Source organism: Vicugna pacos, chromosome 20 (genome assembly GCF_048564905.1).
Source record: "Vicugna pacos chromosome 20, VicPac4, whole genome shotgun sequence".
Lineage (NCBI taxonomy): Eukaryota > Metazoa > Chordata > Mammalia > Artiodactyla > Camelidae > Vicugna > Vicugna pacos.
The window spans coordinates 22703710-22774276 of record NC_133006.1 but is presented as its reverse complement, the minus strand read 5'-3'; the positions used below and the strand labels follow the sequence as shown (position 1 = coordinate 22774276).

The following is a 70567-nucleotide window of genomic DNA, read 5'->3' as shown; positions in this document are numbered from 1 at the left end:
TAAGAAATAAAAAGTATTGAGATATAATTCACGTACAATGGAATGCATGGTTTTAAAACATGCATTTCTATGAGTTTTCACAAATGCTTGCACTCATGTCACCACCACCTTGATCAAAATATGCATGATTTTGGTCTCTTGAAAATTTCCCTCATGCCCATCATCAGTCAGTCCATTCCGGGAAAAACAAACAATATCTGATATAAATCATCATAGCTTAGTCCTAGCTATTCTAAAATTTCAAAAACAACAAAATGGAGTCATAGAGTATGTGTGCTTTTGCATTTGGCTTCTTTGGCTAAAAAAGAAAATGGTTTTTTTGAGATTCAACCACGTTATGTGTATCAGTACATTTTAAATTTTTTATTGCTGAATAATGTCGCATTGTTTGAATATAGGACAATGTATTCTGCAGTTCTCTTTAGGGCTGCCTCCCCATCCCATGCAGGCCTTTCTCCTTCTATTCAAGTTCTTTCACACCATGCTGGGCAGCCCTCCACCTCCTCCCTAAGGCCCTCCTGTCTCATTTGGAGTCTGATACCCACCTAATGGTTTAGGTCTAAATACTGAGGAGTGGGAAGGGAAAACTGAAGGAGAAAAGGATGGGCTGAAGACACTACTTGCCTCTTCTGTTTACTTGGAAGTGTATGGTATATGTTTGCATGTGTATTCTATCTCAAAATGGAAATACATTAATATACATTTCCAACAAAGCTTGAAAAATTAAGAAAAAACAAGCTTGAAAAATTTATATACATATCTTAGATATTTTCCCCAATTACAGAGAATTGTTTGAGTAAAGCCAATTAATCTGTAGAAAACATTTTGAGGGAATTATACTGAATACATACCAGTGTTTGTGTGTTTAAGAGAGAAAGGTAAAGGGGGCGGGGAGGAGAGAGAGAGAGAACTACAAGGTATTATTGATTTCAAAGAGCAGTTTTTAAAACAGTGTGAACAAAATGAACTTATTTGTTTAAGAAAGATCAAAGGATAGACATCAAAATCACAGGAAAATAATGGTAGGGTATATATTTCTTACTGGCACAAATGTGGGTGTTTCTATTATTTTTGCTTATCTCTAATTTTGAGATTTCTCTAACATAAAAAAGTAAAGAATATCATGTGTATATAAAGATTTGTAATCCAAATATAAAGTGTATTAGGAAGGATTCACTCATAGGAGATGCAGGATTGGGAAAACAATCAGCATTCTTGGGAATGAAAAATTGGCTTAAAGTAGAAAACAAATAGAAGTGTCACATATCAGAGTAGCCAATGCTGAAGATCAAAACTTTGGGCTAGAAAAAAATAGAGTTATTATATTCTCTCAGAATATGGTACGTTAAATCAAAGAGATAAAATTGAGGAAATATAAGTTAAGCATAATAAATCCAACACTTCAACATCCACCTAGTATGTTTTCCAAAATGGAAAGGAGATTAGGGACAAGAATCAGAAAAAAGGGCACTTCATAAAAAGTTGGACTATTGCAGAAAAAAAATGAGTCATTTATACATGAATTCTTGTAAAGCACAGTGGAGGAAGGGGTTAGATAAGCTTCACACTGGGTCATTCTGTTAATCCTAAGTGGATTTCTACTAATCAAAAAATAAGAGAAATTATTGGATCTCACCAAGTCATTAAGCAAAAGATTTGATGTAGCATAGTTGTTATATTATTTAAAGCCTCTGTGACTTCATTTACATGTTCTAGAATGATTCTGTTCATTTCTGATTAATTATGATTTAAAAAATTTTTGAGTTCCCAACTGATTTTTGCATTTTTAAATTCTGCTATGTTTTTAGAACCATGCAATCCTTGAAAGTTACATGTTCTTAACGAACACCCTTATCTGCAGAGGAAACCTTGTTTCTTTTAATGATTTCTCTCTGAATGTTATTTTTATTTTAATTTTAATATTGCCATACATAAAGTTCTGTTAGAATGTGTCTGGTTTATATCTGTTTATTGCTTCTTTTCCTATGTCTCCTACAAACCATACATAGATGTTCAATCTCAGGTGCAGAATTTCAAAAATATAAATTAGAGCTTTCTTAATTCTTTCAGGCTTTAACTTGGAGTGTCTTTCTGTCATTGTAAGCAAGAAAAACAAATATTCTAGAACTCAAAGGATCTGAGGGATCTTCAAAACAAAAATGAATTCTGTAGACCCAGGACAGCAAAATCATCCTTGCCTCTCATTGTTTACAGTATGGAAGGAGGATGAATGTTTTTGGAGAACCATTTGGGGACTTTCATACTACTTTTCTGCCATCCTGGTTGCGATGGATGTAACCCAGATATCAGTGGGGGAAATTTCTACGTCTGAGAGAAGATATGAATGGGCCCGTGTCTTTTCAACTCCCTGTCTAATGGAATGAGGGGCCTAACTGGTAGATGAAAATTTATTATCAGAATGGCAGATATATTGAGATGAATTCAACAAAACATCAAAATAAAAATTGCCAACACTTATATAAAGAATGTAAAAATTACTGACGCTCTTCTAAGTGCTTCACATCTATTAATTTATGTAATCCTTAGGATAGGTACTACTATTGAACCCATTGTCAGATGAGGAAACTGAGGCACGGAGAGTTTATGTAACTTGCTCAAAACTTTGAGCTTATAAGTAGTCTTACCAGGATTTTTAACTCAGGCCATCGAGTTCTAATATTTATGCTATTAACTTGGAAAATCTACTTCAGAGAGAAAGAAATCGCTTGTTTTTGATCCTCTCCTTGTAAGTATGTAATTATTAGATGAGTTTATTATTCATGCCTGGTCAAAGTTCTCTTTCCTTACTTTATTTTACTTTCAATTTTGAACATGTCTGCCTAGCAGACAAGAAGCACACTGCTGAGTGGCTCCTGAGTAGGGGCCATCTTTCTTCCCTTCAGAAAGAGTTTTCTGAAACACTTTTAATAACCACCTAAAGCTTCCTGGGGGCTCCAAGGTTTCCAACGTCTGATATTCCCTCGGCATCTTGGAGACCCGCAGGCAGCCGCGAGAGGGTGACCTGGAGGAACGGCGGAGAGTGCATCTTCCCGGTGCCTGCGGCAGTGAGGGGGAGAAGTTCCAGGATGCCTTCGTCCCTGTAAGAAGAACTCAGAAGATGTGAGTGGGGCAAGAGGGTGAGTGAGGGAATCTGGGCAAGGACCCTGGGGGTTGACAGGGCAAGCTGAGTTGCATCTGCTCCTTCATCATATAGGAACCTTGGGGAGAAAGTTTGCGGGGCCAGAGTAACATTTGTGCTAAAGCCATCTCTCTCAGTGGCTGCTTGTTCGCTGCCTTTCCTCTGTGTTCACATCCATTGGATAAAATGTTCTTGAGTTTAGAGATCTTGTGGTCAGCTTTATCACTGCAGAACACGGCTGTTGAGATGAAGACTGTTTTCTTGGCAAAGGGAAACGAAAGTCCTTTGTGAAAGTCAGCCTTCCCTGATGTTCCCTGAGACGCTACAGTTGTTTGAGAGCTTCAGGAGGTCATTTCTTAGAAGCACTGTGAACCACCTTAGCTGCAGTCTTTTCAACCTTGTGGGTCTCTTTTTTTTTTTTTTTTTTTGACTCTAGCTATTTTCAGGACCTCGCTCTGTGTCATACTGCTCTCTGCTCTGGGAAAGATGGTGTGTTCCTTGGATCTCTCTTTGCAGAGAGACTTCTTCTTTATCCTGCTTCTCCAGGTGTCCATGTGGGGCTCAGGTGAGAATATTTTATATTTCCTATATGTGGATTCTCTTGTTCTCTGAACAGAAGAATTAAACCACTTCATCATGTCTCATATCTACCTAGGTTAATTTCAAATATTTTATTTTGATATAATAATGTATTTGCCCATACACGATGGCAAGTAAATCATTATATGGTCATTTTAGAGAGGAGGACCAGATAGAATTACTTTACTGATGACTTCTAGTTCATTCAGATCTCAGCTTCTGGAGGAATGCATTTTCTGATGCGCAAGACCTGATTAAAAACTCTAGCTCCCCTCCTCCTTCACTGAATTCACCCCCATGGCAATTTAAAAATCATTTGTTTAATACTTGATCATTCTGTTGATTATAAGATCCACAAGGGTAGAAATCCGTCTTGTCTTGTTCACTGCCATCTTCAGCCTGAATTTGTGCTGCAAATTATTGCTGCGTGAGTGGGAGAGAGAATGTCCATGGGGCTCTACTGGGCCAGTACTGATACTGTTCTCAAATCCAGGCAGGTTATTCTGATATTCTTTTCATTTGTGGCTCTATTCCACAGATTCATTTTCAGTGATTGGCCCCTCGGAGCCCATTGTGGCCATGCTGGGTGCAGACACGGTGCTGCCCTGTCGCGTGTTCCCAGCCATGAGCCTGGAGAACATGGAGCTCCGCTGGTTCCGCTCCCAGTTCTCAGAGGCTGTGTACGTGTATCAGGACGGGATGGAGCAGACAGGAGAACAGCTGGCAGATTTCAGAGGGAGAGCAGAGCTGGTGAAAGACTACATCACTGAGGGAACAGTGGCTGTGAGAATCCACAGCCTCCGCGTCTCAGACAATGGAATGTACAAGTGTTTTTTTAAAAAGGGAAGTGATTTTGAAGAAGCCGTTTTGGAGCTAAAAGTGATAGGTGAGTAATTATCTGAAAATGTAGATTACTCTAAGGGAAATGTAACTGTTCTGTGTTTGATTTTGAGGGGAGGATAGTGAACAGAACAAAGACAAAAAGACAGGTTTGCTTGGAGCTGGTCAACATCCTAAACACTGGATTTAACCCCAAATCCTCTTACTCTGTTTATACATGTATTGTGCTGTACTTTAAAATTAAACTATTTCCAGAAATATCTACCATAAAAATAGGTCACTTATTTCCCTCTGTCTCCTCTCACACATTTTGAAGGAGGGCACCCTGATTACCAAAACGTTCCATTAACCTCAGAGGCCAGATCCCATTTGGCTACTGTGATGCACAGAGGCTTATCCGGAACTGTCACTGGTCAAGTACTGAATGCGCTGTTTGGAGAAAGTGACCATGAGGGTTTGACAGAACAGACTGATACTGCAGAAAAAGGAACAAAAAAAGCATCATCCAAGGATTGAGGCTGGAAAATGATTAACATTCAGGAGCTTAGTGAAGCAGAAATAGAGAAAACCATTAACGGGGTGGCTTTCGGGGAAATAAAAAGGCCCTGCAGATAGGGGCAACTGTGAAAGGCTGGAATGCACTGAGGACTGGTCCACAGAACATTGAATTGATCACTGTGAGTGTTACCATCATTGGTGCTGTTTTGTTTTTAATTATAATAAAATTATAACTCATTGCATCAAACTCAAACATTTCAGAAAGGTAAGAATATAAATGATTATCTTTTTTTCCCTTCAATGTTCCTTTTCTCTTCCTAGGTAACTCTTAATGCCAGACTGTTCTGTGCCATTTCAGTTATCTCTTTTTATATAATAAATTTTATAGATAATTATATTTATATATAATTAAATTGATAAATAATTGTGTATAAAATAATAAAATATATTATGTAATTATAATATGTAATATATTTATATAGCAGATCTTAATCTCTCTTCATAAACTAGTTTTCAAAAATGTTTATGTTTACTTATTTAAAAACAAAATTAATTCTGTCTTCAAGCCCTCAGCCAATCAGGCTCGTGTGAAGTTATATCTTAGTTTTTATTGGAGCTTCCTGTCCCTCTCTTGAATAATAATTGTGCAAAGATCCCTGGAGTCTAATGCAGCCCATCACATTCAGGACTCAGCAAACCCCCTCCAGGATTGGTCCCCTACTGGTTAGCATGGGGATGGCCATCATCCCAGCCTCTGTTACATCTTTCCTCACTGACTCCAGAAAGATTGCTACAAATATTATTAAAGACCTTTGATGCAGCTCTTCAAGAGGCACCTAAAGATCTCTGTCTCTTCCTTATGTTTTGAGAAATCTCCCCATCACTCTATCAAAATTTCTTTCTATTCCCCTTAAGGACACTAGCTCATTGACATTATTTTTCTCACCCGTATTATATAATTGCTGTAACTAACTTATGCATTCAGCAATGTAGGAAGAACAAGCTTCTTTATGCTGTTCCTGCTTTTAGCCAAGCAAATATCCCTGAAGCTGATATAATGTAATTGGGGTCAGGAGAGAGACAAACTTAGAGGACAATTCAAGTAACAGTTACTGAAGCACAGTTAAAAACACTATTAAAATGTCAAATAATTTTTGTTTCATATACGTATACTGGCTCCCTCGTGGACTCACTTCACCTTGTTACCTCCATCTTTTAGATAATCTTTACTCAGTGGAAGAAAGAAAATTTGGAAAATTACAAAAGGAAATTGTTTAAGGAAGAGACCAGAAGACTCAATTTGCGCAGAAAGATAGTCTTCCTTGAGACTCTAAGAAATGGAATAAGCATATGATATAGATATAGAATAGATATACTGATTTTCTTTCTGAAAGAATTCAACATTGGCAAATTTTACTCTGCTCCTTTCCTATTATCCTTCTATGGCCAATTGCAGATATGCATGCATAGAGGAGATAAGACAGGCGTTGGTTATAAGTGTCAGTATCAGCTTCATTGCTCCTACAATTTTTGAACCTCAGGTACGCACTTACCTCATGGAAAAAGAAAACCCCCTCCATCCATTGAGAACTATGGTGCTTTGTTCATCTCCCCCAACTGGTATATCTGTGAAACATTAGGGACTTTTGGACAAAAAAAATGTCCAAGTCTCAGATAAATGACTTTCCTCTCCAGGTCTGGGTTCCAATCCTCATATTTTCATGGTGGGTCCAGATGATGGAGGAATATGGCTGAAGTGCACAGGCAAAGGATGGTTTCCCCAGCCTGAAGTTCAGTGGAAAGATGCAAAGAAAGAGAGGATCCCATCTCTCTCTGAAGACCAGATGCAAGATGATGATGGGTTGTTTCAGATTGAGGCGTCTCTCATTGTGAGAGACAGCTCAAAGACAGAAGTGTCCTGTTCCATGAAGAACCCCTTCTTTGGACAAGAGCAAGTGGAAACCATTTTTATCCCAGGTCAGTGTGCTCTTTTGGGGAGCAATTCAAGTAACAGTTATTGAAGCACTGTTAAAAACATTAAAATGTAAGTAAGGGGGAAGTAAGGGGTGGGGGGGATACTAGGGACCTGGGATGGGATAGGCTTGCTTGGTGTATGTTTTTGATCAGGTTTTGGGCACCCTGTGTCAGAACCCTTCTTCCCTAGGACCTCTCCTTGGAAGGTAGCGTTCGCTGTGACTTCCGTGATACTTGGGATTTCCGTTGGTGCTATTGTGTATTTGGCTCTGAAAGAAAAACAGGAAAAGAAAAATGTATCAGAAGTTGAGAAGGAAAAGAAGAAAGAAAGAAAAGCCAAAGGTAAAACTGTGAATCAGACTTGGTGGGGATCTGTGAATTTATGGGTTTGTTAACATGGATGGCATCTTTTGGGAACACAGAAATATATATACGGTTGAGTTAGAGCCCCAAGATCTCCATGAGAAAAAAATATTATTACAGAGTTCATTGGAAAGAAAAAACTCACAGTATAAACATAGGGTTTTTCTTTAATAGTCATAATAAATTTCAATTAAGGTAATGTTTTGTTCTAGGTACATGGAAGTAGCATTCAGGATCTGGATTTAGGAACACAGTCTAGAAAATAAACCTTGGGTTTATTTTTTTTAACCTTAGGTTTATTTTCTGTTAAATCCATTTTATTATTTTCTTTCTTTTTTAGAATCACTTGAGAAGGAGCTTGGTAAGTTTTCCATTTTCTTTGCTCTAATAGAGGAAATAGAGTCCTTATTCTATGCCGTATGTCTGGCATCTCACAGGCTGTTATTCCTTTTCAGCCAGAAGGAAGACATTATATCAGCAAGGTGAGTTATATTGATGTGATGGTTGGGTCGACCATCTCACCTGCCCCTCTGTTCTAGTCACTTCCTATTTACCTTGCTGGTGAGGAAGGGATCCCTATCCTAAATAGTATAAAATGGTCAAACATATGACACACAACACTGAACAGATGAGACTGACAGCAGTTTTTAAATTACATAAACTCACGTCCTAGGGAGAAGGACACCATGAGCCATGCAGGACCACGTCAGGGTTGCACTTGAGAGCACAATGAGCTAGCAAGGGCTGTGGGAGGCAGGCTCCACAGTTACAAGAGGATGAGATGCCTCTGTTTTCTGTGGAAGCATGAAATTGGCTTGTTTGAATAATTTTGCAGGCTGACGGTGAGGTGAAGCTCATTAGGTTAAAGACCAGGTGGGGTTAGGTTGCCTTGGCCAACAGAGAAATTAGCTGATAGGGGAGTTTTCCATGCTGGGTGGAGGGCATATTGGGTGAGAGCGGGCAAATTAGACATTTGGAGTCCTGTGAAGCTCAAAGGTGTCAAGGCAGCACATAAAATTTTAAGCTTTCCAATACTTTTCACAATTCAAGCCTACCCCTGCCTTAAAAAACAAAACAAACAAACAAACAAAAAAACAACAAAAAATTAAAAAAACAGAACCTCACATTTGATCACAAATGTGGAATGTGGAAAACGTGAGAAATAAAGCGGGAGATGTACAAGAGGACAAGCACATCAGAACTGTCACTGACTGACGGACACGGCAGCGCAGCACCATCATAACCCTTCCGCTTCCACGTGGTCACAGCGTTGCCGTGCTCTGAAGTGAAGTTCCAATGAATGGGAGAATCTACTTCCTTTGTTTTTTTGTTTTGTTTTTTTTTCAGATTGGAGAAAAGCAGAGTTATATGCTGGTGAGTAACTGGTGTTGTCTTGGGCTTCAGGTGCTTCAGGATTTCATGAGGCATTTCCAGGGCAGTTTTCAGAAAAGTGCCAACTTTTGGAGATTTTACTTTGAATCTGGGAGTTCAAAAAAATACAAGGGATAAGGGGATAAGCATCTCACTCATTCAAAGGACATGTTCTTGGCATATTTTCCCTTTTTTGTTTTTTCTTTTTAGACTGGAGAAAGGAACTGTTCGAAGCAGGTGAGTGACCTTACTATTTTGTCTCACTAAATCTTTTCTATACAAATGAGAAAACACTCTATAATACCTAGCTGGTTATTCACTTCATGGCTTTTGCTTCAGTCTCATGCAGAAATGTGAACAGATTTCTTACTGTTCTGACATCATTCATTCATTCATTCAGCATAAAATTATACAACTATTTATTCAGTGCCAAATGAATAAAGCAGATCTTGTCCGACTTCATGGGAAAGTGCATGTACAAACGGTGATGAATATTATGGAAGGATAAGAGAATGCCATGAGAAAAAAAATGGTGGATTCAAAGAATTCCCCTGAGGAATTGATATTTAATCTGAGACTTAAGTGATATTTAAGTGAGACTTTAGATTTATTCATGCAGATAACATTGACAGAGTAGCTGAGGCAGAAGGAAGTCTACTACATAACCAGTCTGAGACAGAGAAGGGCTTGTTGCATCTCAGCGCAAGTGGAAAATGGCCCCTGATCATCTTAGAGTCTTTCCAGAATTATGAGTCAAATGTTACTACTGTATGCTACTTAACTCTGAATATCCCTGTGTCCACAAACATTTCCTAATTAATGTAATCCTCCAAAAGTTAAAATATATTCTAATTCCTCACATACAAATTCTTATGAGAAAAATTTTCATTATTGAAGATGTGAGGTTTGCTACTAGAGTTAGCACTGGTGCCACTCGCACTCCTGGTGTTAGTGTTACTACAACCATTGGAAGCTACCATCTACCACGTGCTCATCACGGGCAGGGTAAAGCACTATGTTCTCTGCACACTGTCTCGTGTGCTTCTCACTGTGCTGTGCTGAGGTGTCATCATCATATGCATCTTCATGAGGTTACAGTGAGGCTGAGCAAGGCAAAGGAACTCCAAGATCACAGCTCCTAAAGACAGCGTGGTTATCACAATTCAGATCTTTCTGACCACAGAGTTGGGATTTCGACTATTAGAAATATAATAAGAGTGTGTGAGACTAGATGACTTATTTATTACATAAGCCCACAGAAAAATGACACCGAAGAAGCTCAAATGAAAGTAGACATGCTGTGATTGGCAATATGACATCGCTTAGTTATTAAGAGCGGGCAGTAAAGCAGTCAGCATCTGCATGAGGTTGGAGAAACTCCAGCTTGAAATATCTGATCCTGAGGGTTTTCAGATGAGACATCCTTCTTGGCTAAATGGTCTCAGTCTGTCTGGAACACATGGTTATCTAAGGTCCAATTCAACCCTGACCTTCTTTGACCTATACAACATGTGTCTCCTATGAACTGACATAGAATAGAACATAAACTGTCTTACCTTATCTTCCATTTCTCTCCCTCTTGTTTTTCTTCATTTTCCTTTCCCAGTAATTTGAATCTTTCCTAAAGTCACCCCATCTCCATGGTGGAACGATATTCATTTTTTTCCCCCCAAACCTGCAGTGGATGTTACTCTGGATTCAGACACAGCTCATCACAAGCTCAAGTTATCTGAGAGCAGAAAACAAGTTTATTTAAAAGAGAATGATCCTCAGAATGGTGACGCCTCAACACACCAAGAGCAAGAAGAGTCTAAAACCATCTCCAGTGTTTTGGGCCAGGATGACCTTACCCCAGGGAGACATTGCTGGGAGGTAGAAGTGAGTATGAAGACAGAAGCTGGATCTGGAACTAGATGTGCTCTGGGTGTTTGTGCAGTTACAGCAAAAAGAGAGGGGTGGTTTGCAGAAAGTCCAGAGAAGAATTTCTGGGTGGTAACATACAAGGAAGGAGAAGTCATTTCCCAGAAAGGGTCTCTGTCACTGAGACAGTGGCCCCGCAGGATTGGAGTTTTCCTGGACTGGGATGCTGGGAACGTGTCCTTTTACAACATGATCGATGGGTCCCACATCCATTCTTTTACTGGAATCTCCTTCTGCGGGAAATTTCGTCCTTATTTTAGTCTTCAGGGTGATGGCACATCTTTGACTATCTGCTCAGCTTCAGATAAGAATGAAAATTGTCCTGATTTTTCTGCAAAGTCTTCTGTAACTCATTTAAGTAGCTGTGATCTAAGTGTCCCCGAAGAAGCTAACTCTCTATTATGTCCATAAGAAGTGAAGTGTCAGCACATCTGCTGCCTCCGCCTGAACTTCTTATGGGTGTTTCTCCAAGAAAGCTGCCCTTCTCCAAGAGCAGGTCAGCCTCACTGGGTGTGAACTCAGCCCCTTGCAAAGAGACAGGGAGACGGGGAGAGAAGTGGGAACAGCTGGAAAACGCCTGGGGCAGTTTCCTCTAGTGCTACGTTTGGGGAAGCCCTCTTTGTGGACAGCAACGATTTGTCACAAGAAAACTCCAGCTAAACGCATGGGCCTTTCTTCAGTTCTGGCACTTACTGTGTTTTGATGTAAATATGTTTACAGCTACATTTAAAAAGAAAATCTCTCTTCCTACTATTTTTGTTATCAAATATGGAGGAGGGTGTGGTGCATGAAGGGAAGGGTCCCAGTTGAGTAAATTCTTAATACATAGGCTGCGGTTGGAGATACACAGAAATCTGCTCAAGTCTTTTAAAAGTTAATGACTCAGCTTGTCTTTTCCTTAGACTTTGGTGTCCATCAGCTTCTAAGCTTGGACTTTGCCAAGGGGTGGGGAGGACTAATAAACAACTATAAACCTTTTGAGCAGGAGACCAAGCCTTCTGGGAAGGAAGAGCACACCCCTCCCCCCTTTGTTAAAACAAATTCTCACTGATCAGCAAGTCCAGAATTGTGAGTATGTGAATATAAAAGGAAAGGGCTTTGCAATGTATGTTTTCGGGGAAAAAAGTCAGTTCTTTCTGACCATGTTCTTCCCGCTGTTGAGGGTTTCCTTTGCCTTTAATGCATCTAAGCCTCTGCAGCTGTTTATTACAAACTTGCGTCTTCCGGAATGTAATATACGAGCGTCTCCTGTCAAATAAACCCTCTCTTTCTGACAATAAAAGAGATCAATTTAGATCTACTTAGATTTTTCTGTACAACCAGCAGATCCTTAAATGGCAAGTCCCTTTAACAATCTCTTTTGGAAGATATACCTCTTTGGCAAAATTTCCCTAAAACACGGCCACTAGAGGGCAAAGCCAGTATTTGAACCCAAGAAGAATAAATCCAGATCCCAGAATATTAACTTTACTGAATTAAGGCAACGTCTTAAATGGCAAGAAGTAGTAAAAGCAGGAGCGAGGCAAGTGAATGGTGGGAAAATATTAGTAGGTATAATCAAATGGACATGGTGGCTGAGAGGATATGTGGGGATAACAGCAAAATGGGTACAAATGGTATTGGAAGTATGGCATGGAACAGGAAGGGCAGTGGGTTCAGTTTTGGGTATTTGACTTTTGTTTATACTCAAGACATTCAGCATGAGGTTACCAAATGAGTTTTCAGTATGTCTCCTGCAAGAATTAAATTCCTACTTTATTCTATAGCAGGATTCTTCTACCTGTCACTTCACTCCCTTTAGTGGTTTTTTGTCCTTCTAACTTAGACATTGGGGAGCAAAGGCTGGAGGTGTTCAGTGAAAGACTGTGTGACAGTTGATGCTCTACTGGAATCAGGGTTATAGAAATGTTTTCAGGGACAACACCATCCAGCATATCCTCATCTCTAGCTGCGGGTAAGTCAACAAGCAGTGAAGGGTCTCCGAGTAGCCCGTGGTTTCCAGCAATGTAATAATCTTAAATTCACCACCTGACTCCATCAATTGATTCCTATTGCTAGACTACTCTGGCAATCCCATTTTGAGTAGAGTTCAAGAAGATTTGGTAAGACATTCAAAAAACAAAGAGACTTCACTAGAAGAAAGAAATATCTTAGGGCAGGAATTATGTCTTATTAAGCATTTTACTCTAGGACCTAGCACAGTGAATTCTACAGATAAGGTATTTAATAAATATTCTATTTATGAATCTTTTCACACATTCCACAGATGTTTGTTGACCAACGAATAAATGCCATTTTTCTAGGTTGTGAGGATACACAGAAAAGAAAAATATCACTGCCTTAAAGGAACTTATAGTCTCTGACAAGTGAGGACAAAGTCCTGCACGGGGGTTGACAGAATTACTCTCTCTGGTTTCTTCCTGTCCTTTCCTTGAAACTGAGATCCGTCCAATCTGCACATCAGTTGTGAGAGTTGCCATGCTTTGCATGACTACAGCCAGCTCTCTGTGCATCAGCAGTGAGAAGGAACGGGATCCTTGATGGGCCGATCCAGTTACTCATCCATTAGTCACAGTAATTGTTTCCTTGTTTGGGGCGTCTTATCCAAGCACCAACCAGTCTCTTTCCCTGTGGTTTTTCTACCTGGAATTGGAACTGAGAAAGCAAATCAACCCCCAATTTGGGAAGCTAACAGAAATTATGTTTCTTAATACATAGTGAAAGATTTTGACTGATGAAAAACACATTTCATGACACTCTCCTAGGAAAAATGTATGTGTTTATCTATTGGGCCTATACAAGCCCATAGGACTAACAAGAAAAAAATTAGGTTGAGTGGGCAGGCCAATTCAAAAAAAAAAAAAAGAAAGAAAAGAAAAGAAAAGAAAAGAAAAGAAAAGAAAAGAAAGAAAGGACAGTTAACCTCAGACATTATTAAATAAAATATTTTTAATTATATTAAATCATAACAAAGTAGCATCAAAAATATTTTAAAGCAAAGCTACTATATTTATTAACAAATTTGTCTTCAAAAATGTAAGGGGTACATAAAGGTGTGTCAGAAATGTTTGTACCAAAAACATGTAAATCATTTATGAAATCCCAGAAAATATAATACACAAAGTGAACCTTGATGTAACTCTGGACTTTAGTTGAAAATAGTGTATCGGTATCAGTTCATGAGTTGTAACAAATGTACTACACCGATCGAGCTGTTAATAGCAGAGGAAACAGAGGGGTGAGAGGAGAGGGATATGGGAGTGCTCCGGATTTTCCACTCAGTTTTGTTGTAAACCTAAAACAGCTCTTAAAAAAATAAAATCTTTTTATTTTTTTAAGGAATGAAGTACTGGTACATGCTACAACATGGATGAACTTTGAAAACATTATGCTAAGTAAAAAAATACAGACACAAAAAACCACATATTTTACAACTGCATTTGCATTTATGTGAAATACCCCATATAGGTAAATTCACAGAGACAGAAAGTAGATTGGGGGCTGGAGGCAGGGGGAAATGGGTATGACTGCTTGACGGTTATAGAGTTTCCTTTTGGAGTAATCAAAATATTCTGGAACTGGATATTGAAGATGGTTGCACACTTTGTGAGGGTAAAAATACAAGTGAATTGTACACTTTAAAATAGCTTAAACAATGAATTTTATGTTATGTGTATTTTACCACAATTGAAAAAATGTAAAACTAAATAAAATAAATGTGTAAATACTTGTGAAAGAATAATGCATAGTTTCAAGCGTTAAGTTAGGAGCTTAAAAATGGAGAAAGAAATTATGAACCAGAAGAGAAAACTCCGGAATGCTGCAGAAAAAAAATCTTCAAAGGACAGCAGGAACCGTGGTGTCTGCCTCCCTAGACGGCAGCAGCGTGTCATTTGCTGGTATTCCTCATTCTCACTTCAGATGATTTTCAGACTTTCTCCAAATCTTTATTTCTTCACATTCTTTCTTCTTCTACCTGTAGCTTCTCCTTCCTAATTCATTATAACTTTAAAATATTTTTATTTCCATTGCATTTTATTACTTGTGTTGCATTTATTGCTTATGTTTATTGTACAATTACTAATTTTAAGTTGTGTTTTTTTCACTCTAAAAAATAAGTTTGATGTTTACATATACATGACACATAACTAATTTTTCTCTTGGACTAGAATTTCTGAAAAGTTTCTTCACTCCGCATTCTCAATCAACTTTCTGAAAAAGTCTGGTGCAGGGATTCCACACTTCATGGGATTTTCAAGATTACATCTTGGTAATCAGGTTTTTCTCCTTGTATTCAGTTGTATTTTCTCTTCCTTGTTTTTAACTATATTTTTGTTTTCTCAGCCCTCCTTGCATAATTAATTGTCACTTTCCTAAAGAAACCAATCAAATACTTGGTCATTCCTCGCACTTCCTCGTCTAGGCTAAATTGCATTTCCCATTGGATTTTCTAAGGGTCCTTTGTCATCAGATATCAGATTGTGATCAGTGGGCAGGATATCAGAGAGCTTGGATACAATAGGTCACTGAAAGAATCAGTCTCCTGGTCAGATTTGAGGCCAGAGTGTGGTTAAAGCCTCTTGATTTGGTACTTGGGTGATGGTGTGAGTTCCCTTCAAGTGGCTGGTGAAAGGAGAGAAAGGCTGGGATTCAGAATATAATCCCGGTTTCCAGAATCCTAGGTTATTATTTTCCTTGGAGGAGTTGCAGAGGCTCCCTTGGGTGCAGGAAAGATGTCAAGAGAACATACATTAGGGAACCAAAGAATGAAGTGGGGAATGCAGAATTTCAGAGAAGGAAACTGAGGGGAAGGTATACACAGGGCACTTGCTGTTCATGTTATAAAAGGAGAAGCGTCCAGAGGGCGTAGTCAAGGGTGATTCTAATCTGTCCTGGGGACATGTGCAGGGAGAGGAGGAGGAGAGGAGAGGTGATGGCCCAGTACTCATTTCCATAATAACCCATTGCTCAAACCCATTCTCAGATGGCATAGAGATGACTCCACGACATTGTCCTTGGCAACACTCAGGACCAGTGCTTCCCTGTCCCTAAACTCCACCTCTCAGACCCATCTGCCTGACATGAGCCCCTCCTGGCCCAGAGCATTGAGAAGGTTGTGAAATCTCTACAGATCTCTGGCTGCTTGATTGACCTTGGGCCACACACTCGTTTTCCTCAGAAAGGATCGTTTCTGGTGAGCTGTATTTGGGTCCAATGTCTCATTCACTGCAGAGAAAGAAAATTCATTCTGATAAGAATCAGTATGGGAGCATCTTAAAATATTAATTTCATGATATTAACATCCAAATGGGCAAGCAAAAGTTATAGTAACTTAAGAAATTCAAAGTGGAAGAAATTTCTAGGGCACACCAAACAACCTATCAATCCCTGGGAAGTCTTTCCTGGGCAGAGATAACCAATAAGCATCATATTTGTAATGATTTTAGTGAAATGTTCATGCCAATAGCATCCCAGTTAAGTCTCAGCTCTCAGCCTTGAAAGCAAGGCTGGCTATGCCACATTTTTTCTTCTTCTACCTTAACTGGATCACTTGGGAATGTGGACAGGGGTGGGAGGGTGAAATGATTGTCTTTTAATCCTTTTGCTTCTATTATAACTGTAAACTCTGATCTCGTTCAGCACTGATCCTCAATTACACGTGTGTAAGCCATGGACTCTCGTGTTTTACTGATCACTGAATATCCACTGAATGCCTCTGTGTGTGCCTGCTGAAAAGAGAGGCCAGGGAAAGTGTACAGTAAGGTTCCCACCACAAAGCATGCTTCACACTGTTTCTGTTTGCCTGACTTACCTCGTCTACACCAGCACCTCCAGATCAAGCCCACAGCTCCAATAAGAAGCAATCCCCAAATAATCGGTATCATCCGTGGAAAAGTCATCCTGAACTCTGAAACGGAAACCCCAGAATCACATTAAATCATGAAATTGGGAAAATGTCAAGATCTTCCTTTTCATCTGAGCAGCTCCTGGGCTGAGGAGGAGGGTTAGAATTGGTCCTGTCAAGAAGGAATTTGGTCTTCTCCTCCTTGCTCTGCAGACGCTGAGGAGAGACCAGAGGTTTATGCTGATTTTACTGTTTGCTCCTCTCAGGAACCACCCCCTCACACACACACACAGACACACACACACGCACACACACTTCCCTTCTCTTTTCCAATTATATCATCACCATCTCTGGAACAACAAGGGTGACAAAAAGATAAAATCACCAAGTCCAAGGCCGTGAAGATAATGTTGAGGAAAATTAGTTTCTAATCCAGAAGAAAACCCATCATGAGGGGAAAAAAGTGATACCGTTTTCAGAACAGAAGAAAAGAATTTGTAGATACAGTGACAAGAGAGTCAGTTCTTGGAATTTGGTATGTAACAATGTAACAATGTAACCTTAGAGCTTTAGCTGGGGATTTCTAGAAGAGACTCAAAAGAGTAGAATCTCTAGGTGTCCAGAAGACCAGCTTTGCAAGAGCCATCAAGAGGTTTCATCAGAAAGAAAAAAGGAAAAATAGAAAAGCGTTGAGTAAGTCTGGGTCGGTGTGCGTATTTATCTCCCAAATCTGAGAGGAACGCATGGAGTCACTAACCTGAAAGAGAGAAAGCTGTCACTTTCTCCTCACCGAGAAGGGGATTGCTGATGGAGCAGGTCACGTTCACAGTGGAGCTGTCTGTGACCAGTAGAAACGCCTCCACACGGAATAGCCCGTGGCTGCCTTGAGTCAGGTCCTGGGAAAACGATGGTATTGCCTTTCCTTCCACGTCCCTCCACTGTACATGGGGCTGTGGGAACCACCCTTCTGAAGTGCACAGTAGCTTTATTTCTCCATCCTTCCATTCCTCCATGGAGATCAGAGGGGAAGAACCAAGACCTGAGGAATAGAAACCAAGGAAGGCAACTTAGAGTCTCTGAAAGTGGTTATATAGCCAGTGACTTCACCGAGAGGGAAGAGGGGGAATCAGAAGCTTGGGGAAGAGACCAAAGTTTATTGGGAAATTACACTCCACTTAGGGATGATGCTAGCAGGAGTCTTTACTTGTTTCCTTTTGTTTACATATATAATATTTTTATTTTTATTTTATGTATTCCTAAAATCATCCTAGGACAGGTTAAGGGATCCAATATATTTCAAATCCATTTTTTTTCTTCTATACCTGAAACAGAATAACTTTGACCAGGGCATGAGTCATATGGCCAAGAAAAAAAATGAAAGTGAATAAGAGAATACTCTCAAAGATCAAAATCCTATACATATATGTGTCCAATGGCAAAAATGATAGCTTTCTTTTTTTTAACATTTTTTATTTATTTATAATCATTTTACAATGTTGTGTCAAAAATTCCAATGATAGCTTTCATTTAACTTTTCAACATGCACTCCCATAGATAATTTTTAAATATATTTATTAATTTGGATACACCATAAGTGGAAGAAACAAGTAGATTATCCCTGCTTTTGGCTATGAACACAATGGAATTTGCTAACATTGGAAAACCAATTTTCACTCATAAATAGAAGCAGTGGGACATCATGATGTGGGGAGTAACTTTGCCTTTCCTCTTCCATCCCTGCCAATACTGTCAATATTTATGATTTTTGCTTCTACAGTGGATCTGGTTTAGTCTTCATCATCATAATTTCTAATAACTATGCATTTCCCAGAATTCTAACAACACACTGAAATAATGAGTCCTGTGTAGTTATGGAGTAAAATTCCCAGACTTCACTAGATGTACAGCCACTTTATGGAGATCTAGAGACGATACAAATTCTACACACACAGAATTAAATCTGGTCCACTTGTGTTTCTGGACTTGATGACATCTCTTGCACATTGGAGCGTTTAATATAAATTTGATGAGTGAATGGACATTAAGAAAATTTTAGTGCTAGAGAAAATTTCCATGAACTAGGAAGTTAAAGCAGTAGAAACAGATGTTGAATTCAAAACATCTATCTAGAGTCCTTACCTACGATCTTCAGATCCAGATTGGCTTCCTGGTAGACACCATCTTTTTCAAAAAGGCACTGGTACTGTCCATCATCTGAAATTCTGGCATTGTTTATCTGCAGGGTCAGCCTCCCCTCATTGATGGTATCGCTCACCAATACAGTCCTGCCTCTGTACTCGGCCATCTGCTCTCCAGCCACATGGTCCCCATCCATGTAGACATAAACAGCAGGATAGCGGTGGGATCGGACCCACCTCACCTCCATGCTCTGTGCATTAGTCTTAGGGGACAGGGAACAGGTTAATCGTATGTCTTCTCCCACTCTGACCAGGATGGGCTGGGAAGGTCCAATCACCTTTAAGGAAGCTGAAAAAACACAATGAAAGATTCAAAATGGAGCCAAGAGTGTCATCAGCAAGAACATTTTGGGTTGTTTAGAACCCAGGGGCATCCCGGGGGGGCTGATAATCTCATCATCATATCATTTAATCCTGTCTCAGCCAGCTTATTCAATAAGTGGGCTATCTCATTCCTCAAATACAGTAAACCATGTCATATCATATCATATCATATCATATCATATCATATCATATCATATCATGACTCTTACTTAGAACCTGACACTACATTAGGGATTAAGTTCAATATGTTTATATTAAAGTGACAAAAAATAGAGACCAATGACTTACTAAAATCACCAATAAGTGATTAAAAGCACATACTCTTAAGTCAGCTAGACAGAGATTAGAAGGCAAATATCACAATTTCTTCATGGTTTTCAGCAAACCACATAATGTCTCTAAGATTGTTTCCCACCTGTAAAATGAGGACAAATCTATTCATCTTTAAAATTATTGTAAGAAAAGAAAATAACTCCTGAAGAGGACTTGGCATAGTGCCGAGCATATAATTAACCTTTCAAAAAATTAGTCATAATTTTTAAAATCAGTAACATTATTTGACAGGGTGGGAAGTAGAAATTCAGCCTCAGGACTTCTACAGAAAGCTCAGCTTGCCTCTGAGTGCTTAGGCACAAGCCCTAACAACCAGAGGCGGCTGCGACTCTCCTGGTTCTCTCCATTAACAGCACACCCTTGAAGCTCCTGAGGGCCCAGCCCTCCTCCCGACCGGGAGCCAAGGGAAGCTCCAACTTTTCATCTTGTTTAACTGTGGTCCCAGAAGGTGTGCACAACACTAGGACATCAGGCTGTATTTTGTGTGCTGGGTTTCCAATGGACATGGCGATTTGGTTCAGATAACTCCAAGAAATGACTCTTCACCGAAAATCTTCCTAAGGGACAGAGACGTGGCTCGACCTGCCCCAGTCACAGGCTTGGCTCTCTGAGCCATAACTAACCAGTCAAGGTTTCCGTCCTGTCACAAGCAGATGCCACCCCAGGCAGGAGGGCGTCTGACTTGGAAGGTCAGGCTCACAGGTGTGCAGCTCTCCTCCAACTGTGGCGTTACCTTTGACCGTCCCAAGTCCTTCCCCTTTATCTTTATGGCCCAAAGGGGTCAGAAGTGTCACAACAGACTCTGGCAGAGATTGGGGTGTGTTTGCCACCCTAATTTTCCTCTAAAACTCCTACATGGGCTGAAAAGTGGGCTTAAACTCACCTAATGCGCAACAAGCACACATACACACACACCTACACACATTTTCCTGTAACCGGTGTTTTGAGGGAGAGTAGGGTATTGGAAGGAGAAAGTGAACGGGCAGGGAGCAGGCTGGCCATCATGGGCTGGGAGAAGAGGACACCGAAAGGAAGAAAAGGAGGAAGATGATAAAGCAATAAAGAGAAACCAAAAGCGGCTCAAAAATCAGTTGGTTATTGTTTAAACCACTTATCTGAGGTCCAATAAAATAATACCTGCATCCGACTATAAAGTGAAAAAAAACAAAACAAAAAAAAAAAAACCAGAAAATGATCACCTCACAGGCTGCATCCAGGAAAGTAACAGCCCCTCCTGACAGTGATGAGGTTGGGCCCACGGGGTGAGCAGCAGGGGCAGAAACTGCAGCAGGGCCAGAGGCGGCAGGAGCGGGGGAGGACCACCGGTTCTCATGATGCCTCTGCACTTACACCAGAAACTCACACTAGGGCTTCCAGAGCTTGGCCGGCCGCTCTGTGCCACCCTCTACACACACCAGACGCAGCTCCCTTTCCTCCCGCCCAGTAGGACGCAGCTGGCGTCTGCAGCCATCTTGGGCATCTCTCTGAGGCTCACTGGGGTCCCCACGGACACTGAAAGTGGTAGGTCATGGAGGGCAAAGGTGCCTGCGGGAGGCTGCGCTTGCTTTGTGGGTCCCTCCAGTACTAACTGAACGTGAGACAGGGCAGGTCACGCCTTGCTTTCTCATCTGGATCACGAGCAGTCGCCGTGGCTGCACATGCTTTGTCCAGGGAGCACCACCTCCCTCCGGGGAGGGCAGAGGCTCATCTAGACTCGTGCTTGCAACCACATCTACGTACCGAGCTCCGCCTGCAGTTTCTCTGGAAAAATAATGAGAATAACATATTAAACATTTTGGTCTAAGGGAAAGGAGAGAAAATGTTTCAAAAAATAATAAAATCAAGTCCTCCATTTTATTGATATGCTTGATTCATAAGAAAGAAACTAAATGCAGAAAAATAATAATTTTTTTCCCACCAATCTCCTAGTGGTCCAGCTGCTTTTCCTTTTCTCTGTGCAACAAAAATGCTCTTGGGTCAACCACCTACACACATTTCAACCGCCCTCTGATTCTGTTTGTTTCTGCCTGTATTTAACATACTAGTATTTAACTATTTTATTAAAATAATATTATGTTTATAAATGCATCAAATGTATAAAATATATGGACATAGACAATTATCACCCATAATTACACACTGAGAGATAAAACATATAAATATATGTATATGTTTTATAATTTATATATATATATATATATAGTTGGCTCCTTTTGACATTAACATACAATATTTATTTTAACTTTTTTCCCTGTATCCATTTATATGAGTAACTGTGTACTTGCATCCTTATATCTAAATATAGAGTATGTCCCAAAACTCTTAGCACAGTTCTAAATTTATTTACAGCCAATAAACTTTACATGATTGGAAATCTCTATTTATAGATAGATAGATGAATAGACAGATATAATCTTTATCATTGAGGAGTCCGTCATGACAATTTCTTTCAACCATTAAATTTATTTGAAAATACCATTTTTCCTCAATGCTCTAACGTATAGTAACATAATGCACTTAACACTCCACTGTTGTGTTGGGTTTCTGGCAGTAGTTTGTGTTGCTGTTTATAAATGAGGCTGTGATTACGATGCTACTATGTAAACAGCTGTCTCCATCTCTGATTAGCTTCAGATGATAGGTTCCAAGAAGTAACTGACACAAATTCAGCATAGGAAAACATTTTGGTTGAAAGAATGTAGTTATTTTCTTTACAATGTAACACATACTTGTGAGTAAAGTAAATTAATAAAAAAGAAAAAGAAGGACTTGAAAATTAATCAGGATATATAGTGTGTATATTTCTAGCCATAAATAGTTCTATAGTTTTTAATGTATATTACTAAATGTTAGATTTTTTTCTTGATTAAAAAATACTGGGTGCTATGGAACTGTCCCTGTGACCTTTCCTGCTAATCTGAGCACCTTGGTCCGGGAGGCAGAGCACTGACCTGGGATGGAGATATGTGACCCCTTCTCCTCAGTGAGCGTGGGGTTGTGGATGAAGCAGGACACGGCCTCTGGAAGGGGATTCCTGACCACGAGAGTGCTTTCCACATAGTACAAGCCATCTTCATCTTGGACGTGATGCTCAGAGACAGTCAGCAACTCTTCTCCCGTGATGTCTTGCCAAGAAACCTGAGGTTCTGGGAACCAGCCTTTTGCAGTGCACACAAGCTGGACTCCATTCTCCACAGATCCCTCCATGTGGATGTAAGGGGCGGACCCCAGACCTGAGGAAAGACACAGCCCTGAGGCCCAGAGCCCACGGAGGCACAAATAGAGGCTGAGAGTCCAGTGACGGTGCTCAGAGGGAGTGCCAGGAGTTCAGCGTTTTGGGGAGCAAACAGTGGCCCAAAGTCTTCTTCCCATTCAAACTGGAGTTTGCACACACTTTATATGTACCCCAGTCTGATTCTTTATATTTTAGTATATGAGCAGTATTTGTATGCAGATCCAGACAGGAAAATAAGGGGAAAGGACATAATGACATTTTGTTTCCATCTCTAGTACTGCAAACAAAGATTTATTCATGAACTCTCTCATGCCACAAACTCTGCCTTTTTCATCTTATTGTAGCAGGCACTTTGTCTCACCTGTTGGATAATAGCTTGACTCTAATTTAAATAGAATATTTAATATAAGGGGAGAAATCACCTCCAGGGAAAATGTTCTTCCCCTCCCTTTTGTTGGTGGTTGTGACCTTGAGATGCAAACAGATAACCTGGGGTGTGTAAAGTGGCAAGATTCATGAGGAGTTCCTCAGCCTAAATATTCCATTCCATGGGAAGATGTTTTTGAAACAGCCCAGTTTTATACAATCAGGAAATTCTTTCTGTATTCAACACAACTCTCAAACCCAAACAAAGGTGATTATATTTTCCATAGATGGTGATTCTGTCTCTATCACTTGCCGGAAGACAGAGACCCACTTCCTCAGTTAGGGCCTTAGAAAATGCATGTTTGGTTTTCAGATATTCCTGGTGAAACGCCTTGGTATGTGCCCTCCACTGTGCACATCTCACAAGCACGGGGATTTCCTCCACTTTGAATCACCCTGAACATATTAGCAGTAATAATCATAGTCACAGGTGGTACTCAAAAAGGTGTCAGGGAACAGCCTCATGGGGGAGCAAAGAAGGAAGCAGCATCGGCCAGAGACTTTAGCACCTCCAGAGAGCCATTTCTCCAATGAGGGAAAGAGATTCACCTGATTTTGTCTTTAGCACATGATGGAGTTACTCCTGCCAGGGAACCATGTGATAGTCCACTTTTCAGATATTTTGTTTTCCCACAGAGAAATCCTTTCTTCACTCTCCTTCTTCCAACTCCTCCCTACTTTGCCAACACAACAGCATCATACAGAACCTTGCCCTTCACAGTGGGCATGTCCAAGAGCATCCTCGATCCCCCAGTTCACTGAACAGGAGTATATGATAATCCCCACAAAACACAGTGTTCTTAACCTCTTCAGTCTCATCAGGAGCCTTCTAACGGGAGGTGTTACACAAAGAAACAAAGTGTTCACTTCTCAGTCCCTGTATTTTCAGGCTGAGTAGAGAACACAGATGTAACACAGCAACAGACCCGCCCTTGTGTGCCAGTCCGCATGGCGTGGGTTCTTGCCTCCGCAAAACTGTTAAAGGCTACATGTCATCAACTGTAAATAGTCCTCAAGAATAGTCAAAACGTGTAACTTAAATCTGGGGAAACTGTGTATGGGTGAGCTCACTTTAAAGACTTCAGAAGCACTTGCCTTCAAGTGAATCGGGAATGGAGAACTGGGCAGTAGCAATTACCTTGATGACGCAAAGGGAATTCTTCCGTTGGCAATAAGCTCACCACAAATTAATATACCTCTCTTTCCAAGACCTTATGTCTTTCCCCCGATATTCACCTGCTACTCTGAGCCACAAGCTTGTCTCCCCACAGTAGTTTCCCTCTTGGAAGCGGCACCAGTACTGCCCATCGTCGGATGGTTGGATGCTGTGAATCTTCAGAGCCACGGTTCCCTCAGCAATGTTGTCCTGTATCCACTCTGCCCGGTCTCTGTATCCCTCCATCTGTGTCCCCGTCACCTCAGCTCCGTCCCGGTACGCGAACACGGGTGTGCTGGGCTCTGAGCGGTGCCACCGCACTTCCATGTGCGCTGCGGTTCTCCTGGGAAGGAGCTGACAGGTCAGGACGGCATCTTCTCCGACCACGGCCAGGACAGGACGGGCGGAACCAATCACTCTGAAGTCATCTACAAAAGAGGGACAACGAGAGCCAGGAAAAGCCAACTGGAGGATCAATATGTTTGCTTTGGGAGGTCCAGCCTCTCAAAATGGAGGCATCTGGAGGAGGGAAAGCTTTATTTTCAATGTTCTAGAGAAATCCAGCATTATGATGTGTGATGGGAAGTGGGGCAAATCCATTATTCTCAATGAGATTTTGAGATTTGGAATCTCAATTTCTTAATCGTTAAGATACTAAAGCCTCCATCTTAAGGTTGTTTTTATTCTCAAATAAGTTAGTGTATAAATTGATTTTTCAGTTGGGAACTTTATTAGTTAGTGACTTACTTTTTATTTTATCGTGATTTATTTTATAGTCAGTAATTTCACTTCAGTGACTGAATTATAATCAGTCATTTTTCCTAAAATTTAGGTAATAGGTTTATCCAATAGACTATTCAGCTTTTCGGGACTGCTCTTGTCCTAGGTAAAGCTTTTTTGGTTGTTTTTCTTTTTTGTTTGTTTATTTGGTTGGTTTTTTGTTTGTTTTTTGGTCTGGAGCAGGCAAGACTCCAGCGACTGGGGCTATGTAAAGTGTTGTTTTTGCAAGGACATTTTGTAGTGAATTAAGGGTCATGATTTGTGTAAAGAGTTGAAGCCTCCCAATCAAATTTTAAGTCATGTTTGACCTCTTCGTTATCTGCAAATTGAAGAGATGTTGAACAGTTCTGTCTGTTACTACGCTTAATCATTTCATCTGTCGTGTATATGATGTTTTTTCCTCATCCTAAAATGCTCCAGGGTCATTGGCACTTTCTCTGTGCAGATCCAATCTTCCTAAGAAGGAATAGCATCTTGCTTAGTTGCTGCTCGATACCAAATAGATGGTGCTCAGAGGTGACTGTGGGACTTGGGTGGTGATCTGCTTGCGTTCTGCATGGATGCAATCTAGAGATAAAGCCAGAACTGGAGTCCTACCATCTGGTTGGCTTTTTCTTTTTCTTTTTCTTTTTTTTAACACGTTAGGAAGGAGTATCACACAGAGGTTTCTGGCAGCCTCACCACATCATGTAGTTTCTGGCAGCCTCAGTCTGGAGCCTGTGTCTCCTCGGGTCCTGTCCAGAGACTCCCCACTTTGCCACCCTGTGTGTTCCTTGGGCTCCAATGTTACCCACTGACATCAAATTTTCACAATCCTGTTTCAAGGTGCAATATTTTGACCAACAAACTTTAGCTACTGAGATTTCCAAGCCTAATTCTTGGAGGTCTCCTTCTAGTTTCTTATTTCCAAGTATTTTTATGCTGTTTAATTTATGGTTAAAAGCAGCCACTCTTTTCACCCCCAAAGTGCTGTTCTGAATAGAAGCACAAGAATGGATGACTTAACGTGTTCCAGTGTTTTCCACGTACAGCCTCATTTAATCTTAAAGCCTGTGCCAGCCTATGAGACATAGGTAGGCTGTTACCCTTATCATAGAGGTGAGAAAACTAAGGCAGAAGGTATTCAAGTAAGTTCCAAAGATAACACAGCTGAGAGTGGAGGAGCCCTTTTTGGAGCACAGGTGCTCCGGCTCCTGGATCTCCACTCTTAACGTTGTACTGGCCTTTTGAATTTCGATCTCTGCACCCAGACTGGACCTCTGAGACACTCGAGTATACAGTCAAAGGAAGAAGAGCGTCCTACCTGACTGCCTCATGCTGAGCCATACAAAGAGGAAGGAGGCAGCTACGCCAGACAGACTGTATCCCGGAAAATCCACCATCCTCCCTGGAGCAAACACAAGAGGAAACATGATGGCGCCTAAATGAGGCTGTGATACAGCAAGCGTTTCTGTGGTTCCCGATGGCTGTGCAGACACGAGGGATGACATCAGTGCCTTCCACAGTCAGATGATGCAATGGGCTTGGCTCCCTTTCTCTGCATTTATCCATCATTTCCACACTCTTACTTACTGTGTTGTACTTTAAGCTCTTCGGGGGCCCTGAAGGAAGATTTCTGACAAATGAAAATGTCTTCTGGGCTAAAAGGACAAAAACACTACCATAGACCACCTGCTGTCAGCGTGCTGAAAATCTTTGGCATTTTTTTTTGTAAATAAATAACCAGACTTAGATTGTAAGCTTTAAATCAAAACATTTTAATTATAAGTTTCTGACATCTCCATTTTACCATTTAATGTAACCACCATCGATATTAAAAATGGTAAACTTTGATACTGTCAAGCGATATGATCTAACACACCTGTGTATCATCGAATTCTCAAAAACCCACGTTCCATTTACTCTTCTGTATAAAGTGCAAGTATTAAGATGCAGCAATAAGTGGTAGCTGCTGTTCAGTCAGTAGGTAAATAACCATTCCAGATTTCAAGGTCTATGCATGTACTGTTAAAATTCATGCCAAAGAAAATTACAAATTTCTAGATGTCCCGAGTCATTAGAGGAATTTTTTCAGTTAAAAAAAAAACAAAACTTCAAAAGTTAAATCCTCAGATTGCCAAGTAACCATAGAGGAAAATAAATCAATTCGTGAAGCTGGGAGCTCATTTATCCATATAAACTTAATAGACAAACGTTTTTAGGAGAGAAAGGAAAGGAAAGTGAGGGTTCTTGGAGATGAGGTGAGTTGTGTTTACCTCTGTGACCTTGGGCATCTTACTCTGTTTTCGTGAACCCCTCCTTTCTCTCGTCTCTGGAGGAGACAGTCACTCCTAACATTTCTGCAGCTGCACTGTCGCCAGACACAGAAGCAAGGCTCGGGGGCACAAGCCCAACGTCAGCCACGACAAACGAGTAACGTGGTCCTGGTTTTCTGAGTCTGGTCTAGAGCCCCTTCCTCGCCCAGCCTGCTTCACAGCAACCCTGTGAGGATCTGGTAAACTCTGGCAGCACTTCGCAAAGTTTAGAGTGGGGTGTGAGTGCAAAATACAGGAGGGAGGCATTAGGACAAGTGGCAGGGTTTCCCTGCCGGGTGCCTGCGCATCCGCATGTACACCACGTGTCTCTATGCCCCAGTTCCTCATCTTTGCCACCTTCCCCAGCCTCCCCTCACCATCCTCCACCAGCCACTCTCCAATCCACTCACGCGTCTCCCTCTTTCCTTGGGGACGAAACCAGGGGCTGCTGGGTCGTCTTCTCACTGGGTCTCAGGTGTACCCTTCATCCACAGGGCAGGTGTCCAAAGACAGGTCAGAGCCTGACGTGCTGACTGGAGGGAGAATTGAGCACAGCCAGAGCAGGTGGAGGGGCCCCTGTTTCCCCGGGGCTTTGGGTGAAGGAGGGTTTAAGCCGCCTCCCCTAAACTGAAGGAAGAGCCAAATCCCTGAAGATGAGCTTCCAATCAGACCTGCACGTTCGCCTCCTACAGCTGTAATCCTCTGAAAAGTGAAACTCAGATGGCGAGTGACCTTTGACTGGGCTGAGTTATGAGCTCCTTAGACCTGCAGACAAAACGGTGACACTGACCCTCCCCCTCTTCCTGGGGAAGCCAGGCCACGGCTGTGCCATCTCTCAGGTCCTCGCAGCGCACTGCACGCTGGGGTCTGTCTGGACCGTCCCCTCTGCCTCCCTACACATCAAGGACTCCTGTCTAATCCCAAATTTCCCCCAGAACACAGCGCTCCTGGGGCTTGGAGTCGGAAGCAATCTTGAATATCAAATACCCCTTCCCCTCTTTTCATGGTAAGAAAACAGAGTCCCAGAGAAAGGAATTACCTTCTCCAGGCTCAGAGCGCCAGGCCAGGGGTCCATCTGAGCCAGTTTATTGCTCTTACAACTTTGGTCCTTTATCTCCCTTTGCTGGCAGATAAAGAGCTTAATTATTTTCAGACATTAAACGGAAGAAATCGAATAAGCTTCTTAACACGATGTTTGGGCACAAAAATTATGATAGAGACACTGTTGTGTTTGTGTTGGTTTAGGTTAGATTTTCCTTTAAATCTTCAGTTTTTCTTGAATCAGAGTCCAAGTACCCGGGGGGTCCGCAGACACAGGCATACCTCCCTTTGTCATGCTTCCCAGATCATTGTGTTTTGGGGGGTTGTGTTTGTTTTGTTTGGGTTGGTTTTTTTGTTTGGTTTTTTTTGGGGGGGGTTTTTTACAAATTGAAGTTTTGAGGCAACCCTGAATCAATCAGGTTTATCAGCACCATTTTTCCAACAGCGTTTGCTCTCTTCATGTCTCTGTGTCACATTTTCATAATTCTCTCAACATTTCTGACTTTTTCACTATTATTCTGTTTGTTATGCTGATCTGTGATCAGTGATCTTTGATGTCATCCTACAACTCACTGAAGGCTGAGGCGATGATGAGCATTTTTTAGCAATAAAGAATTTTTAATTAAGATATGTACATTTTTTAGACATAATGCTATTGCACACTTAGTAGACCACAGTGTGGTGTAAACATAACCTTTATATGCACTGGGAAGCCAAAAAATGTATGTGACTCACTTTATTGTGATACTCGCTTTATCATAGTGGTCTGGAACCGAACCTGCAGTATCTCCAAGGTATGCCTGTATATACTCAGAAATTCAAGAGTTCGCTAGGACAATTTAAATTTAATTCTAGACGTTCATTTCAATGTAAAATACAAGCACATACAACATTATGATGTGAGAGCATTTTAGTTGATTTTTTTTTTCCTGACGTTTCTTCTCCCCTGGTACGACAGCCGATAAGTATTTGGGCCACCTGACTTGAAATCATTATTCTTTCTTTCTTTTTTTTTTTTTTTTTTGAGGTAATTAGGTTTATTTATTTATTTATTCTTAGAGGAGGTACTGGGAATTGAAAAAAATACTTAGGCATTGATGAAAGCTTCTTTGCCCTGTTTCTCTCAATTAGAGTGGAGAGGGCAGTGCCCCACTTCACCTTTGGGTCCCAGGGTGGCAATAGTGACACAGCTGTCTCTCTCCCACAATAGCTTCAAAGAGAAGAATTAAAGGGAAAGCTACCCAAGGCAAGAAGACACAGCCCTGAAGGCTCAATGCTTGGAATGAAAGTTTGCTGCCTCGAACGTTGGCACGGGATGATGCAGCAAAGGGAGAGGGATAGCGTGCATGTAACATCATCACCACTGACATGCGGAGGTCAGGGCCGACCAGGGGCAGTGTGACCGTGACATACAGGGGGAGTCAATGTTGTAACATGAGGTGAGCCTTCCCCACCCACCCTGTACTATCTCCTACCTCGGGACTTAGAAATAACCCTGGGCGGAGGGCCGTTTTTCAACCATTAATAGTTGTGAAAGCCACAGAGTTTAACTGGAAATTACTAGATTAATGCCTTTGCTATAAGACAGTATAGGGTTTGACATAAAAATTAGGATCAGGAATAGGAAAATACAGAAATTTATTTTTTCACACCCAATTTTGTGGTTTGAAACTATTCTACCCGTTACACATAATCTGTATCATCTTGATGGTATATTGTGTTGGAATTTTCCCAGGACCTTAGGACTTGTCTTTGCATTTTGTTTAGGTCAGTCATGCTACCACCAACCGACCACTTAAAGAAGCTCTGTTTAAATGTTTGTGCATCTCTTCTCAAAAAGCCCTTAAAAGGGACACCAGTTTTAAAATAAGAACTACGTCCTGAATTATGCTGTGGATTGCGAATGTTCATTTTGTGTAGGGACGTGGTCTGTGGGAGAGGTGGGTGAAGACAAAGGCTCAGAGGACAGGAAACCAGGAGGGAGGAGGATCCCAGCCAAGGCAGGAGGGAGCATGGAAGGAAAGGGAGTCATGCATCCACATGGCCACCAGAGGGCAGCAGAGACACGCTCACGGTCTGCCCCTCAAGGGCTTGAACAGAAGTTCAAGACATGATTCTCCAAGCACTGCTGTGTTGTGTGACCCACATTCATGGCTCTCTCAGCCAGTAGATGGCAAAAGGAGCCCTGAACTTAGGATGTCCAAACACAGTAGATGGCAAAAGGAGCCCTGAACTTAGGATGTCCAAGATTCGAATTCTAGTTTTCTATAAATCTGGGCAAGCTTCTTTTTTGGATGTCTGTTCATTTTGGGGGTTTCGATTTCCTTAGCTTTAACATAGGGGTCATATGGGCCCCACTCAACTTAAACTATTCCTAAAAGGGTAGAGAGAATATAATTATGACATAACGATGACACAGAGCCTCTATTTAGGTATAAAGATTCCTTATTGGGAGCAGAGAGTCTTGGAAAGTTGGGAGACTAAAACAATAGAGATAAATGAAAATAAGGAAAAAGCATTATCATGAGAGGACGTCTGGAGTCTTGCTATGAATTCAGAGAAAGTCAAGTGATAGCTATCAGCTTCTATTTTGGGGATCTGGTGGAAATCTATTTTGAGGGTTGTCAGGTAGACTTATCAGAAAGACAAGAATTATTTATTTCATGGAGTCCCCTAGCAATGGGTCTTGTAAATGCAGAGTTCTCCCCAGGCAAAAGAAACATGATCAACTTAACTCTCAACATCCTGGTGCATAGCAGTTTGTAATTCTACTGTGTTTGTGGTTTGTTTTCTGACGGGAGGGGAGGGGGCACTGGCAGAGCCCTGAGACGCCCACCCACATGCTGAGTCACGGGCCTAACCTTCCCGCAAGCACTGAAGGAAGGTCGATCCTCAGAGCTGGACGGTGGCCTTTCTTCACAAGCATGACCACCGTTCCGTTGGCACCTCGAAGAGTGTGACCCTGTCCTTCTGTTCCTTCCTCCTCCATCACCCTGATGCTCTGGAACAGCTACAGACAAGAAAGCCTGACTCTCGTTGTTTGGAAGGAGGCTGAGTTTCTGAAATATTGTTTAAAATCACATCTCTTGGATTTGTTCCTTTTGCAAATGTGTTTTCCTGACACAAACAAACAACAACAACAAAAAAAAAACAGTACTTTAAACGAATCAAACTCTCAAACCCTCATCTCCCAGGGCAGAGCTGAGCCCAGACACCGTGGACCAGCTCATTCACACCCGGCATCCTGGGAAGGCCCAGCAGCCCAGCATCTCTGTTGATGCCACAGTTGCCAGTTTTTATTTCACAGACATCAATCTCTTCACATACCAACTTCCGGCCCCTCTCAGGATAAGGAGGAGAAAAGAAACAGAACAAGAGGAGTTTCTTGGGGATTTGGGAAGGAAATGCCTAGATCCATCTGCCCTCAGCTCCTCTGGTTGGACATCTTCAGCAGGAGATCCATGAAGACTTTGAGCTGGAGGGAAAAGGAAGGAAAGGAAGACAAAGAAAGGCGCTCAAGGGTCTCGGAACTCAAACCATGCAAACGCCAAGCGCTGAGGCCCAGATGGCCTGGGTCCAGGCGAAAGTGACCTCATCTCCAAGCCCTTGCCGGCTACTCCAAAGCAACATCCTCTCTGGTTCTGGGTTTGGTGCTGTGGGGAGAAGCAGAGTGAGCTGATGGGGAGATTCAGTACAGGGACAGAGACAGAAGTAGACATAGAGATGGAGAGATATACTTGCATTTAGTAATTAAAAAAAAATTCTTCATCACATCTATGGTCTTGTCTGTGTAGTAGGGAATAAAGGTAGGAACGTTACGTTTCCCCGGCTTTCCCTGCCCGTGTTTTCTGAATGTGGCCTGCATTCTGCCAGGGAAACGGTACTATGGGATTCAGGAAGCACAGACAGGCTGCAGGTTTCCCAGGCAGGCGACACACAGGTTCATAGACAGGAATCCTGGCAGCAGCCTTGTGTTCCCAAGACATCCCTTCCCTTGGGGCTCGGGAGCAGCCGTGATGTCAGCAGGGGCCCTTATGGGTCCCAACCTCGTAAAGGCAGGGGTCTGCACTGACGTGTGCTCCTCTAGACTCCCTAACAGTTTTAAGGTATGATTCCCTGAAATAGGGAAGACTTGTAATAAATGATCTTGTTTAGCGGGTCCTCAGGGATTTCTATTTCCTGAATGAACTCTGACTAGTACAGAGGCTCCTCCCCTTTTAATGACACCAAGGCAGCCTCATTCAGGTGTCCTCAGAAATTCCCTCAAACGCACAGGAAGCTGGAGGTCAGGAGAAAACAGGGAACAATGACTAGTGTCCAAACAGAAACTTCTTTCCCATCGCCGAGAAGGGGAACTGAAAGTCTCTTCTAAAGACTCCCCAATTTAGTAATCTCATGAGGAGGACCAATCAGCGTTAAGGTCTAAATGACATCATAAGTTGCTGAGCAACCCCTTGGGTTGAAGGTGCCGTTTCATCATGGAAGATACAGAGATGTGTACTTGCTATCCGTTTATTGAGCATCTTGTAAGAACGAGGCATTATGGCAGCCAGCAAAGGGAAAACAGAAAAATTGTACTTGGTTTTTCCTCTGAAAGAGGAGATGGCAAGTCTAAACCACAGACTCAGACTCTGCAGAGGCTGACACTGTGGAACTCTCATCTGGCTCATCCCGCTGCCTCCGGAAAACACATTCTTCAACAATTTTAGGGCAGAACTGTGCCTGCAGCCTCCCCGTGATCTAGAAGTCAGTATCGGAGGATGTTCAAAGCCCTTAGATATAATCAGAAAATCAGCAATGTATAGAGTGTTTGCGCTTATGATTTGTGAGCGGAGTGGTCGGGCAGGCTAAGACCTCAGCAGCGCAGAAAACAGTGTGGAAAACTCACCCTAAGCAGATGTGCCATGACTGATACTAAACAGTGGACTCACCGTCTTCATGAGCTGCCTCCCTGCCAAGTCTCTTCCTTGGAAGCATTTGGATTCCAGCCCTTTCTATGGATGGTTCAACATTTTCCTTTCTGTTTTGCTACATTTTCAGAAACATGAGAGTCAACGTGTCCTAACTTTCAGTCTTCTCAATAGTGAATGCCAAAATAAACTCTTTGAATCAGAACTTTTATAATTTATGATGTGAGGAAGTAATGATAAAGCCCTCCTGCAGGTCACCATCTCCAGTCTTCCAGGTAAATAAGCTCTGCCCAGTTTACTCTGTATATCCGTCTGTCTGAGTCTTCAGATAAGGTGTGGGCCCAGCAATCGTCTCCAATCTCTGGTCGTATTTTAGGTGACAGCAATTAGGAAGAGGATCCCCCTTCACAGCCTGCTGTTTCCGGTAACCACTGTCCATGTTCCACGGTGTAGCTTCTCAACCCTCCCCAGCTTTGGGAGTGCTGAAACTCAGCTTCTCCTCCAGCGTTCTCTAAATATAGTGAACTGCCAGGGGCCCCAAGCTCTTGGGCAGAGTCGGCCACCTTGGAGTCCAGGACACTGTGGATCCTGAAGCAGTAAGAGGCATCTTAAGTGACGCTTCATCACTCAGTACTGATAAGGTTTGGGCATTCTTCATAGCCTAACAGTTTGCCTTCTCTTTAGATGACTTGTCCCTTAAATAAATTCCCCAGCGGTCACAGCACAGAGGCATGACCTGCCATTAACTCTCACCTTAGGGCATTTCCACTGATTCTCCTGTCACTAATGTGCTTCAGGTATATCTCTTTCTAGAACTTGGAAGAGTCTGCGAGTGATTGCTAATCATTCTTGAAAACTCGACTTTTTTGGTCTTTTTTGTTTGGTCATGAGTTTGTCTGATTGATTAAGAAGTTTCTTTTCCTTGAATGAACAAATTGTCTCCTTTCCTGGACCCTTTGCAAGAGTCCTTCCCTTAGCAACAGATGTGTCATCTCCAAAGATTTTTCTGATTGGCTGCATCTCAACTTATTTTAAATTTTAATCAGACTCTATGACACCCTACATTCTCTTTTCTTGTATTCCTGGCTGTTCTGACCCACCTGTTCTAAACTCTACTGAGCCTCATCAAGGCACCTAAGAAGAAAATGGTCATGACTGGGGTCCCAGTCCTAGGAGTTTTCATCACGGTCCTGATGAGACTTCAGGGATCATGGGCTATCAAAGGTAAGTGCTGAGAGAATCAAAACTAGGGGTTGTAACCTCTGAGAGCATCATAGAAATGAGCTGTGAACATTTAAAAGATAGTCTTTGGAGTGAAAGAGAAATGTAATGTGTATTATGTGGGTCTGAATCTAGAACTGAAGTAAGTTGTAGTTGGAAGATTTCTTTCCTCACCACAAATTGGAGTAAGTGAAGCTTAGATTAGGGGCGAAACTCAGACACTGATTAATCCCATCGACTTGGAGATAAACCAGACTTGAGGGGAAATATTTTCTGACAGGCATTAACACGTTACCTCCCTGCCCTTTAATTTTTCATCTTGGAAAATTAGTAAAATGAAAGACCTGACATAATTTTGTGAGGGTTAAATCAGAAAAAATATGAGAATTTCTTGGCACCTGTTCTCAGCTGTTCTGGCCTGTGACTCCTCTCAGCATGTCTGGAGCACAGACATTGTGCTGAAGATCACGGGAAAGGACAGTCACCAAAAAGCAACCGCCGACCCGGGGGAGGGTGAAAGGCAGGCCTGCTGATACGAGTCACATTTAATTTACTGTCTCTTAGGACAGTGACAGCCCAGGTTACAGTGGATCTTACAATGATCTTTAGTCATTGTCACTAAATAATGTTCCCAAGAGAGTAGGAAGAGTAAAGAAGTGGAGGATCTGCTATTATTCTGTGCCATCCCCAGAGCAAACGTGCCACTGTGAAGATGTATTGTGAAAAAACATTCCTCACCCAGAGGGACCCCCAAAGAAGGGGGCAGGTAGACTGGAAATAAGTAAAGAAATATCCCAGCATGAGACTCATGCTGACAGTTGTGGGTTTGTATTGCCCAGAATGAGCCATACATGAGGATGTTTACTGGGAAAGATAGATTCCCTGGAAATGGAAAGAGTCAGTTAGAATATTTGTGTGTGTATGTGTTTATAGCTGCAAATGCTAAAAAAAATCCCTAGGTTTATTAATATAGAGTCAGATTTTAAAATCTACCTCTCATTTACATGCACCACAGAGGACCCTTTGCAAGAGTCCTTTGATTGCAAACTCTTCAATTGTAACTTATTTCAAGTTGATTATTCCTTTCGTATAGATTATTCTCGCTATCAACTATAATAGAGTATGTCCCATAATGACAGTCTCAACTTAAAGATCTTTAAGATACAAGGGAACGTTGCCAAGGCCAACCTGAACAGAATCCTTCCCTCAGAGGCGTGCACGGAGCGGGTGCGGACCCAGGAAAGTAGGTGTTCTCCTGCACTACCATGTCTCAGACTTAATTATTTGGGTACCGCAAGCTCCAGTCATATATTCCGTGGATCTGGTCCTTAAACACAAAGCAGTTTCTGACCCTAAAGTACTTGTTATAATCCCGATGGTATGCTAAGAAATTACTTACAACTAGTCTGATTTAATCTTAAAAACAAACCCAATGTAGATGCAAAACCACAGTAGAATATAGTGAGAAAGCATCTTTCTACATAAATGATAAAATAATCTACTCAAGATCACTGTGTAAATAAGTAGCTGAATGAAAATTCAAGATTGAGTTTGATTCCAGAGTTCCGAACCCAGTCTTTTTCAACAGTGTTTGTCTCTTGTTAGAGTTACAGTGCCGAGAGACGCCCTGGAATTCTGGTTTAAGTGATTTAGTTCCTAGGTCAAGAGAGAACGTTTCTCTTTTAGGAGCTGCTGCTGGATTTCTAAAGAGGAAATCATTTCTTGGCCAGTAACATGGAGCCAAACAAAAGCTTCATGAGACTCTGGGTGTTTCAGCTCTCGTGTCCACATTCTCTGCGTCACCCCTTCATTCCTCCACTTCCACCTCTGAGCAACGCGAACGTCCTTCACCCGGCCGCCTCCTCCTGCACAGCCCTGATCTCCTTCACTCCTCCACTCCACTTGGCCTCTCTTTTCACCACTCCCACCCACGTGTTTGTGTCTCACATTCTGGGTCCTCCCTCTCTCTTTCCTGGTTCCTACCCTAATTCCCTTTCTTGTCTTTTCAGAGGAACACGTGATCATCCAGGCTGAGTTCTATCTGAACCCTGACAAGTCAGGCGAGTTTATGTTTGACTTTGACGGTGATGAGATTTTCCACGTGGATCTGGAAAAGAAGGAGACGGTCTGGAGGCTTGAAGAATTTGGACGTTTTGCCAGCTTTGAGGCTCAGGGTGCATTGGCCAACATAGCTGTGGACAAAGCCAACCTGGACATCATGATAAAGCGCTCCAACCACACCCCGAACACCAATGGTACCTCTCTCTGCTGCCCTCCTAGACGTGGGAATTGTAGCTTTAGATAGATGCTCAGCTCCCTCTGTTGTGTTATCGTGACTGAGTTGCCCTTCCAGGGGCCTGACCTTGCCATAAGCAAACCCAAAATTCTCACATTACCAACCCAAAAACTTTATGAGCTTGTTCCTTTCTGGGTGTGCTCACATCTTGTCTTTGCCACCCACGGTCTCTCATAAAGTCTTTTCCTGAATCCATGCTTCCAAGCTGGGGGAGCCAAGAATGTGATCCTTGGATACCTTGAACCTCAGCATCGGTCACTGTTCATGGGGAGGGTGTCAGAGCTGGGTATCTGAGACCATGGCGCAGATTCTCAGGGCACAAGCTCAACTGCTTTTTCAGCCTCAGTGGAAGGGAGAGGGGCAGGCCTAAGCAGGGAAGGCTGATTTCTGTCACCTGTCCCCCAGTGCCTCCAGAAGTGACTGTGCTCCCCAACACCCGCGTGGAGCTGGGAGAGCCCAACACCCTCATCTGTTTCATCGACAAGTTCTCCCCACCAGTGGTCAAAGTCACATGGCTTCGAAATGGCAAACCTGTCACCACAGGAGTGTCAGAGACAGTCTTCCTGCCCAGGGATGACCACCTGTTCCGCAAGTTCCACTATCTCACCTTCCTGCCCTCAACCGAGGATGTATATGACTGCAAAGTGGAGCACTGGGGGCTGGAGGAGCCTCTTCTCAAGCACTGGGGTGAGAACCAGCCTTCAGCAGTTCCTCTCGTGATGCCTGGGTCTGGTCCTTCAAAACCCCAACCCCCTGACTGTTTCATAACAACTGCTCCAGTTCCTCCTCCTGGACTTCTCCCACTGCTCAGCTTTCCCCACTTCTAATCTATAATTCCCTTAATACATCATCCTACCTTCCTCTTATTTAATTAATGAAAAACTATTTTTTGACTAAGTGTCCAATATTTGGTCCTAAGTGCTGCTCCCTATTGCATTCATTACTTCTGTATTCTGTTTTATTTTTCCCCAGAGTATGAAGCACCAGTTCCCCTCCCAGAGACCACAGAGAATACGGTGTGTGCTCTGGGCCTGGTTGTGGCTCTGGCGGGCATCATTGTTGGGACCGCCCTCATCATCAAGGGTGTGCGCAAAGGCAATGCTGCTGAACGCCGAGGGCCTCTGTGAGGCACCTGCAGGTAGGTTTGATGTCAGAAGAAGACATATGTGGAGTGATTCAAGGAAAGGAAACAGAGTCGGAAAAGGACATGTGATACCTTTAAGGGAAGGGGAAATGACTGGAAAAGCCATGGCTATTGAATTATCTTTGCTGTTCAGAATCAGACATTGGCATCATCTGGTATCCCAAAGATTTATGGTGCTACACCCCTTTCCGTACACGTGAACCTAAGACCACACCCTCTGTCTTGGAAATTATCTCCAGTAGCTAAAATAATTGTTTCACATTAGAATTCTGAGTCCCATGATCTGGGAAAGTCAACCTCAAGACTAAGACATTTCTTGGCTTATGTTTCCTAAGACAGGACATCAATTCTGAAGCATTTCCAGAGCTTTGCTCTTTGGGGTGCAGGGTAGATTCACAGTATGAAATGGAAATCTCTTGGAGACCAATGCCTGTTTTTGCCTCCAATCTGAAAAATGATGTCAGATGGTCTGCTCATTTGTGCTTGCTTGGAAGGTAGGTCAGAGCAGTTCATGTTGGAAAGGCTGTATTTACTAGGGATCAAACAAATATTAAGAGGCTTTCCCAGAGTTGAAGGATTAAGAGTGAAGAGGAAGGAATCTGAAGGTAAGAGCTCAAACTATTCATCTTAAACTCTATAGTAACTATGTGTGTCTTCCTTCAGGTAATGGATTTGGGTAGAGAAAAGATCAGTGAAGATATTTCTGCTTGAATAGCTTTACAAACCTGGCAATACTCCAGTTGTTCACCTCAGTGAAGACAACCATCCTTCAGGACTTTCCAGCCCTCAGCTACTCTAAGAGTAAAGACGCCTTCTTCAGTCTCCAAATTCCAGTGTCTCGTTATTCCCTGTCTACTGCTTCTTCTTGTATTGGCTTTTCCTCCATTTCTCACTGCCTTTTTATTAGCACCATGTAATCCGTTTGGAATAGATCCCATAGGATTTTTTCTCTGCTATGGAGCCTTTTGAATGTTCTCTGGGGGCATCCCCTGTACACTTACTACTTGGAGATTTTTCCAACTGTGATTGTGATTTTTCTGAATGCAATAAACTTGAGTGGGTCTTAAGTGGAGTTTTTGGTTTCTAAGCCAGTTCTTCACACGGGCTGGGGAATATATGTGATCCTTCCATCCTGAGATATTTGAATGTTGAATGTATCTCATAAGCTCTGTAATTAAGCAGAAATATCCCAATTCATTAGGGCTCAGTTTCATTCAGAGAGTCTGCAAGAATCCAGTTGCTGTGGTCCAGTCCTCATCTGGAAAACCCTAGAGTAGGGTTTATTTGTTCAGAGACAACTTAGCAATGGGTTCACAATCTGATTTGGGTTCTTAAGCCTCCAAATCAGTGAGATATTTGGATCATCAGTAGAGTGAATCTCAAACCCTAAGGCAGGCCTCTGATAATGGGTGAGACAGATGGCAGCGGAGAGCTAAGCAGAATACGGGAGCATCCATATACATAACAGAATTTGCATATCAACACCACGCATTTTAGACTTGAAGAGGAAGGAGATTGCACCCTGAGGATTGGCATTACCTCAGTCTTACTGATTTGGAATTTAATAAGCTTGCAGTCAAAGAATATATTCTGTGTGATTTTAATCCTGTAAAATTTATGAGATTTGTTTTAGTCATAGTATACAGTCTATTTTGTGGATATGTTTCATGAAATTTAAAGAAATATTAGATATAGTCAATTATACACATCAATTACAAATGTCAATTAGATCAAGATGGTTGAAGTATTATTCATATCTTTGATATCCTTACTGATGGTTGTTTGCTTGAAACTATAGAGATGTTTTCTGCTTTCTTTCTTTCTCCCAAGTTCCTACACCACTGCCATGAACTCAGCAAAAGTCCTGGGAGAAGAATCAGTTGACAGAGAGAAGTAGTCTTATATGATACTGGGACCTGTATAGACTCCAACCCATCACACAAGCCCACAGGTTCATCTAAACCTTTGCTGGCTTCTCCTTACCCCACCACCATCTCCTGTTCTGGTCCAGGCTCAATCTCACACTCATGTTGATGTTCAGCAGATGACCCAAGAGACAAGATAGGCACTTGTTTCTGTTCACCTAAGTAGAGGTCATCCATCTCCAGATTTTGGCATTGTTAGGTTTTTCTGCATCTACAACTCTTTGAAGTCTTTAAAAGTGATATTTTTTCCAGTTTATTTGTTTAGTTTTATGAAAGTTCTGAACACAATTCTCATGTGGGGTGCGGGGGGAGTTTCCCCCTGTACCTTCAAGCAATTCTGTGCAACACCAGCTGGGTGTTCTATAATTCAGCTCAATTCTGACACTGTCTACCCAGATAGAGCATCAGATTCCATAGGTTAAGGGCTCAGTCCACAAGAATGAACCCAACCTATTTCAGATGCCAATCACAAGCAGTAGGTCCCCAGTTTACCTGCAAATTTTCTCTGATTTGGCTACAAATTGGAGGTTCCCAAGACCCCTACCTCAGATTTGATTAATTTTCTAGAGAGGCTTACAGAACCCAGGGAAGCACTTACTTATGCTCACCAGGTTATTGAGCAGTAAGATAAAGGATACAGAGGAACAGCCAGATGATGAGGTACATAAGGAGAGGCCTGGGAGTGTCCTGAACACAGGAGCTTCTGTCTCATGGAGTTGGGATATGTTACCCTTCAAATGCAAACATGTTTGCCAATCTGGATGCTCTCCAAACCCCGTATTATTGGGATTTTATGGAAGCTTCCTTATTTAGGCATGATCAGTTATTGACTCCATTTCCAGGCCCTCTCCCTTCTCTGGAGGATGGTGGGAAAAGATGAAAATTCTAAGCTACTAATCCTGGCTTGGTCTTTCTGATGACCAGCCCCATCAGGAGCCATCCAAGAGCCACCCAGAGTCACCTCATTAGAATAAAAGATGCTTTTAGTGTTCTTATCACTTAGGAAACTACAAGGGTTTTCAGAGTTCTGTGCCAGCAAGTGGAGGCAGAGATCAATATATATTTCCGTTATCCCATAAGTTTACACATTTTTTTCCTTGTTCTTATGGTGACAGTTGTGGTCCTTGTAACTTTCATCATCCTAACTGGCACTATGATTTATGGCAGGGTTTCCCGCGCTCCCCTAGCCGTTTGATGGTGCTAGTTCATTCATTTAAAGTTCTGTATGTTATTCCTTTGTTCGGCTACACCATAATTGATCTGTTCTCTATCTCAAACTTTAGAATGCCTTTTTCCTCTTCTTTCACATTTTTCATAGTGATCTTGGGGGTGTATGTAAGAATTTATCTAGCGTGGAAACACCCAAGATGAAAGTACTGGGTTCTCCAAACTACACAAAGGGGTACACCAACTTATGCTCATATGTCCGTGTGCAGGACTCAAATATAATCCTGCAGAATGCTGTTATTTCACATATTTTATAATCTTTTGATGTAGGAAATTTTCATAATACAGACAAGTTTATTGGGTTTGTTTTTTTTAGATTTGGGAAATGTTTTTATTATTCCAAACTCTGGTGCAACAAGCATTCAATTTTATGTCTCCTTGGGCCTGTGTAGAATTATTTCTTTAAGATAGATAACTGGATATTAATTTTTGTTGTTGCAGCATTTGCATTTTAAATTTAAATAGATACTGCCAGTCTGTCACCCACTCATTGTCCTAATAACAGTATATCAGAGAATCCAATTCTACAGAATTTTCTAAGTCCTTGATTTAAAAAACAAACTATTATATTTGCCAATTTGGAAGAAGAAATATTTCATCACATTGTTATTTGAACTTGCATTTTTCTGATTTCTAATGAGCTTGAAAAAAATATTTCATGTTTTATTGACCAATCATTGGTATATTCTCTTCTACAAATAGTCTATATCCTTTGCCAAATTTTTTGTTGGATTTTTGTTCATTTATTTATCAACTTGTTGAAAATTTTACATAATAAAAAGACCCAATGTCTGCCTTGTGTGTTGCCAAATTTTTTCTGGAGCTTTACATGTTTCTTCTAATTTTATTTTCTCCATGGAAAGAAAATGTCTATTTTTATTCGAATATATTTTTCCTTTATGTCTTCTGGATTTTTATCTTGCTTAGAAAGATTTCTTTTCTGCTAAGTTTATTTTTAACAACTTTAGTGGAATACAATTTATATACCACACATTTACTCTTTCTACATGCAAAATTCAATGGTTTTAGTAAATTTATAAATGTGTAAAACTACCAACATAATCCAGTTTTAGAACATTTCCATCACCCCCAAAAGTCCCCTGTTTACAGTCAGTCCCCACCCCTATCCCAGGTCCTAGGCACCTACTGATCTGCTTTTTGTGTCTATAAATGTGCCTTTTCTAGATATTTCATGTAAATGGGATCTTATGACATGTAGTCTTTTGTGGCTTCTTTCATTTAATATAATATTTTTGAAGTTCATCTGTCTTTTTTTTAGTATGTATAATCATTTCCTTTTTATATTTTTCAGTTGTTCCTTCTTATTGTAGAGGAGTAACTTCATTGTATGGCTATAGTATGTTTTGTTTATCCGCTCACTCACTGATGGATATTTGTTTACAGTTTTGGACTATTATGACCAATGCTGTTACACACATTTGCACACATATATTTGTGTGGACTTATGTTTTTATTTCTCTTGGGTACTTTTCAAGGAGAGGAACTGCTGGATCATATGACAAATATATTTTCTGACATTTTAAGAAAACACTGAAGTGTTTTTCAAAGAGGTTGTAATATTATACACTCTCACCAGCAGTTCATCAGAGATGAGAAAGGGCTTTTGCTTTCAAACATAATTATAACAATGACGATGACAGTAATGGAAATAATACAATCTTTAATGTATTAATTTTATACTTTTTTATGTTTCAATTTTTATTCATCAAGAATCCATTTTGTTGAAAATAACGAGTTTGGGATACACCTTACAAACAACTTGAAACTATCTTAACTGTTCATGAATTTAATTCTGGACCCTGCTCCACTGGTATACTTAATCAATAATGAATCAATAGGAGGAAATAGTGCTTATTAAAATAGATTTATAATAGGTTTTAGCATCTTTTAAAGTTAGTCACTCCTTATTACGTGTCTCTTTTCAAAAATTGCCCTGGAAAATAGTTTTCCTCATGAAATTAAGTATCAGTGCATTATGTTCTAAAGGCAAACAAATAATGCTCTTGCTTTCATTCATTTATGTATTTATTATTTCTGGTAATTGGCTTATGACCGGCCTTTAATACTCAATATTTTTTTAAAAAGCCCTCAAACCCTTGAATTGATATCACCCATTAAGAATGTATCATCTCTCATGGGGGAAATAATTAAAAATACAAATAATCAAATAAGCTAATAGTACCAGAAACCTGGTTTCCTATTTTAAAATTACTCTCCCTTGCCTCATCTACAGTTTTTTTCTTTCTAAAAAGCAAATGATTTTGCTTCTTTTCTTCCCAGTTGCTTCAGGTGAGTCACACACACAACAAAAAGGGTGACTCACGGTTTGTCTGATTGTAAGGCCTCTGTAATCCCATGGTGCTCCTCACCGGAGGGGAAGGGGTCTAAGGAGAATATCTGGGGAAAGGTTGCTCCTTGTGAAAGCGCACAAGGAGAAACGGTTCCTTTTCCTGCCTTTGAAAGTGATTTGCGAGAACAGGAAGCCTCAGGCTGCCGCAGGCATCCTACACCCGTCCCAGGAAAGCAGACATGTGGGGGAGGACAGAGGGCAGTGGGACACACTCCCAGCAGTGTTGGTGACGCCACCAATCTGGTGAACTGACCAGCTCTACCTGGAATCGATCTGCTATGGGAGATAAGTTAAATTACAATAAAGACAATTGATTGAATTTTCTGCTACTAGTAGCAGAGCTCATTGAATATTCATGCCATTCACTTTAATTCTACCTTATAATTCCACACCCCAGGTCTCAGATAAATTGAGACAATTCATGTCTTCATCCCAGAGAACAAATCAAGAATAAAGTTACAACCCTGGGATCAGCAGAACTTCCCACAGATTGCAGGTGTTAGTATCAATTTACCAAGTTCCCTGTTTCACACAAATAATACACCATATAATTAACTACACATAAAGTAAGCTTTGAATTTGCTTGATAATAAAATAATAGTTGTCTCTGACAGTGAAGAAATTGTGTTCACCTGACTATTCCTTTGAAATAAACTTTTGAATATCTCATCTGCTCTTTAGATCTGATTTACATTTGAAACTGACTCTTCAGATGAATTTCAATAGCAGAAACCATCATCTTCTTAACCAATGTAATTACCTTTCTCTGAAACCTATCCAACTTCTTTATGTTATTGAAGTCTATGAATTTTGAACTATATACTGATCTATAACTATGTTTCTGCACTGTCTTATAAAAGGATCAAAACAGTTTTGATTTTCTTTTCTAGCTTATTTCCCATCATACACATTTTTTTCAAGTTTGTTTCAATTGTTAGTTTGTTTTCAGTTTTTAGGTATTGCCTTTTTTAACTTTTGATTTAAATTTTCTATTATATACAATATTTTAATGTTTCTCAAGATAAAATTATTAAATAAGATATATTCAGAAAAGTCCAGCTTTCATCTTTGTCTCCCTCAACCTTCATTTTGCCCCATAGGCAATGAGTTTTTAAAAAAATTTCTTCTATTGTTTTTACTTACAAATTGTAATAAAACAATATTTCCCAGCATTGTCTCTGATTTCTGCTGAGCAAAGATCCCTATAGGATTCTCCTGTGACAGACAGAAAGTTTGTCACTCAATCTGGAAGCCCTCAGAAATGCATCTTTTCCATCAATGTTGCACTTGGTCCTGATGGCCTGAGACTTTTTATGGAGAAGGGTATGTTCCAAGCCAAACAGTCGGCACAGAACTGATTTTTATCTGATAGAAAAAGGACTGAAGTGTTGAAGCCCACCCATAATCCAAGGGGGAGCTCAAGAATTACCCAAGTTTAGAGACTTTCTTTTTAAAATATCAGGGAAAAACATACAAAAGAACATGATTATGAAAATTTTGAAGGCATAACACCCTTATAAGGCACCTGCATTTCTTGTATTTGTTGTCCCTTTCTGTATCCCATGGTATGAAGGAACTTTTATATTTGTCTTTGAGAATGCAAAGAGGCAAGAGACCACCCTGATATGGGTGAATGAAGGACTTTCTCCTAGCTCAGCTAAATATTCCTAATTACAGAATACAGAAAATTCAAGATAAAACAGAGAATGAAGGAAGGAAAACTACTAGGATCCACAAGTGACCAAAATTCAGAAATAAAAATAAAAACCATTATTGTATCTTAATGAAATCTTCTTGTTGGGGTTCAGGGAAGGTTACCTCCAAATATGTCACAATGGCATATTGATAATTTTGAATTAAATTTACTTAAATAAACAGCCAGTGCAAGAGAGACACTCTGACTGTCCTTTCTTTCTTCCTGAAAGCAGGAAATAATCTCTGCTGTGAAAGATACACCTGCTACATCTGGAGGTAGGACACACATCACCAAAGACAGGAATTCAGACCAAGAAGACTTGCTACGTCTTTAATTTACTACCCAAGCCCGAACTCTGTTTAGATTCTTCACTATTTGAGCGCCCAAAACCTACGTTTCTTTGTTCTATCAATTACCACAAATTTATTGTTTCTTTGTCTAAAAAGCATAAAAGCTGCCTGCTTTGGCCACTTCTTAGGTCCTATTTCTATGAGACTGCCATGCACGTGAAATAAAATCCATTTCATTTTCTCTTGTTAATCTGTTTTGTGTCAACTTTATCATTAACACAGCCACAGGAACTCAAGAGGAGCGGGGTGGCGGGGGGGATTTCTCTGCCTCCCCTTCCCCGCCCCACTCCCTTTCCCTTAAAGCTGTATCAGACAGGTGGTCCTCACTCCATGTGTATTTGAGAAAAACTTTGTGAAGAAATGTGGGTAAAAGCTATGTTCAAGTGCAAGGAAGGCCATAAAGGTTGAATGAAAAAAGGACCAGGAAAAAATGAAGATAAGGCGCTGTCTTCAGTATCGGGGGTTTCCGGGTCAAGGGCAGGGCTGAGGAAGCCAGCAGGGAGGGCATTTTCTGCAGGGTCACTGAACCAGGGGCAAAGCAGACCCTGAGAAGTACTCTCACTGCGGAAGAATCAGAGCTAAGCAGGAAACTGTTTCATGCTGCAAAGAAGCTGGGACAGAAGGTTCTTCCTTGAGCGTCATCACTTTCCTTCAGCTTAGGAGTCCTGCCAAGAGAGAGAGGACAGAGTTGTTTCCAGATCTAAATTTACAAGCAACTTGTTTACCCCTGTCTCTCAGGGCCTCGTGTTAAAGCACGGTGGTAAGAAGGGGAAAAGTCCTTAAGTCTCCCTGATCAAAGCTGCTTTCGAGCGCCTGCCTTCAGTTTAGTGGAAGGAAGACGCTTTAGTGTAAACTGCCGGATCCGAAGTCAGATCCAAAGTCTTTTCCATCATTTCTGTCTCTTTCTTATCGCCTCTACAATCTGTTCCAGGGAGACTAAATATGTCTCTAGAAGAGTGTTAATTTAGAGCATTACCTGTTGGCTGAAGTCCAGATGTTCTGAAAAAGAGGAGAAGATGTATACTTAAGAGATATGGAGGTAAATCTGTTCCCAAACTCAATGTCCCCACGCCCCCGCCACCCGGGCCATCACTCTTCTAAGACCTCTAAGACCACAGCCCACATCACAGGATGCCAGGGTAGACAGGAGAGCAGACACCAAGGGCGTGCGAGCCCTGAAGAGCCTGTCACACAAACCCAGTGAAATGTCATCAGCCTCGGGTCTCTTCCTGCACTTGTCCCAGGATCTGCACCCAGATCTCCGTGTATGTTCTACTTCTTTTTATCTCTACAAACTATCAACTCTTATGTTCCAAACATCAGTAACTATGAACTATTGATTTCTGGATTTCCCGGAAATTGAGGTCAATTGGGGAAATAAAGGCTTTATATGGACCACTGATATAAAAAGAACTAACTGAGCAAAACCATCGTTCTTCTTCTGAAAAATGTCAGTGGGGAGTCTCAGCTGCCAACAGGCCCCTTACCTTTCTGGTTCCTGAAGTAGACGAACAGCCCCACCCCAAGGCAGAGCAGACCCAGAACGAAGCCCCCGATTCCACTCAGCATCTTGCTCTGAGCGGATTCAGACTGTGCCCCTGAGGAAAGAAGCTAGTTTTAGTGATTTTTTACCCCAAATCCAAACCTCCTTAATTGAGACTGAGATCGAGAGCTTTGAGAATGGGGGAAGAGGGCTGCCCTGGAAGAACTAGAATAGCTGGCCTCTCCTAGAAAAAAATCGGAATCACAGTGAGTAGCTACAAGGTTCAGGCATCAAACTCATAAATACCACAGCCCTGACATGAGGCCACATGACTGCAACATCTGATGAATGAGGAGCCTGGGACTGAATGATGCTAAGAAGCTTGTCTAGGGTGACAGAGCTAATAAAAGGCAGAGCTGAGAGAGGGAGGACACCCCTTTGGTCAGGAAGGGCCCTACATTGGAGAGGATGTGCCCCTTCTCAGATCACAATGAACTCAGAGCAACAGTGTCAGAATCACAAGCCTAGTACAAAACAGGGGACTGGTACCCAAAGCCAAGGGGTGACCATGACCTGTGACATCACAGGAAGCTCGAAACAGACACACCTCTTCCCTGCATGTCAGGCAGAATTGCCTCCCCAGGGGGCATAGGTATTTGTAGAACCTATCAGGGGACATCTGTAAACTATCAGAGGATTTCTATCACAGGCTATCACGGGGCTCCCCCAGGAACTTGTGCTGAAGGAGAGGAGAACGTGGAGCAAATGAGCACATGGTGCGGGGAGAGGAGGAACCTGACACTCAGGAGGAGGCAAGTCCCTCCTCGGGACGGGGCGGGGGGAGGAATGCATGAGGTCACAAAGCTTCTCACTCCATTCCACTGTGACAGGGTGCGTCCAGCTGGGGTGCTCCACTCGGCAGGTGTAGACCTCCCCACTCTGAGGAACCACTTCAAGCATCACCATGGTCTGGAAGGTCCAGTCTCCATTAGGGATCAGGCCTGTGGAGACCACCCCAGCCTCCTCTTCCTGGCCATTCCGGAACCACCTGACTTCGATGTGGCCTGGATAGAAGCCCGTCACAGAGCAGACCAGGAGGCTGTGGTGCTGCAGGGGCTGGGGCTTCGCAGGATACACGGTCACCGTGGGCTCCACTAGGAGAGAAGTGGTAGACGGAATATTGAGGAAGACCCAGTGAGTCTCCTAGCTTTTCCACATCTAGTCTCCAGACCAGACTGCAGTCCCAGGAAGCCAGGCTGACCAGGTGGACCAACTTAGGAGTTAGTGCCATGAGCCTCGACTTCAACCCTTACAGCCTGGGCCCGTTAGAGAGATGCTGAGAACATTTCTGTGTGTGCTTCTATACTGTGATACAGCTCTTCATTGCTGATTTGAATTGTTTACAAATCTTTGCAAGGCAGATAGTGTGTTAGTTAAGGCATGATATCTGAAGCCAGGCTACCTGGGTTCAGATCCAGGCTCCCCGTTTTAGTGACTGATTCTGGGAGAATGTTTACATTCCTCTGTGCCTCAGCTTTCTCACCTATAAAGGGGGATAATGATATTTACTTACCTTTTAGTGTCATGTGAGGATTAATGCACCAAAAGTATGTAAATTACAGCCATACGTGGAATCTAGCCTTCAATGTGTGTTATCTACAGCTTATGCTTGTTTAAGTGGGGAGAAAATAGGGTTCACTGCAGTGTGGACAAACCGGGGAGTAGAGGTGGGGTATTCCTAGGAAAGCTGTCTCCATGCACTCACACCTTACAGCACCTCAAAAATGGTTCTACCCTGGGAAGAAGGAAAGACACAGATGATTTTCTAACTCTATGAGTTGAATCTCGAGAAAAGCTCAAGTCACAAAGGAGGAGGAAAGCAGGAAGGAAAGTCATTCATTTTTAAAGATTCTTATAAGTAAACTCTGCTGATCAATCCCTTTCCTCTGCAAAGCAAGCACACCTACTATTGGTATTGTTACGACTTTACATTTGTCTCTCTTTTTAAGCTGGCGTTTGAATTCAGGGCAGGATCCAGGACTCACGATGTGTGCTTAGTGCCTGAGACAACCCCAGGCACTACCAGCCACAACAAATACTTTTTTTAAAGAAGCAATCTGGTGGAAAACATTTTTACAAGATAGATTTAAGATAAAGTAAGTTATTTCTAACAATTTTGCAGTATATTTCATTAAATAAGAAGGTTTAAATTTCTAAAATGCAAAATAAAAAACTGAATCAAAATAGAAATCACAACCTGGAGAAAATGTCCTCTCAGACCCCAGGCCCATTCCCCCAACCACATGCTCTGTCCCTTCTCAAAGTCACTGCTGAAGTCACGCATTGTCTCCCCGACAACATCCTTTACAGCCCCTTCCTAAATTATACTGGCTCACAGTGCATCCCACCCACCCGGACTCAGTATCTGTCTCTGTCTCTCTCCGTCTCTCTCTCACACACAGACACACACACCACCCCAACACCACCTTTCCCCGGCCACCCGCCCCCAGCTCACCTCGCCGCTGCACCATGAAGCTGCCTATTCCCCAATAGTTTGATCTGCACAGCGTGTCCACCTTGGCCCGCATCTGCTCCATGAAGTCCTTCTGCTGGTTCCAGTACTTGGCGTCCGGCTGCCCCAGCTCAGTCACTGCCCTGAACTCCCCCACGTCGCTGTCGAAGTACACATCCTCCTCCGTATTATAGATGTATCTGGCCAAGAACTGCACCCGCTCCAAGCCGTTGAAGAAACGACACTCTCCCTTAAACTGATGCATGAAAGTTGCTGTGAGGACATAAAAGATCTGGTCACTGGGAGGGCTTGTGGGAGAAGGCCGACAGTGCTGCCCACCGGTGCAGAGTGCTCACGCACTGCTGGGGGCACTAGGACCCCCACTGCTCCGCTGGCGCCCTAAGCACCAGCACAAGCACCCCAGGGGTCCAACTTTCACCTGCCAGTGGTGGAGGAAGGCCGTCCTGGGGGGAGGAGACTCCTCTGATCCTAAGCCATTTGGGGTGCAGTCACTCTGCACAGAGCTGGACCAGGATTTGCCCCATCACCACCTCCTCCTGAATGCCTCCACCAGAAAGACTCTGCTGCCTCCTCTCAGCCCAGACCTTTTAACTATTCCAGAAATGCTTACTTGCCTAGGGCTGGCCTGGTGCCAGGCCTGTGCAGCCCCCTGGGAATCCAAAGAAGGAAAAACAGACATCTCCCCTATCTTCGAGGAGCATAAAATGTAGTGAAAGTGATGGGCAAAGCCCAACATATCATACAGGAGTCAGAAATGTCAGAAGAAAAGTGTGGAGTTCTAGAATGGAGAGTAATTACATCAGGATGTCAGAGAAGTAGCCTCTGAAGAGTGACATTTAAGATGTGACACAGAAGGTGAAGTTGATGTGAGCTAGAGGAAGAGGCCATGTGTGGGGGGGGGGGGAGGGAGGCACATTTCAGGTAAAGGTAAAGGCGTGTGTAGAAGTTTGAAAGAGATGATGAACTTCTGCAATAAACCAGAAGGAAAGAGTTCACTGAAGCACAGAGAGTGAGGAAGGAGGGTGAAAGATTCCACTGGAGAAATCAAAAGAGTCGGGTACTCAAAAGCTTGTAGGCGATCTAGGATTTGAATTTGTGCTAAACATAAATAGGAAACTATTGAGTTTTACGGAGATTAAAACCATGATCCCAATACATGTCCACCATTCCTTCCCTGCATTTCCAAATCCAGATAGCTCATTTTTTTTTTTAATTTGGTACCAAACTCACTTGGCAAATCTCACCTGATGAGATAAGAGGTCAAATATGTCTCTTGGGGTGAGGGGAGTCTGTTTCGTACGCTGTAGGCTGTCTACCAGCATCCCTGGCCTCTAGGCACTAGATGTCAGAAGAAATCTCAGAGTAACAACCAAAACTGGCTCCCAATATTGCCAAATATTAGGGGGTCAAGGAATAGGGGGAAGGACTGGTCTGTCACTGGGTGAGTGCCACTGGTATAAACCATCTAAAAATTTAATTCCTGAAAATCTTATTCCTGCATGAAATTCATATTTTTTTAAGAATCCAGCCCCAGTGGAGAGCTATTTTTCCAACAAAATAAATTTGTTCACAACTAAGGCTTACTTATTTCTTTGCCTCACCAACCAATTAAAAGACATATAATTTATCCTTCACATCATCTTTCTTCTTAATTTCTCTGCCTCTGGTCCACTGCTCATCTATAGCAGTAAACTACAGCCACAGACATTTTATTCCTCTTCAAAGCTCCAACCGACTCATCTTCTAACTTTGGCTCCTACACCCAGTAATACCAGTAGGCATCAAATTACCAGCCTTGTCCACGTGTAGAATTCTCATTTCTGTGAAGTCCCCTCAGAAAAGGAGAAAAGAAGAAAAAAATGATATATAGACAGTTTACAAAAAAAGAACAGGTCCACAGACTTTGAGTAGAGACCTTCCTTAGAAAGAGGGCAGAGAGGAGGGCTCTCTGGACCAGACCAGGTCTACTGACTAATTAGGAATTCTCTAATAGCTTCTTGTCACATGACAAAGTTTAAAAATACTGAGTCACACACCAATCTACCCCAAATCTGTTCACTTTCTCTCTCCCACAGTCTGTGTCACTACCCTACTCAATGAAGCCACAAGCACTTCTGCCCCCGAGAATTCCACCATGTTCCTAAGTGGTGTCCCTGACTCTACTTGTGAACCTTTGGAATCCAGTCTGCAAGTGGTAGCTAGGATTATTTAAAAAAATAAATAAACAAACTGACTCTCCTTATAACCTCTCAGTAGCTTCACATATCTCTATTAATAACAGTCAAAGTTCTCACCAAGGCCATCAGCGCCCAGCATGACTGGCTCCTGACTTCCTCTCTGACCTCATCTTACACGGCTCCCCAACCTGCTTGCTCTGCTCTGGTCACTCTAGCCTCCTTTCTGTCCCTTAAACACAGCAAACACCTCCCCACACTTCAGCCTTTCCGTGCGCCCTCTCCCTGGAACACTTGTCCCTTACATCCTTCACATGTCTGGCTTCTTCTCATTGTCTCAGTTGAACGTCACCTCTTCAGGTAGAGCTCTGCAGACACCTGAACTGAAGTTAGGTGAATCCATTTCTCTGTTCCATACCCCTGAAGTACCCTTTTTTCAGGGCACTTATTTCTATCTGAAATGTTTTTCCTTGTGCTCGCTTTGGCAGCACATATGCTAAAATTAAGATGTGTTTCCTTGTTAAATGTGTGCTGGATAACAGTTGCCTTCCACCCCTGTCATTAGGTTAGTTCCATGAGAGTAGGGGACTTTTCTGTGTTATTCATATAGAATTCTCTGACCCTAGAAAAGAGCCCAGTATGTAATAGTTGCTCAGAAAAACATTTGTGATCAAAATGAATAAACCCAGGGTTCTGGGGACTGATCTTGGTGGGGATCCTGGAAAGCAAGAAGGGGCTCCAGCTCCAACACACTTTTATTCTGATGACACATATCCTTCCCATTTCCTGGGAGAGATTCAGACAAACTTCCTTTTGCTCCTCCTACAAGGTGGAAGAAACATTCATAGGAAAGAAAAAGATCATTTCTTGTAACAACATTATCATATAATGGAAAAGAATCTGAAAAGAAAATATATGTATGTATGTACTTGTATAACTGAATCACTCTGCTGTACACCTGAAACTAACATTGTAAATCAACTACAGGTCAATAAAAACATTTTTTAAGAAAACTAAAGCCTTTATTAAAAAGCATACAGGATTCCATTACTTATACATGCTGCATCTTATTCATCCATTCTTCTATTGATGTGCACTTAGGATGCTTCCACATCCTGGCAATTATAAATAATGCTGCTGTTAATAGCAGGGTGTATGTATGTTTTAAAATTAATTCTCATTTTCTGGTTGGCTTTATTCCTTTGATAACTATGTAAGTTTAAAAAGCTAAAGCTCTAAAGTTCTTAGAAACAATGAACAGTATATATATGTAAATTTTAAAAATATGTGGAGTATATTGTGTATATGTATATACATGCAATATATTGTATATGTGCAGTATAATTGTAACAATTCTACTTAATAAAACTGAAAAATGAAAAAAAATAAAAAATAAAAATAAATTTAAAAAGACACAGAAATTTTCATTAGGTTTTATCTCATCCAGTTGATCTGCTATAGGGCTGACGGTCTGTGTGAATTTTGGGGATTTTCAGTAATGGTGATGATGTAGCTGAGAAAAGAATAGGGAAGGACCAGATGGAGAGGACATCAAATATGGCTAATGAAGGAAATGAAAGGGCATTCTTAATGAACCTATGAAATATGGGCCCAAGACCTTGACAGGCCAATGAGCTCCCTTGACCTGCTTATTGGCTTTCAGCCTTGTGGGATGGAAACAGCCACACTGTCTGTACCCTGCTCTGGCGTTATGGTTTGCCATGTGAAAATGGTGATATTTGACTACTTTTGACATACAAAAACAGAATTTCCTATAATTTATCCTCCACTAGTTGCATCCCTTCTCATGAGCTCAAGCGAGAGAATGGAGAAATGTGGGTGGAGAAAGTAACCACGTAGAAGGATTCAGAATAGCTTTATAATTAACAGTAACCTGTGTCAGGTTTTCTGAAGATTCCTAAAGCTCTTTAAGGCATCAGAGAACACTCCATAGATGCTCCTGATCCACAGGGTCATTCCACGTACAAATGATCCCTGGTTTAGCTCCAGGGTGTCTTCCCCAGGAGAAACAAAGAGAAAACAAACCCCAACTTCTATCAGAGAACCTCCAGGGTAGGGATACAGGCCTTTTAAACACTGTGGTTCAGGGAAATAGAAAAAAATAAAATGGCAAGGCACTTTGATACATTCTCACGTATTAGGGAGAGACAGCGACATCATAGATCCTGTTAAGGTCATAACACATGATCTTATGTGAGAGATCTTTCTAATTCCTTGAGATTCCCCATAAAATTTTCAGAGGAACTTTTCCTTTTTCTGACACAACATAATAAGGGCAATAGTCTGATGTGGAATTATTCTGACATCCTTACTTCTAAATCCTCTTAGGATCCCTAGGGAAGGGGATGTAAGGCTGGAGAGGTTTTATTGGAGGAGAGTTGAGAAGAAATATCCCACAGAAATGGAGGCACCTTAAGCAGCACTCAGAAGGCAAGCATCCAGGGCCCTTGTGTTGTGGAAGGAATGGAGAGTCCACATGATCACGATCGGAGATGACTGAAGAAAATGTCACAATTCTTTAAGGGATGTGGTCTGGACAGAGAGACAGAGGTAACTCCCTTCCTTCCCCCACCCCATGAGAGCTCTCCCCCAAGGTGTGCACTTACGTCGGGTCTCCCTGGCCCAAGCCAAGGGATGGCTCACCACCATCAGCATCACTGTCAGTGCTGCCATCGAGGGAACCACAGACACATCAGGCAGGGGACAGAAGACAGAGTGTGAGGGGAGCAGGTAAGTGTCACAGTGAGGACTGGGACCCTCCTCAGCTCACATGCCAAGCAATGCTGACCAATGAACTCTTTGTTCCTGGACTGGGTGACCTAAGTGTTGGAAAAACCAATCAGCTTCAGAGCTGAGTGGCATCATCAGTTGCTGGTCAGAGATTCAGCATGAAGATCCTCTTCTGAAACTTAGAATTTCCTCTATAAAAGGATTGTTTTAATTTAGTGTGTTAGAGGTATGATCCAACCGTATCTGAAACATTTTAATTGGGCCCCTGCTGTGAGCCAGCTCTGTGCTGGTCAGTGATGTGCCACATATTTGAGCCTTTTAGGAACATTCATTCCTCTTACTTAAAGACAGGGAGTCACCAGTGCATGTGTGACTGTGAGGAACTGAGGAAGTGGAGAGAAATGGATTGCAATTTAGGGGAACTTTAATCTGTCTATTTTGTACCATAACTTAGTGTTGTAGACTTGGGAAAATAACCTGTATTGTTGAAAACAAGGCACTTCAATTTTTCAGGTATTTCAATGCTGAAAAATGCTGTGATTCTGTGGATGCCTGAAGGAACAGCGTCCCTGGTAACTGATGATGTGACAGAATTGCAGCTGTTGTGTGGAGAGTAGAGTCTATACCTCCTGACAAATAAGAATGTCTCTGATCAACTGAAGGAAATTAAAAGTTAGTCAATAATTTAATGTAAGTGCAAATGTTTTCCAGGTTTGTCTCCTGATGCTGTCACTGAATTCAGTGGCACCTGGAGAAAACACAGAGAGAACGGGGCTTATAGGAGGCAATCTACGTGGAATGGAGTGTCTTGAAGGTACCTTTGTACCACTTAACCTAACAATGTAATAAAGCCAACTGCCCAAATCATAGCAGGCAGGGGGCTGAGAGATGGCTAAAGAAGCCTTGGGCACAGTAGTTCAGCTTTAGAATGTAATATTTCATGTAAAAAAGTGTTCAATTCCTCATTCCTGTTTCCATTAGAATTTCCTCACTTTATTGGGGTTATACCCTCTTATTCAACCTCTCTTGTTTATCCTAAGAAAAGATAAAAGAAGACTTTGCTAATGAATACGTTAAGACTGTTCAGGAAAAAGAACCCTATGGAAAAACTATGAATTACATCCTTTGATATAATCATATAATTTTAAACATACAAATCTACTTTAGATAATTATTACACATTATGCTAGTATAAATGTAGTATCTCAGGTTTAGAATGGACTTTAGACGACAACTATCTGTCCAAAGTTCAGCATTAAATCACACTCCACCCAGTTCTGATAAGCATTCATTCTTCATGTGCCTTAATATTCCTAGGGACAGTACTCACCGGGCTGCAGTGAAAAAATGATAATAATTAATTGAGAAATTTTTGTGCTTTTTACTTTGTACCCAGAATTATACAAGGAGTTTTTTACACAGCTTTTAAAAATTTAATTCTCACATTATCTCAGTGATTTTAGTACTCTTTTCAACCCTACAAATGGAAGGAATAAGATGATGAGTGGAACCTTTGCAAAGATCCAGGGCTAGATAATGGTACATTCCAGATTGAACCAAGATATGTGTGACTCCAAACCACACAAGCTCAGACATTGCATCATACAATGTCACTGTCAATTTCTGAAGAAAACAATATTCCTTAGATTGAAACTATTCTCATCACTTTAATTCATGGATATATGTATCAATAAGACTACTCCTTTTAATGAATGACAACATTTTATGTAAACTGAGACAGCTACTATGTAGCAATTCTAGTTTCTTCAAAGGATTCCCACCATCTGCATTGTTACTCTCCTCTGTAAATGACAAAGCTTGCATTTATCTTATGTAATCACCCTCATTGCTCCTCACCAGTCTCCTTCAATTGAAGATAACAGTGACCTCCAAATTCCTATATTCAATCTAGTTCTCAATTATTATTTTAGATTTCTTAGCATAATATAGTGCTACCTGAACATTTTGGAATAGAATAGAAATAGTCACTTCCTTTGGAAAAATTCATTTCTATTAACATGGAAATTTCAAAATTTCTTGGAGTGGTTGGGTTGAAGCCACTATTGTCCCTGGATCTGAGGAGAATCTACAATAATCCAGTACCATTGATAGTTGTGTAATTAACTAGTTGTGACATGTGATAATTTGGAAAAGCCACGCTAGGGTTCACCTTAGATAATAGAATAAAAGGAATGGCAAAAAAAACTAATTATATATGAAGAACATACTGAAATATAGTTAAAGAGAATATCGTCAAAACTTGTTTATATAAATTTGACACACCATTTACAAATCATACAAATTTCTTTTTTAAAAAGAATTAGCTGTTGGGGGGTATATCTCAAGTGGTAGAGCGCATGCCTAGCATGCATGAGGTCCTGGGTTCAATCTCCAGTACCTCCTCTAAAAATAAAAATATTTAATTAATAAAGTAATTGAATAACAAAATAATAAATAAAAATATTTTTAAAAAGAATTAGCTAATGACTGTGACCTAAATTCTGTTGTTGTATAAATTTATGGGTAAAAAATATCCTACTTTTCTTCAACTTTTCTGCAATATTCATTCAATAGAAGAATAGTTCAAGTAAAACAATGTAGCAACTGTCACCAAATTATCAATCCTACAGATGATCTCAAGGCTGAGCTTCTTCACTGAAAGCAGGAGACACAATCCTGCTCAACTCCCGCTGTGTAAGAGAAGTGCTAAATAAGGGCTATTTCCTGATGAAAAGGCAGTTAAATTGGTTTCTGGAAGAAAGTGCTTATCAGTACAGAAGTTCTAGTCTCTGCTCTCGGTGCATGAGACCATAGGTTTGCTTTTAAGGAAAAGAAATCACAACATTCTTGGGAACAAGCAAGTGACATCAGAGGTACACAGATTTGTTTTGTTTCCTTTGAACAAGAGGCTGGTTAAAATTTCTTTTTTACATTTTTTATATTTTTTGCATTTTTATAGCATTACAGAATGTCTTGAGACTTATCAGTTGTCACAGAATGGGACTCACTTATAGGAAGCCTTAATGGTTGCGATAAATTGGAGGAAATGGGCTTTTAGTTATCAGCAAGCCAGTTAGCACAGAATATCTGTCTCTTGTCCAAGTAGCCTCAGAATATTTTTTGTAGTTTCAGAAAGATACCACCACTAATCTGGAACTTAGTGAGAAGGGTACCTTTATCTAAGGAAAAACTATAATTAATAAGAAATAGATAAACAGATTCAATTTCTTCTTATCATGAAAGATATGTGTTCTGGGCAGACGTCTGCCATTTACAGGCCACGTTAGCAGGCTCTGTGAGACCCTCTCCAGTGAGGAGAGCTCAGCGATGTCCTCCATTAGGAACTTCGGGTGGAGCCAGTCTTTACACCATAGTGCTATCTAAGTCAGTAGATGGGTCTTCAACTTCCAAATGACATTCTTTGACTCGACTTACCTGTCCTTTAATATTTTAATCCAGGACTTTTTTTAGAACCAGAATGTTTGCCATTAAGCAGTCACAGAAAGATCAACTAGAATTTACATGGGCCCATCTGTTAATATTGTATGTAGGAGACGTTCCGTTTTCTTTCCCTTTGATCTAGATCTGATGTTAACTGTACTGTGGCAAAGCATCTACCTCCTTACCCAGTAAAAATATTGGCCAGATTATTTTCCAAAATTCCACTTTGTTTTTCCACTAGCAATTGCCCAGTGATTCCACGTGTACCTAGAATGTTGTTTGTTTAAGTTCAATGATAAAAATATTTTAGCAGTTCTTTTGCTAGTAGTCCATCCTTATAGATATACAAGTTTCTACCCCCAAAAAGTAAAGTTACTAGTGATTATTCTCCACAAATGGGAGAAGGAGATCTGAGTCAGCTTTGGTAAATGTGCGGGGTAGATTAAAGAAGGGTGCAAATTATTTGCCTTTCACCTCATGGAGATGTAGATTGTGTTTTCCCTCCCCTGAAATCTGGACTCACCCTGTTCTCACTTAGACCATTAGATTATGGTGGAAAGGATGCCACGCAAGTTCTGAGGGTAGGTCTAAAGAAGTCTTGCAGCTTTTACTTTCCTCTCTTGGGGGTCCTGAGCCATCAGGTAAGAAGTTTGTCTTCACTGCTGTTGGGACCACATAGGCCACATTATAGGCCCTGGAACCATATGCAGAGTTTCTCATGTCCCAGATAAGCCTCCAGAGGACCCCAGCGACTATCTGACTGAAGCCACATGGAGACCCTGTGTGAAAACCGCCCACTAAGCTCAATCAACAACCAGAACTGTGAAAAATCATTAAGTGGCTGCAGTTTTAGCCACTAAGTTTGGGGGTGAATTGTTCCACAGAAATAGATCATGAAATTTGCTATCTTTCAATGAGTTTTATCTAAAATATCAAATCTACTGGCACAACATCTTTTATAATATCCTCTTAGTATCTTGTTAATGCCTGCAGGACCTGTAAGAATGGCATCTTTTTCATTCTAGATGTTAACAATTTGTAGTTTGAATTTTTTTTTTCTGCCTTATCAGTCTTGCAGGTTTATCAAAAAGAAAAAACCTCTGGCTCTGTTGATTTTCTTTAATATACATCTATTTTCAGTTGTACTAATTTCTTCTCTTACCCTTATTATTTTCTTTCTTCTATGTTTTTAGTTAAATTCACTTTTTCCTGATTCTTAACTTATACTTTAAGAGCTCTGATTTTTATATATTTTTTCTTTTATAATATTAGCATTTAAACCTATAAATTTCTCTCTAGAGACTGCTTTGGTTTCATAGCTCAAGTTTTAAAAATCTGTTTTAATATTCTTTTAAAATATTTTCTAATTTCTCATCTCATCTGATTTATTTTTCAATAAGCCATGAATTATTTAGAATTGTATTACTCCACTGCTGAAAACTTGAGTATATTCTCAATCTTATTGATTTGTAATTTAATAAGATTGCTCTCAAAGACTATATTCTGTGTGATTTTAATCCTGTAAAATTTATTGAGTCTTGTTTTGTGGCTATAACATATGGTCTATTTAGTGTATCATCTTTGTGAAATTTGAGGAAATTTTATATATATATATATCTCCTGTAGCTATAGGATGTAGTCTATATATGTCAGCTATAAATTGCAATTTATAAAAGGTGGTCGGAGTATTGTTCATATCTTTGATTTCCTTATTGATGTTTATTTCCATGAAACTATGGAGATGTTTTTCTGCCTTCTGCCTACCTCCCAAGTTCCCATACCCTAACCGTGAACTCAGCAAAAGTTCTGGGAGGAGACTCAGTTGGCAGGAGAAAGGAGCCATATATTATATTTGAGAACTTTATTGATCTCAGTCCACACAAGCCCACTGTTTATTTAAATTTCGCTGTTTCTCCTTACCCCATCACAATCTCCCTTTTAGGATCAGTCTCCCACCCATGTTGATGCTCAGCAGATGACACAGGAGAGGAGAGTGGATACTTATCCCTGCCCATCTAAGCAGAGCTTGTCTGTCTCCAGCATTTGGCATTGTACTATTGCTTTGTATCTGTAACATCTTGAAGTCTTTAAAAATAAGATTTTTTTTCAGTTCACCCGTTTAGTTTTGCTTATATATTCTTATACTTATAGTGGCAGTGGTGGCCCTTATAACTTTCATTGTCCTAACTGGTACTATGACCTTTTTTTTTTCCTAGCCACATTAGTAGTGAAAGTTCCTTCACTCAAAACTCTGTATATTATTCCCTAGTATGACTATACCATAATTTATCTGTTCTCCATCTGAAATTTCAGAATATTTTTCTATTTTTTATGTCATTTGGGGCATGTATGTGAGAATTTATCTAGAGTGTAAACACCTGGGATAGAAGTACTGGATTATCCATACTGCCCAGAGGAGTGCCAGTCTGTGCTCACATCACCATACCTAACACCCAAATAGTAGCTTGCAACATGCTGTCACTTAACTTGTTTTATAGTCTTTTGATGTACAGAGCTTTACAATCAAGACCAATTTATCAGTTTTCCTTTTAGAATTCGGAAATGTTTTTATTATTCCAAACCCTGGTGCAACAAACATTCAGTTAATGTCTCCTCAGGCTCATGTAGAATGGTTTTTAAGATATAAATGTAAATGTGATTTTTTGTTGTCGTTAATCATACAGTCTTTCCATTTCTAATCATAAAAGATACTGCCAAGATGCCACTCAGTCACAATTGTAGTAATAGTACACGAGAGAATTCATTCCCATAGAATCTTCTAAATCCATGACTTATAAAACAAACTACTGTATTTGCCAATGAGGGGGAAGAAATGTTTCATCACATTATTATTTGGATTTGCATTTTTCTTATTATTGGTGAATTTAAATAAATATTTCACATTTATAGACTATTGGAATAGTCTCTTCTGTAAATAGTCTATATCCTTCACTTAGTTTTCTATTGGATTTTTGTACATTTATTTATTGAAATTAGAAATTTTACATGAGAAGATCTGATGTCTGTCACGTGTTGCAAATTTTTTCCTGAGCTCTAGATGTTTCCTTTAATTTTGTTATTTTCTTCATGTAAAACTATAAATTTTTATTCAAATATATTTTTTACTTTATATCTTCTGAATTTTGTCTTGCTTGCAGGGATTTATTTTTAGAAGGCTGTTTTTAGCAAGTTTATTGAGATATAATTTACATAGCACAAATTCTCTCTTTATACATGTAAAATTCAATAATTTTAGAACTTATTGATGTGCATAAATATCACTGTAATCTAGTTTTAGACTATTTCCATCACCTCAAAAAGTTCCCTGTTTACAGTTAATTCCCAACCCCATCCCAAGCTCTAGACACCACTGATCTGCTTTCTGTCTACAAAATTGTCTTTTTTAGAGATTTCATGTAAGTAGAACCATATGATACATAGGCTTTTGTGTCTGGCCTCTTTCACTATATAATACTAATTATATTTTGGTAGCATGGTTCATCATTCTTTCAAATGTGTTTCAGTTGTTCTTTTTTCTTGCTCAATAGTATTCCATTGTGTAGACAGAGCACATTTTGTTTATCCATTCACTGACTGATGGATATTCAGATTGTTTCCAATTTTTATTATTATGACTATACTGCTACGAACATTTGCACTGTGTATTTGGGAGGCCATATATTTTCATTTCTCTTGGGTAGATTTCAAGGAAAAAAACTTGCTGGATCATATGGTAAATGTATGTTTAACTTTTTAAGAAACTGCCCATTTTGCAGAGTAGTTGTAATATGATACACTCCCGTTAGCAATGCATCAGGATTAGAATGCTTTTTATCTCCCAATGTAATTACAACAATGATGATGATAGTAATGGAAATCTTACAAACCCCTAATTAATTAATTTTATACTCCTTATGTTTCCATTTTTATTCATCAGAAATCCATTTTGTTGAAAGAAATAGGCTTGGGAAAAACGTTATTAACAACTTGAAACTCTATGTTAAACTAAACCTTAGTATCTTAGGAATCTAATTCTGGACTCTCACTGCTGTGCATAACCAATAACCAATCAATGCACACAAGAAAGTGCTTATTAAAATAGATGTATAATAGATTTCACTATTTTGTAAAGCTAGTCATTCTTTATTATGTATCTTTTTTCAAATATTTCCCTGGATAATATATTTTTGGTCATAAAGTTATGAATCAGTGTATTAAGTTCTAGAAACAAACAAATAATTCTCCTGCTTCCTTGCTCTTTGGGGGTGAGGGAGGAGGAGGTTATGGCTAGTATTTAATACTTAATGGGAAAAAAAAACCCACCTTGAATTAATGTTGCCCATCAAGAATCTATCATCCCCCCTGAGGAAATTACAAAAAAATCTCATAGTATGAGATATAATAATTTCCCTACCCTAAAATCACCCTCCCCTCCCCCATCTACCATTTCTTTTGCTCTAAAAGAGATGATTTTGCTCCCTTTCTTCCCATGTGCCTCAGGGGAAGCAGGGTGAATCAAAGTTTGTTGAGATACCATTGTGATCTCACAGTCTGCCTACTGTGTGGGGAAGTAAACTACTGGAAACACTCTGGGAAAAGTTTAGTTGCTCCTTATTAAAGCACTTGAAAAGAAACAGTTCTCTTTCTCTGCCATTAAGATCATTGGTGATGACACTGCCTGATAAGTTAACCTACTCTGGAGATTCCCTAACTTGATTCTATGTAAGATAATAAGTTAAAGGGGGAAAAAAGCTAATTAAATTGGATTTTCTGCTACTAGCAGTATATTCAAATATTCAAATTCATTCAAATATTCATGCCATTCACTTTAAATCTACCTTATAATTTCACACCACAGTTCTCAAGTAAAATGAGACAACTCATTTCTTCATCTCAGAGAACCACATGAGAGTAAGGTTGCAATCCTGGGATCAAATAGATATTTATCTGAACTGTATGCATACTGTAGACAAGACTATCAGCTTATCAAACTCCTACAGGATGATAACCTGTTTCTGCAAATAATACACAATTAACATACACATAAAATAATCTTTGAGTTTACCTGAAATTAAATAATGGTTGTTTCTGACTCTGGAGAAATTGTATTCAAATTACTATTATTTTTAAATAAACTTCTGATTCTATTATCTACTCTTTAGATTTGATTTACAATTAAAGCTGACTCTCCAGATGGAATACAGTAGCAGAACCCACCATCTTCTTAACCGACTAGTTACCTCTCCCTGAACCAATCCAACTCCTCTGTATTATTGAAGTCTATGCCATTTAGAACTACATATATAGATTTAGAATTATACTTCTGCAATGTTTTATGCAAGGGTAAAAAAAATGTTTGATTTACTTTTCTAGCTTGTTTCCTATCATACACTTTTTGTCAAGTTTGTTTCAGTCGTTACAGTTTGTTTTTAGTTTTTGTGTATCACCTTTTAAACTTTTTGATTTAAATTTTTAATTACATAAAATATTTAAATGCACCTCAAGTTAAAACTATTAAATAATATATATTCAGAAAAGTCCAGCTTTAATCTCTGTCCCCTTGAACCTATTCCCTCATTTTGCCCTAAAGGCAACAATTAAAAAAAAAACCTTCTATTGTTTCTATTTACAAATATAAGTAAACAACAGAGAGACTGAATGTACGGGGTAGCTGTATGTTTCTATCCTCCTCCTCTACTTTATTAAACAAATGTTGTGTACTGTACACACTCTCCTGCACCTACTGAAAGTGCATTTGGAGATTATTCCAAGCAGGATATTTTTTTGCCCAGCCACAGAGTACTTCATTGTTTGGATGTACATCACTGTATTTGTATAATTTCCTTTGTTTCCCAGCATTATCTCTTATTTCTGCTAACGTAAGACACATACAGAATTTTCCTGTGACAGAAAGTAAGCTTGTGACAGAAACTGGAGGATCTTGGAAATGCGTCTTAGGGACTAGAGTTTTGACTTTGTCCTGAGGGCCTTCTGAGACCTATTTATGCAGAGGAATGCATTCTAAGCCAAAGAGTCAGCATGTCACGAACATTTACCTGAGAGACAAAAATGATTCAAGCATTACAGCCTAATAAAAGAATAGTTCAAGAAGTACTCAGGTTTAGACATTCCTTTTTTAAAGTTGAAAGAAAGAAAGAAAGAAAGAAAGAAAGAAAGAAAGAAAGAAAGAAAGAAAGAAAGAAAGAAAGAAAGAAAGAAAGAAAGAAAGAAAGAAAGAAAGGAAGGAAGGAAGGAAGGAAGAAAGAAAGAAAGAAAGAGAGAGAGAAAAAACAGCATGATTTTCTCTTTATTTCTCAAAATAAAAATTTTGAAAGCATCACATCCTCACAAGGTACCCACATCTCATATTTGTTGTCTTATTTCTGTACCCCATGGTGTAAAGAAACGTGTCTTTGAAATGCAAAGATGTAGAAGACCATCATGATACGGGTTCATTAGGGCTTTCTCTTAGCTCAGGAAAATATGCCTCTGACAGGATGCAGAAAACCCAAGACAAAAGCAGGGAAGGAAGGAAGGAAACTTTCCAGTTCCAGTTCTCTGATGCACTTGTCCCTTTTCCTTCCTACTTCTCTCCTTGAAACTATATAAACCAGATGATTTTCACTCTGTATTTATTTGAGAAAAACTTTATAGGTAACCTGGGCAGAATGAGATCAGATGTGCAAGAGGCAGTAAAGGTTGAAAACCTTTAAAGAGGACCAGGAAAGAATGAAAATAAGGTATTGCAATCAATATTGGGGGTTCCCAGGTCAAGGGTGGGCTGAGGAAGCCATCAGGGAGGACATTTTCTGCAGGGTCACTGAACCAGGAGCAAAGCAGATCCTGAGAAAACACTCTCTTTGAGGAAGAATAAGAGCTAATCAGAAAATTTTTTCATGCTGCAAAGAAGCTGGGACAGAAGGTTCTTCCTTAAGTGTCACCATCTTCACTTCAGCTCAGGAGTCCTGCAGAAGACAGAGTACAGTGTTGCTTCCAGACATAACTCTACAAGTAACACTTTTTTGCCTCCTCTCTCAGGGACTCATGTTTAAACACTGCAATGAGAAGGGGGAAAAAATTCTTAAGTCTCCTGAGCCAAGGCTACTTTAGAGCACAGGCCTTTTGCTTAGTGGTAAGAAGAAATTTTAATGTAAACTGCTTGATCAGAGGTCACATCAAATTCTTTCACATTATTTCTGTCTCCTGTCTCGTAACCCCTACAATCTGTGCTAGGGAAACTGACTATGACTCAAAAAGAGAATTAAAGAGCATACCTGTAGGCTGAAGTCCAGAGTGTCCTGGGAAAGAGAAGTAAAGATATATACTTAAATATAGTGAGATAAATTCTCCCTAAACACAATGTCCCCAGCCCCAGGCCCCCACCTGAGATTTCTCTAACACCACATCCACATCACATGATGGTGCCAGGGCAGACATGAGGGCAAACACTGAGAGCATGTGACCCATGAAGTTTCTGTCACACAAATCCAGTGTCATTTCATTAGCCTTGTGTCTCTTCTTGCATTTGCCCCAGGATCTCCAGGAAATTGAGGTCAATTGGGGAAATAAAGGCTTTAGATGGAACCATTGATATACAGAGAACTAACTGAGCAAAACCATGTTTTTTTTCCCCTCTAAACACTCTACAGGGAGTTTCAGCTGCCAACAGGTTCCTTACCTTTCTGGTTCCTGAAGTAGATGAACAGCCCCACCCCAAGGAAGAGCAGACCCAGAACGAAGCCCCCAATTCCACTCAGCATCTTGCTCTGAGCAGATTCAGACTGTGCCCCTGAGGAAAGAAGTTAGTTTTAGTGATTTTTATCCCAAATCCAGCTTTCCTAATTGATAATCTGTGATCAAGAGCTTTGAGATTGGGGTAAGAAGTCTGCACTTGAAAAAATAGAATGATTGACCATTTCTGGATGAGAGATTTAAAAATTACACTGAGTAGCTACATGGTTCTGGCATTGAATTCACTTAAATATTGCAGCCCTGACATAAGGCCACACGACTTCAACATCTGATGAATGAGGAGCCTGGGATAGAATGATGTTAAGCAGTTGGTCTAGGGTGACAGAGCTAATAAAATTCAGAGCTGAGACTGGACTCCCCTCATGTCAGGAAGGTCTCTACATTGAAGAGGATGTGTCCCTTCTCAGATCACAATGAACTCAGAGCAGCAGTGTCAGAAGCACAAGTCCAGCCCTAGGTGGAAGGCAAGACTATGACCCAAAATATCAAGGGAAGGTTCAAAACAGGGACATCTTTTCTCTGTTTGCCAGGTAGAATTGCCTCCCCAGGGGGCATAGGTATTTGTAGAACCTATCCCAGGGTATCTGTAAACTATCAGAGGATTTCTATCACAGGCTATCAGGGGGCTCCCCCAGGAACCTGTGCTGAAGGAGAGGAGAATGTGGAGTAAATGAACACATGGTGCGGGGAGGGGAGGAACCTGACACTCAGGGGGAGGCAAGTCCCTCCTCGGGGGGAGAGGAATGCATGAGGTCACAAAGCTTCTCACTCCATTCCACTGTGACAGGGCGCATCCAGCTGGGGTGCTCCACTCGGCAGGTGTAGACCTCCCCACTCTGAGGAACCGTTTCAAGCATCACCATGGTCTGGAAGGTCCAGTCTCCATTAGGGATCAGGCCTGTGGAGACCACCCCAGCCTCCTCTTCCTGGCCGTTTCGGAACCACCTGACTTCAATGTGGCCTGGATAGAAGCCCGTCACAGAGCAGACCAGGAGGTTGTGGTGCTGCAGGGGCTGGGGCTTCACAGGATACACGGTCACCGTGGGCTCCACTAGGAGAGACAAGGTGGACGGAATAGTGAGGAAGAGAAAAGGTGGAGGGAATGAGTGAGGAAGACAGTTAATTCTCCTTGGTTGACTGACTTTCTGTATCCAGTCCCCTGTTCCAGACTACAGTCCCAGGCAGGCCTCCCTCAAAGCTGGCCACATAGCCCAACAGGAGTTAGTGACATGAGCCTTTAATTTATCCATAGAACATGGGCCCATTAGATTTGAGAGATATTGGGAAATTTTGTGTGTAGTTTCCAACCCCCCCCCCATAACTTGAACAGTTATTCATTGCTGAACTGAAGCACTTACAAACCTTTGCAAAGTACATAGTATATTAATTAAAAGTATGATTTCTGAAGCCAGACTGTCTGGGCCCAAATTAAACACTGCCTCTTACTGATTAATTCTGGGAGTATATTCACATTCCTCTGTGCCTCAGCTTTCTCACCTATAAAGGGGATAAGTATACTAACTTACCTCTTACGGCTAAGTGAGAATTGAAGCACCTAAAGCATATAAAACACTGAGAGGAATTTAGCTGTCAATATATGTTTGCTCTTACTATCCTTGTTGAACTGGAGAAAAAACAGACTCAAAGCTATGTGTACAAATTGGGGAATAGCAGTAGGCAGGTGTATGAAACATGAGAAAGCTGTCTCCACGCACTCACACCTCAGAAATGGTTCTACCCTGGGAAGAAGAAAAGACCACAGGTGATTTTCCTAACCCTATGAGTTGAATCTCAAGAAAAGTTTGAGTCTTGAAGGAGAGGGAAATGAGGAAGGAAATCATTTTTTAAAATTCTTATAATTAGACTCCACTGATCAATCTGTCTCCTTTGAAAACAAGTGTATCTACTATTGGAATCAGTATCATTTTACAGTTATCTCTTCTTAAGCTAACATTTGAGTTCAAGGCAGAATATTAATATGTGTGTGCTTACTGTCTGAGATAATCCTTGACACTACCAGCCCGAATAAATACATTTTTTAAAAAGAAGTAACTTGGGGAAAAAAAAAAACAAAAAACACTTACAATATCATGAAATGATAGAATTAAGATTAATATAAATTATTCCTAACAATTCTGCAGTACATTTCATAAAATAGAAATTTTTACGTTTCTAAAATGGAAAATAATGAACTGAATCAAAATAGAAACCACAAACTGGAGAACTGCTGAATCAAATATCAACAGTATTCATTTTACTGTACAGAGAACTCATACATTCACTGAGAAAAACCCCAGGACCCCACAGGTAATAGGCAATAGACAGTTCTGAGAACAGTAACAACAACTAGCCAATAACTATGTGAAAAGCTTCAAGAATCTTAGAAATTAAAGAATTAGAAATTTTAAAATGTAAATTTCCAGCTGAGTACTTGACATTTGTTAGACAAAAAGGTCTAACAAAGGGGAATGTGAGGTAAATTGTTACAAGTATAAAAAAGAATCATATGTAACCACTCAAATACTATTAGCATTATAAAAATGGTAACACCAGCATATTAAGTAACAAAATCATAATTCAAAAAGTTGATTTCAAAATCATTAATTATGTAAAATATATACGCTAAGGAAAAAGTAGCAATAAATTTAGATCTAAAAGAAGCCTTAGATCAGAGGTACCTCAGAGGTTCCCCTTCCCCACCTCTCAAAAATTAGTCTGACGCTTTCGTTTTCAATTAATTGTGAATACAGACACAGGCACACTAGTCTCAGGGGTTTCAGGAGGAAAAGGGTATGTGCCAAGAGCAGGTTGTGACTCTTGTCCTCACAGTCTCCCTGTCCTTTTACATTCCTCCCCTACCCTCCCTTAAACCTTCCCCCAATCACAGACACCCGGAAGCCCCTGCATCTCTAACCACCCTCCCCGCCAGGGTTGCCTCCCCCTCCCCTCCCCCCACTGCGCGCGGAGGAGGCCAGGAGCCTCCCTCCCGCCCCTCCCCCCACCACAGCCCCCTCCCTCACGGTCCTCTCAGACCCCGGCCCCCCAACCACACACACATACTCTCCCCTCTCACAGTTACACCAACAAAATCACACAGTGTCTCCCCTACCACACACTCTCACAGGACCCCCCTAACTTGTACTCACTCACATCCTGCACTCACCTCACCTACTGTCAGCTTTTTCTCGCTCTCTCTGTCGCTCTCTCTCTCTCTCTCTCTCTCTCACACACACACACACACACACACACACACACCCCGTCCCCTCCCCTGGCCGCCCCCCGCCGCGCTCACCTCGCCGCTGCACCGTGAAGCTCTCACCAACCCCGTAGTTGTGTCTGCAGTACGTGTCCACCGCGGCCCGCTTCTGCTCCAGGAGGTCCTTCTGGCTGTTCCAGTACTCGGCGTCCGGCCGCCCCAGCTCGGTCACCGGCCGGTACTCCCCGCCCTGCTCCCCCCAGTCGCTGTCGAAGCGCGCGTACTCTTCTAGGTTATAGAAGTATCTGTCCAGGAACTGCACCCGCTCCGTCCCGTTGGAGAAATGACACTCATGTTTAACCTGCACCATGAAACGTGCTGTGTGGACAGGAAAGAGTCAGTCACCTGGGCGGCTCGGGGGAAGACTGAAGGCCACCAGTGCCCGGCGCTCCGGCGGGGGGAGTGGGGGCGGGACACTAGGACCCCTCAGGGGCTCCACAGGCACCCCAACTACTAGCACCCCACGGGCTTTTCTTTCTCTGCCCGGTGCAGACGGAGACTGGAGGGGTGAGGAGGGCCGGACGAGGGGCAGAGGAAATCCCCCTTGTCCAGAGCCTCTGGCTCCGTGCTTCCACTCCCTGCTCCTGTGCTTGGCTGGAACCATTCAACCAAAGCCGGACAAGGATCTGCCCCATCACCTCCTCCTAGAAGTCTCCACTGGAAAGACACCCCTCTCTCGTCTTCCCTCCCCCCATCCCAGCTCAGTAGCTGTTCCTTAAATATGTCCACCTCATTCCCTGAAAGCTTGGGTAGGGCTGACCTGGCCAGGCCCATCTTACCCACTGGGAGACCAAAGAAGGGAAAAACAGGTATCTCCCTTCTACTTTTAGAGTTTGAAATTTAGGGAAATTAAAATGAGCTGAGGGGAATAAAGGGGTGGGTGTATACATTTGGGGTAAAAGAGAGGCACATTTCAGGTAAACATAATACCATACAAACGCTTAAAAGAGTTGATGAACTTATTCAAGAAACCAGAGAAAACATTTCCATGAAGCACTGGGAGGGAGGAGGGTAAAAGAGTAGACTGGAGACATCACATGGAGCCTGGTACTGAAAAGCCTTAGAGATGATGTTAGGATTTTGACTTTATACTAAATGTAATGAGAACTATGAAAGAGTTTTAAGGAGATTAAAACCATAAACCCAATAGGGACACAATTTCTTTTCTGCATTTCCAAATAAAGAAAGCTCAGAAGACCAGGTTTGTTTAAAAAATCTTTTTCCAGCAAAATAAATTTGTTCAGGACCAAGGCTTGTTTATTTCTTTACCTCGCCAACCAATTACAAGAACATATAAGTTATCCACACATTCTTTGCTTTCTTAATTTCTCTGCCACTGGTCCACTACTTATCCATAGTAGTGAACTACGGCAATGGACATTTTATTCCCATTCAAAGTGCCAACTAATTCATTTTTTAACTTTGCTCCTACACCCAATAATGCCAGCAGGCATCAAACTACAAGCCTTGGTCAAATGTAGAACTCTCATTTCTGTAGTCAAGTCCCCTCAGAAGGAGAAATAGTAAGAAAAAGATGGCATTCTCATATAGTCAGTTTACAAAAAATGAGCAGGTCCCCAGACTTTGAGTAGAGACATTCACTTAGAAATGATGGCAGAGAGGAGGGCGCTCTGGATCAGACCAGGTCTACCTTATTATTCAGAAATTCTCTAATAGCTTCTTGACATGACAAATTAAAAAATAAAAATTCATGAAGTTAT

The 70567-nt window shown here is 41.1% G+C and overlaps 5 protein-coding genes across 6 annotated transcripts in view; 2 read left to right on the top strand and 3 right to left on the bottom strand.

Moving 5' to 3' along the window:
• The first annotated feature begins 3625 nt into the window (after nt 1-3625).
• Nucleotides 3626-11095, top strand: LOC140687602 (butyrophilin subfamily 3 member A2-like). Its single transcript, XM_072944694.1, has 9 exons — nt 3626-3704; nt 4257-4604; nt 6752-7033; nt 7205-7372; nt 7734-7754; nt 7849-7875; nt 8741-8767; nt 8975-9001; nt 10446-11095. The coding sequence occupies exons 1-9, from the start codon at nt 3626-3628 to the stop codon at nt 11093-11095; spliced, it is 1629 nt and encodes a 542-aa protein (XP_072800795.1).
• A 3517-nt stretch (nt 11096-14612) lies between these two features.
• On the bottom strand, nt 14613-26363 carry LOC140687601 (butyrophilin-like protein 2). Its single transcript, XM_072944693.1, has 9 exons — nt 26285-26363; nt 24282-24629; nt 22336-22617; nt 21125-21145; nt 18669-19016; nt 17287-17568; nt 16490-16592; nt 15373-15422; nt 14613-14635 (listed from the first exon to the last, which is right to left on the bottom strand). Exons 1-9 carry the CDS (start codon nt 26361-26363, stop codon nt 14613-14615), a joined length of 1536 nt encoding a protein of 511 aa, XP_072800794.1.
• Nucleotides 26364-34268: 7905 nt separating this feature from the next.
• LOC102536963 (mamu class II histocompatibility antigen, DR alpha chain) lies at nt 34269-38959 on the top strand. The gene is made up of 5 exons (XM_072945269.1): nt 34269-34450; nt 36457-36702; nt 37149-37430; nt 37716-37881; nt 38551-38959. The coding sequence occupies exons 1-4, from the start codon at nt 34372-34374 to the stop codon at nt 37868-37870; spliced, it is 762 nt and encodes a 253-aa protein (XP_072801370.1). The 5' UTR covers nt 34269-34371; the 3' UTR covers nt 37871-37881; nt 38551-38959.
• A 6928-nt stretch (nt 38960-45887) lies between these two features.
• Nucleotides 45888-54355, bottom strand: LOC116284713 (HLA class II histocompatibility antigen, DRB1 beta chain-like). Its single transcript, XM_072945267.1, has 6 exons — nt 54274-54355; nt 49455-49724; nt 47812-48093; nt 46944-47054; nt 46433-46455; nt 45888-46121 (listed from the first exon to the last, which is right to left on the bottom strand). The coding sequence occupies exons 1-6, from the start codon at nt 54338-54340 to the stop codon at nt 46113-46115; spliced, it is 762 nt and encodes a 253-aa protein (XP_072801368.1). The 5' UTR covers nt 54341-54355; the 3' UTR covers nt 45888-46112.
• A 9144-nt stretch (nt 54356-63499) lies between these two features.
• Nucleotides 63500-70567, bottom strand: part of LOC116284686 (HLA class II histocompatibility antigen, DRB1 beta chain-like) — a 10623-nt gene continuing 3555 nt past the window's right edge. The window contains exons 2-6 of one of the 2 annotated variants that reach the window (XM_072945266.1): nt 68883-69164; nt 66360-66641; nt 65517-65627; nt 65113-65136; nt 63500-63894 (exon numbers count right to left, since the gene is read on the bottom strand). In XM_072945266.1, the coding sequence (XP_072801367.1) occupies nt 63881-63894; nt 65113-65136; nt 65517-65627; nt 66360-66641; nt 68883-69164 (713 nt within the window). In that variant the 3' untranslated portion in view covers nt 63500-63880. Of the gene's footprint in view, nt 63895-64129; nt 64804-65112; nt 65137-65516; nt 65628-66359; nt 66642-68882; nt 69165-70567 lie in introns of those variants that run through there. The other variant, XM_072945265.1, reaches the window with a different exon arrangement.

Bases quoted from the DNA above. Each gene is read 5' to 3' on its own strand.
- LOC116284713 (XM_072945267.1), bottom strand. From the start codon at position 54,340: ATGGCAGCACTGACAGTGATGCTGATGGTGGTGAGCCATCCCTTGGCT. The intron at 49,725-54,273 runs GTAAGTGCACAC...ATGTCCTCACAG, and splicing joins TTGGGCCAGGGAGACCCGAC to CAACTTTCATGCATCAGTTT. The intron at 47,055-47,811 runs GTGAGAAGCTTT...TTCTTTCCTCAG, and splicing joins CCCTGTCACAGTGGAATGGA to GGGCACAGTCTGAATCCGCT.
- LOC140687602 (XM_072944694.1), top strand. From the start codon at position 3,626: ATGGTGTGTTCCTTGGATCTCTCTTTGCAGAGAGACTTCTTCTTTATC. The intron at 3,705-4,256 runs GTGAGAATATTT...TCTATTCCACAG, and splicing joins GGTGTCCATGTGGGGCTCAG to ATTCATTTTCAGTGATTGGC. The intron at 7,034-7,204 runs GTCAGTGTGCTC...ACCCTGTGTCAG, and splicing joins GGAAACCATTTTTATCCCAG to AACCCTTCTTCCCTAGGACC.
- LOC102536963 (XM_072945269.1), top strand. From the start codon at position 34,372: ATGGTCATGACTGGGGTCCCAGTCCTAGGAGTTTTCATCACGGTCCTG. The intron at 36,703-37,148 runs GTACCTCTCTCT...CCTGTCCCCCAG, and splicing joins CCACACCCCGAACACCAATG to TGCCTCCAGAAGTGACTGTG. The intron at 37,431-37,715 runs GTGAGAACCAGC...ATTTTTCCCCAG, and splicing joins GCCTCTTCTCAAGCACTGGG to AGTATGAAGCACCAGTTCCC.
- LOC140687601 (XM_072944693.1), bottom strand. From the start codon at position 26,363: ATGGTGGATTTTCCGGGATACAGTCTGTCTGGCGTAGCTGCCTCCTTC. The intron at 16,593-17,286 runs GTTAGTGACTCC...TTTCCGTTTCAG, and splicing joins GACAGCTTTCTCTCTTTCAG to AGTTCAGGATGACTTTTCCA. The intron at 15,423-16,489 runs AGGCAAACAGAA...GTATGTTCTCTT, and splicing joins TGGTGTAGACGAGGTAAGTC to GACATCTTTCCTGCACCCAA.